Source organism: Mytilus galloprovincialis, chromosome 12 (assembly GCF_965363235.1).
Source record: "Mytilus galloprovincialis chromosome 12, xbMytGall1.hap1.1, whole genome shotgun sequence".
Taxonomy (NCBI): Eukaryota; Metazoa; Mollusca; class Bivalvia; order Mytilida; family Mytilidae; genus Mytilus; species Mytilus galloprovincialis.
In genome coordinates this window covers 9,317,424-9,389,512 of record NC_134849.1, presented here as the reverse complement: position 1 = coordinate 9,389,512, position 72,089 = coordinate 9,317,424, and the positions used below count along the sequence as shown (strand labels likewise).

General features: G+C 33.1%; 3 protein-coding genes and 1 long non-coding RNA gene across 4 annotated transcripts in view; 3 read left to right on the top strand and 1 right to left on the bottom strand.

Moving 5' to 3' along the window:
* Positions 1–11, bottom strand: part of LOC143055191 (uncharacterized) — a 3,053-nt gene extending 3,042 nt beyond the window's left edge. The window contains exon 1 of the mRNA XM_076228330.1: positions 1–11. This exon is cut by the window's left edge and continues 367 nt beyond it. The gene's annotated coding sequence lies outside the window, so the exon portion shown is untranslated.
* Positions 12–27,377: 27,366 nt separating this feature from the next.
* LOC143055190 (polyadenylate-binding protein 1-like) lies at positions 27,378–52,317 on the top strand. Its single transcript, XM_076228329.1, has 6 exons — positions 27,378–28,233; positions 35,791–35,984; positions 39,518–40,053; positions 41,950–42,024; positions 44,191–44,391; positions 52,087–52,317. Exons 4-6 carry the CDS (start codon positions 41,953–41,955, stop codon positions 52,315–52,317), a joined length of 504 nt encoding a protein of 167 aa, XP_076084444.1. The 5' UTR covers positions 27,378–28,233; positions 35,791–35,984; positions 39,518–40,053; positions 41,950–41,952.
* Positions 52,318–53,381: 1,064 nt separating this feature from the next.
* Positions 53,382–57,571, top strand: LOC143055189 (uncharacterized). The gene is made up of 4 exons (XM_076228328.1): positions 53,382–53,540; positions 55,748–56,025; positions 56,420–56,644; positions 57,455–57,571. Exons 1-4 carry the CDS (start codon positions 53,390–53,392, stop codon positions 57,569–57,571), a joined length of 771 nt encoding a protein of 256 aa, XP_076084443.1. The 5' UTR covers positions 53,382–53,389.
* A 367-nt stretch (positions 57,572–57,938) lies between these two features.
* LOC143054264 (uncharacterized) lies at positions 57,939–61,605 on the top strand. The gene is made up of 3 exons (XR_012971618.1): positions 57,939–58,049; positions 59,575–59,697; positions 61,493–61,605. It is a non-coding gene; the product is annotated as an uncharacterized LOC143054264 (long non-coding RNA).
* Positions 61,606–72,089: the final 10,484 nt, after the last annotated feature.

Below are 72,089 nucleotides of genomic sequence, written 5' to 3'. Positions count from 1 at the left end.
CCCACAATGCAACTCTTTGTTATGCGCGAACTGCTATGCGCGTTTTATCCGTAAAGAGATCTATGCTAGCAAGGAGTATCTATCACCCAATTTATACAATATTCTCAGGCTTGTATTCCTTTAATGATTTTCTTGATAGAGGGTTGTTGCTCACAAGTAAGCTATTGAAGAGTTCCAAATGATGAAATTCAATTCATCCCTTCGTAAATTTTACGGACGCAATTTCGATCCCTATTCACGGATGTGACCTACTGAAAAGGATTTTTTACTTGGTTTGTAATAAAATGAGCAAAACAACGGGGGCCACATGTAGGGCATGATCTGCCTTCTCTTCTGGAGCACCTCTTATTATCCCCATTTTTTGTTGGGATCGTGTTTCTTAGTCTTTAGTTTTCTATGTTGTGTTTTGGGTACTATTATTTGTCTGTTTTTGTTTTTAAGCCATGACGTTGTCTGTTTTTTTTTCGATCTATAAGTTTGATTGACCCTCAGTTGGTATATTTCGGCCCTCATTTGCAACAAATCTGAAATTTGCCCTTCATAGAAACACCACAAACACTGGAAATATGAACGAGGAATCTTTAAAACTTGATGAAGTCGATGGATATAAACTTCTTTTGAGATAAAAAAAAAATAAAAAAATTTAGGCATCATTTCTATGGTCACTTAATCATAAGACATAAGAGTCATGCATGTATCAACATAATTAGACAAATTCGTCAGGAGAAACAAAGGCTCTTCAAACAAAAAGGCATGGACAATAAATCCTTAAGGGGTCAGCCATCAACAGACGAGGAGATCCGATTATTGTTTGATCAGGACACACCTAGTAAAAATTCTCCTTAAATCATCTAAAGAAGTAAGGCTTCACAACTGTGACGTTTAAGAAAATGACTAAAACTCATTTTAGCAAGACGCTTAATTGTTTGATTGACAACATATCCATACAGTTTTAAGAAAGTCCTTCACAACAAACAATCGGCATTTCTATAGAAACTGACTATGCTTCACCTCTTGTCAACTGGTTTTTTTTTTAAATTTATTTATATGTTGCATTATCTCAAAAGATTGAATAGATGCAAGCATAATCCTTTAACCTTCTGTTTTGCTATAAAAATATTGTCATGACCATAGATAATTTGAATTTCGGGGACTATGTATACCAATTCATACAATCACAATGACGGATCAGTCTTGAAATAGACTATTTAGAGATTTCTATTAACCTACATATTAGATTACATATTTAATTGTCCGAAAAGGTACTTGAGAGTATCGAATTGACTGATAACGAGTATTTGTCTGACGAGTACATAGTTTATCAAACATGTAAATCTAAATTACCAAAACAACTAATTACTGGGTGTATACTTGAATGAGCAACGCGATGATGTTATATGTTAAATAAAAGGTTAACTGTGGTATTTCTAAATCAAATAAATAATAAATTCCTGTTTGACACATTAAAACAAACCAGCCGGATAGTTATCATTAAAATGTATGACATACATGTATAAATTAATCAATATTCCTACATCTTTAAGATAATTGACTGTCTATGTGGCCTCGCGGAGGCGTGTTTGCCGCAAGTGTACATGGTTGGCAGTTAGAACTTCAAATCAAAGCTATACAAAATGGGCAAATGGTCTTTCTACAAAGTTTCCTGGAGAGATGCAATATTTTAACTGTTAATTATAACAGGTTTGTAAATGACATCATGCATTAAAACTTTACCTTAAGATGTTTGGAACAATATTGAAATGAGTTGTTTTATTTATTAGTTTCAAAAGGTTAGGACCATCTACATGTATCGATAACAACAAATTAGTAATAGTTTTTTTCAAATGCAGATTGTAACTTTTTCTTTTACTACGTCTGTCTTTTGGCAAAAGTTTGAATTATTCTAAATACTAAGGATGTTCTTATTCCAGGCATTGATTATCCTGAGCCTATTTGGCACTACGTTATGGAATTTTGAAACCTTAATGCTTTCACCTATATACTTTTTGGGGTCTCACCATTTTGATCTGAGCGTCACTGATGAGTCGTATGTGGACAAACGCGCGTCTGGTGTATCAAATTGTAATCCTAGTACTTTTGATAACTATTGTAAAACAATTAAGAATCAATAAGCACTCATGATATCCAACATACTAAAGATATCCTTTTACAAGATTAAGATTGGGCTAACAATAAGTCCTCCGTGGCTTTAGTGAACATTAATTTGAACAACAAATCAGATAAGCTACTTTGCTTGTATTAGTTATCTCAGATTTATAAAAATTCCGTACAAAAACTGTACATTGCCAGCTCATCTGCATATTCTAAAAAGGAATTATCAATTACATTGACACAAATTATATCCGCAGTTGATAGAATTTATGTAATATACATAAATTCGATTATTCTAATTGAAAGTTTTAATCTCGTCCGATGCAGTGCTTTCCTTAACTGACGTTGACGTTAACGTGCTTTTTAACTTTGAGCTGCAAGAGAGCAGACGTGTATAATTTTAGTTACAAGGCTCTTGTAGACTGAGCACGAAATTTGTTGTATGTTTCATTGTAAGCCCATTTAATTGCATTAACAATCCAAGATGAAATAGTCTGTGATGTAACCGGTTTATGCGGTTCAATAATGGATAAACAACTTGTTCTCAAAATCACTGTCAGAGTTCCTGAAAGGTGCAGTTTCTTTCAAATAATAATAAATAGACCGCTTAGGATCTAATAATTTATCTGATTGATAAGACGGAATAAATATCTTTCTGCCAAAATGTTTTGGTCTATCCTGTTTTGATAGTCCATGATGAACAAAAGTCACCCCTTTCTTCTGCACAACAATCAACTCTTCTCCAATACACAAAGATTGTAAGTCACTGCATCACCTGAAAGAAGTTATTGCAATTAAAAATGCAGTTTTCCAAGACACAAATTTCAAATGAGCATGTTTCATTGGTTGAAAAGATGCTTGTTTTAATTTTTTTAACTAAGGGTAAGTCCCATTCAGGTGAAAGCACTACTTTTGGAGGTCTCGAGTTAAAAACACTCTTTATAAGACGAGTTATGTATGGATGTTGTCCTATTGGAATTTTCCCAATTGGAGCTAGAACTGAGGATAACATAGATCTATAACCAGCTATGGTTCTATACTGAAGACCTTCTGAGTATAAATATGTCAAAAACTCAGCCGCCTCCTTCAGAGAGGCATTATAGTGATCAATATCCCGTCTACCACACCAGCTATTGAATTTTCGAAATTGGACAGAGTAATCTTTTTGAGTCCCAGAGCGCCATGAGGCTCTGAGTAATTTTCTAGTTTCTTTAGAAAAACCTGTCTCTTTAAACTGTTTGTCGATAAAAACCATACAGTCAGATTGAATAATGCTGGATATGGATGAAATAATTTGGTTTTTGGCTGGTGTAATAGATCCTCCCTGACTGGCAGGCTCCTTAGATAATCTATTGTGTACTTCAGAAGATTTGTGTACCAATGTCTGCGTGGCCAATATGGGCAATTAGAATTAACTGACAATTGTACCTCGTCATGTGTTTCAGTTTTTTTGGTATTAGGCAAATTGGACGGTATGCATATGCATACATGTTGTTCCAAGGAACTGTTAGAACATCTATTGCATAAATAAAGGCAACAGTAGTATACCGCTGTTCAAAACTCATAAATCCATGGACAAAAAACAAAATCGGGGTAACAAACCAAAACCGAGCGAAACGCATTAAATATAAGAGGAGAACAACGACACAACATCGAAACGCAACACACACAGAAACAGACCAATCATCAGACAAAACACCACGAGAATAACAAATGTAACATGAAAACCAAATACATGAATTTGGGATAGACAAGTACCGTGCCACGTCTTATCTCAATATCTCAAAAATAAGAGAAAACACAAACGACTCAACGTTAAAATGCAACACAAGCCTGAGGGTCTGGGTTCCAGGAGCAATAGATCTGTGTTTGTCGATTTTTCGCAGAAGCGAAAAGATCTATGTGAGGTGTCTCCCAAATCTGAAACATTGCATGTGTAATCTCTTTGTATAATGACTATTCTGTTGGTTGAATTTTTACCCTGCTTAAATGGCCTGCTAGAATGTTCTTTTTTCCTGCAATGTGTGCAGCTTTCAAAAAAATTTGATTTTCTAGTGCTAATTGCGTAAGTTTCCAAGTTCTCATACAAAGCTGGGGAGAACGATATCTGCCTTTCATAAAGACAGTTTGAGTTTCACGAATCGATCAATTTTGGGAGAAAATGTTTTACAGTTAGAATATCTGCCTCCATTTCTAAAGAATTTATGTGGAAAGGTTTTTCGTCTACTGACCATGAACCCTGAACTATGAGACTGTTGTTAATGAGACCTCCGTACCCTGATTTTGATGCGTCTGTTGTTACTGTTATTGAAGTTTCCCAAGGTGTTATTGATCGGCCCATAACCAAATTTTCTATTTTTAACCACCATCTGAGGTGACCTTTTAGATATTTTGAAAAAGGAATTTTTAATCCTAGATTTTGACATACAGGTTTCCAATGATAAAGGGATTGTAACTGAATTGGTCTCCTAAAGAGTCTTGCAATTGGAATTAGCTCTATGCATGAAGCCATAATACCTAATAATTGTAGACAATCTCTTCCTGTTGCTTGATTTTGCTTGTTGAAGATAAGTTCTACTGCAGAAAGGACTTTTGACACCCTTTCTGATGTAGGACGAACTATTCTTTTAGAGAAAACACTGCTCCTATGTATGTTATTGATGGTGTTGGAATTAGGCTTGACTTTTCTAGATTTACTACAAACCCTAAATTTGTTAGGAGGTTGAGTGTTTTCTCTCGATCTGAAATCAGCATTTTTTGGCCTGATTTATCAAAAACCAATTGTCTAAATAAGCTGCTAGACGAATATTTTTGGCTCGTAAATGAGCTGTCACTACAGAGCACACTTTGTGAAATTTCGAGGTGCTGATGTTGGACCGAAGCACAGCACTTGAAATTGGTAACAATGATTGTTGACCCAAAATCTTAGATACTTTTTGTGTGTTTCGTGAATTGGTATGTTGAAATATGCATCTTTTAAGTCGATTGAAATTGCCCAATCTCCTTTTTGTACTAAGTTTAAGACACTGTTTTTAGAACCCATTTTAAAGTGTTTTTTCTAGAGACACTTGTTCAGAGGTTTTAAATTTATAACAGGTCTCAAATCGCCTGTCGTTTTTGGTACTAGATAAAATGTACAGTTAAAACCGTAGTTTTTTTTACAGGTACATTTTCTATAGCGTTTTTATCCAAAAAGTTGATATATTTCTGTTAACAGAATAGGTTGATCTTTCGCAGGAACATTTGTTTTCTTTATTCCTTTTTGTGGGATTTTCCCCAATTTGTAACCCTCTTTTTTAAAACCCAACTGTCGTTTGTTATTTTTGCCCAATTTTGCCAAAAAAGTTTAAAACGACCTCCTACAGGTATCTCCGGATTCTGACTTAAAATATTTACCTGTTTTTTTTAGTCATTTTGATGTACCATTGCCACAAAAAGAAATTTTCATCATCAGCCTCTTTTCTACCAGAACCAAAACGTCTGAAATTAGGCTTAAATCCACCTTTGTTTTCACTAGGCTTAGCTGCTATCTTTGGAATGCGAAAATTTGAAAAGCCATTTTTAGCCACTTTAGGACCATCAGTGTCTTGACTAGTATGAATGACAGCACTCTTCCTTTTAAAACTAGAAGTTGAAGCAGTTGATTTACGTGTTAATTCTGGCAGTAAATCTTTAATTTGTTTATTTGTCTTTGAACGATTTTTCAGTTTCTCTTCAAATTCTTTCCCAAGAACACCATCACCTGACAATTTAAGGGATACAAATTTATCATTTAGCTCAATTATGGCATATAGACCTGTATCTAGCAAGGTAGCCTTCCTACGGATCAAATGATGAAACGCACCTGTTCTAGCTGTTTGATCCATAGATTTCACTGATATGGCAGAAATGTCTTTGATCATTTGGACAAGTAAATCAATATTTGGTTCAGAATCATTCAGTTTTTCCATTAATGAACCCAAAGCTTGTTGCATGTATGCGGTTATAATTAAACCTATTCTAGCTGCTGACTGACCTTTGAAAGCCCTATTTTCAAAATTATTCTCAGGTTTAGAAAAAAGTTTATTATAGCTTTACCAGCATTAGGACCATGTCGTTTACAAAGTAAAATTTGAGTAATGTCATCTAGTTTAGGTAATTTAAGTATATCAGCCGATTTATCATTCACTGGAAAACTAGCCCTATATTCCTCTTTATATGTTGACAATAATAAAGGATTATCACAGTGCCGATAATTGATTCAAAATATTAATCTGACTTTGATCTAGAACAATACCAGCTTCAGATTTGTCTGGTTTAGTTTTGGCATCTTCACCAAAAGTATAACCAAGGATATCTCTACTGACATTTTCAGTATCAAGAGAGTTCTTATCAACTACCGAATATCTCTGAAAACGGTTGTGTGTACTGTTTTTCACAGAAGATTGTTGGAATTCATTGTCGCAATCTATATCTAAATCAAGACCCCTTCTTTCGTCCCTATCCGGATGAAGGGAAATTGCATCATCAATGTCATTGTTATGATTTGCAATAATAGCATGTCTGAGAGAATCCTGCCCACCTGACGTGGCAATATCCCTAGAGTTCTGAGAAATATTCTGCCCACTTGAAGTGGCAATTTCTCTGTCCGTTTCTTGATGTCTATCTGAAGTGACAGTTTGAGAAACGAACTTTTCGAAAAGAGGTAGAAAAATGTCCATGCGAGAATTCACCGAATTAACGGTCTCTTTGACACTAGAAATTTCTGCTCTCAATTCATTTTCTACATTTAATGACAAACCTGTTGTCGAAATTGTCTCAAGTTCCTCTGAAACTTCTTTAGCACACGTGCTGCTAGCAGATTTACGAGACTTACTTGTTGTCTTTTTACGACTTCCGGTCTGTTTGTCCGACGATTTCTCGTTTTATCAGAGCGAGACGGAGTAGCTTTAGGAGAATTTGCCTCTTCACTTGACGAATTTATGGCCGTAATAAAAGCTTCTGCCATGTTGACAATGAAAAGCTTCTATCTCAAAACTTATAAACTATGAAAATACACGACATATAATAAAAAAAGTAACATTTTCCAAGAGGAAAAAAATAAAGCGTGTGAACACTTTTCGCCGCGGAATGAAGACTGGGGAATCACGCATGCGTGGTGGGAGATGATATACCTGGGTGCTTTATTGATATTTTAAAGCGCGAACGGCGGTGTAAATACTAATTAGGGGGAGATAATCCTAATGTTATTTCCAATTACGTAGTTTTATGAATTAAATAAATATAAAATTGATAAGGCCAGATGGTTTTGGAATCAACACAATACTATAAAATATGCTACTTTTGACATTTCATTGATTTTGTTTGCACATGTTTTCAATGTGAAATAATTTCGTACCATTCATCTAATCATTCACATTATATCCACTAAGCTAGTTAGTTTTACAATAATAAATAACCTCACGTTCTGTTTTATACATTGACATCTTCAATAATTACATCAAAGTTGAAAGAATATGTCGTCTCAAACTTAAAATTAATTAGAATACACATGCAGTTCGGTTTGTTCCATATTTTGACTTACCCTTATAAAAATGACAGTGAAGGAGTTCGAGTGCTTACATTTGTTTGAAATTCATTGATAGATAGTACTGCTTGAAAGAGCTATGGCACAAATGGCAAAGTGTAGCATTTTTTTCTTATCTGAAAAACATTTTTCGGTTTTCTTATTCGATACATTTCATTCAGAATAAATGTAAACTGAGCGCTAATGTTATTCTATTTGTTTCTGCTACATAGAAACGAATTAAACCGTTTAATGTTCTGTTTATCCCAACACATACAACGTTCATGGTTCATTTTAAACAAGAAGGACTTCTTGATACGCTTGTTATTTTGAACACATAAATCATATTTTTGTTCGCAGTTAAGATTTTCTATCAAATAGCTGATTAATTCACAGCGAAGACAGATACTACCAAATAAACTTAACGTTCGATAACCAAATAAAACGTCTTGACCTGATCCAACTTCACGGTAGTAAATTCCGAAAGAGGAGTGTGACAGTTTCTGATCTTGGACTACGCTAATAAGCGGTGCAATTTCCTATAATAGCTTTTATGTTAAACTAAATTGTTTTTGTCAATCTATAAAGTACTTAGAAACTGTTTTGAGATAACTCGAATCTTCAGAAATTCACCTATGCTGCATATTTCTTCGTTGATTACAGCCATTTAGCTGTTACTGCTTAAACGAATTCAATAAAAAGTTTAAAGAGATTTGTTTCGCCCTGTTGTTATGGTCAGACGCATGCCTATCACCCTTTTGTATATTGCACTCGAACAATACATGGTAGGTTTAAACTAATCACAAATGCGTCAAACAGACGCAATATACTGGAAGGATAGAAAATCTCAAAAAGAAACAATACCGTGGCCAACAGACAAACGAGAATGAGACAAACAATTAACCTCAAAATATTACGCGTGCACTAAAGTCAAGCTTTAAGGAATCAGAATAATTGTTCTTTTCCTTTTACCGCATATACCTTTTTTTTCTTTTTCATTTGCAATTGCGTTCTCAGTTTTTTTGTATTTATTTATGAGTTTGAATGCCCCTATGATATCGTTCGGCTCTCTTTTATAAGTAGTAAGACAACAAGTTGTTTTTTTTTACAGCCATTTTACATATCTGACTATTCCTATCTAGTGGCTATTGCTACGGATTCGTTCCACGTCAAAGATTATATTCCAAAATCAACTAAAAGTCCCAATTTGTACGATTCGTGCAAAGATATATCTTTTCCGTTTTATCTTTCAACATGTTCAAGTCATGATAATGTTTTCTGCTTCGCTCAGTTAATATGCCTCTATTTGTATTCATCGTCTAATTTTGATTGTTTTTGAACGTTTAGAATATTTCATTGCAGATATTGTTTTTAAAACACCCCTTAACAGTGTTATGTTAAAGTTATTCACCAATCAAATGTCAATTACCATTGAACAATAATAATGTATAAATTATAATTGACGACTTTATCAGCAATTTGTATGTTGTCCCTTTGATCTTACTGCCTTATTTTTCTCTATATCATTAACAGGACCTGCTTCTTTAAAATATAAGGCAATGTCGTCACCTAACAGTGAATTAACTTCACGCGTCAAGTCCATCCGCACCAATTTGTCAATGGAATGCACGTGACTTCATTCATACAACCGAATAACTATCACAACTTTTTCTACGCTCAAAATTATTTTATTTACTACTTCAACATATTTTTAAGACCAAATTACCGATAAAAAGGATAATGGCTCACTTAGTATTCTTGCTGATAAAGTCAGTAACAAAAACAGAAATGACATTATTCTATATTTCTGCATTCATGCATTTTATCGTACATTCGCACTATTAATGTTATTACGTCAATTAAGTCATTTGTTCCTGTTCTCTTTAAAAACGGAAATGAATTAATCGCTAGTTAAAACAGTTGACTTCTTTGATTAAAAATATATATGATATAAGGTAGGTGTTGTTTTGTATTTATAATATATATTTTTTTAACTATTGGCCTGAAAAACCAAACTATGAACTTAATATTGAATACAGGAACTCTAAAGGCGTATCAAATTGAAAGGATATATCGAACATAACCCTGCAGCAATAACATTTGTTTTCGGAGGGTGTCATGTTCCAACATTCATGCAGCATATAAGAGAGTATGGATGAGATTTACAGAATAGAGAATAATGGGCAAACAGTGCAGAATAAAGGGCACGAAATATAAAGAATAGAGAAAAATAGGCCAAACATATATAGAATAGAAATTAATGGGGTGCTAGAATATAAAGAATAGAGAAAAATAGGCCAAAAAATATAGAATAGAAAATAATGGGGTGCTAGAATATAAAGAATAGAGATAAATAGGCCAAAAATATATAGAATAGAAATTAATGGGGTGCTAGAATATAAAGAATATAGAAAAATAGGCCAAAAATATATAGAATAGAAAATAATGGGGTGCTAGAATATAAAGAATAGAGATAAATAGGCAAAAAATATATAGAATAGAAAATAATGGGGTGCTAGAATATAAAGAATAGAGAAAAATAGGCCAAAAAATATAGAATAGAAAATAATGGGGTGCTAGAATATAAAGAATAGAGAAAAATAGGCCAAAAAATATAGAATAGAAAATAATGGGGTGCTAGAATATAAAGAATAGAGATAAATAGGCCAAAAATATATAGAATAGAAATTAATGGGGTGCTAGAATATAAAGAATATAGAAAAATAGGCCAAAAATATATAGAATAGAAAATAATGGGGTGCTAGAATATAAAGAATAGAGATAAATAGGCCAAAAATATATAGAATAGAAATTAATGGGGTGCTAGAATATAAAGAATAGAGATAAATAGGCCAAAAATATATAGAATAGAAAATAATGGGGTGCTAGAATATAAAGAATAGAGAAAAATAGGCCAAAAATATAGAATAGAAATTAATGGGGTGCTAGAATATAAAGAATAAAGAAAAAAAGGCCAAAAAATATAGAATAGAAAATAATGGGGTGCTAGAATATAAAGAATATAGAAAAATAGGCCAAAAATATATAGAATAGAAATTAATGGGGTGCTAGAATATAAAGAATAGAGAAAAATAGGCCAAAAATATATAGAATAGAAATTAATGGGGTGCTAGAATATAAAGAATAAAGAAAAATAGGCCAAAAAATATAGAATAGAAATTAATGGGGTGCTAGAATATAAAGAATATAGAAAAATAGGCCAAAAAATATATAGAATAGAAATTAATGGGGTGCTAGAATATAAAGAATAAAGAAAAATAGGCCAAAAAATATAGAATAGAAAATAATGGGGTGCTAGAATATAAAGAATAGAGATAAATAGGCCAAAAATATATAGAATAGAAATTAATGGGGTGCTAGAATATAAAGAATATAGAAAAATAGGCCAAAACATATAGAATAGAAAATAATGGGGTGCTAGAATATAAAGAATAAAGAAAAATAGGCCAAAAAATATAGAATAGAAATTAATGGGGTGCTAGAATATAAAGAATATAGAAAAATAGGCCAAAAAATATAGAATAGAAATTAATGGGGTGCTAGAATATAAAGAATAAAGAAAAATAGGCCAAAAAATATAGAATAGAAAATAATGGGTGCTAGAATATAAAGAATATAGAAAAATAGGCCAAAAATATATAGAATAGAAAATAATGGGGTGCTAGAATATAAAGAATAGAGAAAAATAGGCCAAAAATATATAGAATAGAAATTAATGGGGTGCTAGAATATAAAGAATATAGAAAAATAGGCCAAAACATATAGAATAGAAAATAATGGGGTGCTAGAATATAAAGAATAAAGAAAAATAGGCCAAAAAATATAGAATAGAAAATAATGGGGTGCTAGAATATAAAGAATAGAGATAAATAGGCCAAAAAATATAGAATAGAAAATAATGGGGTGCTAGAATATAAAGAATAGAGATAAATAGGCCAAAAATATATAGAATAGAAATTAATGGGGTGCTAGAATATAAAGAATATAGAAAAATAGGCCAAAACATATAGAATAGAAAATAATGGGGTGCTAGAATATAAAGAATAAAGAAAAATAGGCCAAAAAATATAGAATAGAAAATAATGGGGTGCTAGAATATAAAGAATAGATAATAATGGACAATCGTTATAAATAAATAGAAAAATGGCTTATGAATTTAAAGAATACAGAATTGAAGCACAACCGTCCAGCCCTTCATATGACTTATAAACGTACATAATATGAAAACAATCTAAGTTCAATATATTTGAATATGGTCTTATATACATAATATCCCATTTATAATCAAATAAAATATGCTAAGTATATCGTTTGTATTTTATCACGTTTGATTTCGCATCCGTATAGAAATAACTTCCTTTTTCATGACCTAAGTTGTGTCATGTGTACACTACTAACTTACACACACATATTGTTTGTATTTATTTACTATTGAGGGACATTGCATCACAGGAATACATATTTCCTATGTTACTTAACCTCTAATGTAAAGGTAGTTAAATATAGATTCATGTATTCATGTATCAATCGACAGCCACAGTTTAATTATCTATAGTTGAAAATTTGAAAATAAAATGGCCGAAATGATGTAAAATTACATTCGATATGAATATCGTAAATGATTACAAGGTGTGTTTTCGTTAGATTATACTTAGTGATTTCCGTTCAAGTATTTACTTTCCGGCTTGTAAAGTACTTCACCTTTCATATTTATTGTATAAGAATAAGGAGATGTGGTATGATTGCCAATGAGAAAACTATCCACCAAAGTTAAAATGAAGTGGATGTAAACAATTATAGGCAACCGTACAGCCTTCAACAATGAGAAAAACTCTTACCGTATAGTCAGCTATTAAAGGCCCCGACTTGAAAAATATGAAACAATCCAAATAAGAAAACGTAATTTACGAAAAAAAACAATTTACGAAAAAACAAATATGACAGACATGTACCAACGACAACCAGTGAACTACAGGCTCCTGACTTGGGGCAGGCACGTGAAGATTTTGATTTTGATTTTTTTTTGATTTTAAACATATTTTATTCATTAAGATATGAAAAGGATTGAGCAACAGGCACAGCCTATAAAAGCTCTCTCCATATTACATGTTCAAGGTATAATTCAATTATAACAACTGTATTAAAATAATGCAATATACATGTAGTGGAACATGCATGCTACTTATGAGCACACACGAGCAAATATATGTTTACAGTGTTACTTACTAAATGCAAAGTATATTTAAGTATATAGGCAATTACTCATCATGTATTTAAGAACCTTGAAACATGTAAATATCCTTTATAAGTCATTAGAAATATATATATATATGGCTTGAAAGAGACCCTAAGCTTGCTTAGTGGATTAAATGAATTAATGTTTAAGTGGAGGAAAAAAAATAAAAAATAAAACAAAATGAAACAAAAAATAAGTTAGTTTCAAACAAAACGTTGAGTGTCACTGATATATTTATGAACAGATTTAAAAATAGCAATATTCATATCATATGAAAATAATCTGTTTCCAAAAAGTAATAATTCAATATTTATATCAACATTATCAGCAATGGAGTTAATGGAATCAAGAAGGATCTGTCTTACATCATTGTACTTAGGGCAAATGAAAAAGAAATGTTTGTTATCCTCAACAGGGTGATTACAGTTTGCACAAAAAGTGTTCTCGGATAAGAATTGATTAAACAGATGAGATATTCTGTTCCACATTCTATGTTTATTTCTTGTTTTCATTTTATCCGGAACAAATTGAACTGGACCGATTTCTTAAATCACCGTATTTATCGACCACTTTTAATTTCTGTGACACCGTCCGCATCAATATTTCAACACATGGAAAATGGACGACATTTCTACTTTCTGAGGAAATCGTGACATACCACTGTCAAGTACGTTTGATTCATTCATAAACTGTGATAATTAATCTGTTTAACTCCGATATTTTTGGATAAGTGATTTATAAATACATACGAACTGTAAGTTATTTATTTCCGAGAAATGAACTGTAAATTCTACTTTCGTTTTTGACTCGATTAATACTCTTGTATTTAACTTTCATATTTAATTCATACACATTGTAAAATATTGTATTTTTATTTCTTTCAGTTTACCAATCTACTGACTATTATGTAACCCTTTCTGGTGGAAGTTATAATTACAATTTCAAACAAGTTGTGTTCGTTATATCTTCATCGAGATTGCGATTGCAGTCACCTGGTTAAGCTAGTTGAGTCCGGCTCAGCATAGTAAATTGACAACAACTTGTCTACCCATCTCCTGATCAGGAAATACAACGGAGCATCGTTCGTAGCTGTTACATCGACACTACGCAACACAGCTTGTGCGTCCTAGGCAGCAAACCAACAACGTTGAACAAACATTGCCGATTTACATCATGGATCCCAGTCACGCGGAACAGCAAGAAGAGGTTCAGCCCCCAGAGGGAGATGTCACTGAAGAACCTATAGAGAATCCGTCTATAACCACACATGTAGATGAAAATCCCGAGACGAGGCGAGTACGCGACCTCACAGAAAAAGGTAAAGGCGTTTACACAGAAAAACGTAACAAGTTCTGTGAGGAACTAGAGGCCCTTTGGTCAGATATAACAACCCAGTTATTGGAAATCACCACACCTCCCAATGAACTTCAGCAAGTCTTAACAACTCAGGACAATCTTGTAAAAGCCTGTACAAATTATCGTAGGCTCACAGACGAGTATCTGGACTTCCTAAAAAGGACCAGAACGTTGGACAGTCAAAAAGACATTGACGCATGTAACCTCACATTGGATCTTCGTCTGTCCAAAGTGGAACTGGCCATGGAATCTCTACACGAGCATCGCCTTGCCCTCACTAAGGCTAAATCAACTAAAACAAGGACCTCAGGCTCAAAGGGTAAGAAAACATCACACAGCGGTAGCTCTAACGTATCGGATATGTCAAGCCTAGCACGGAGGAAGCGTGCCAAAGCAGAGGCCGCTAAATCAAAAATAGCCTTTGTTGAACAACATTCACTTATCCTACAACAAGAGGCAATGATAGAGGAACAAGCCCTGTTCAGACAATCTGAAATGGAACAGGAAGCAGCGCGCAAAAAGGCTGAAATGGAACAGGAAGCCACACTTAAAAAGGCTGAAATGGAACGGGAAGCCACACTTAAAAAGGCTGAAATGGAACGGGAAGCCACACTTAAAAAAGCCAATATTGAACATGAGGCAGAACAAGAGGCCATACGCAGAAAAGCGCAAATCAAACAAGAGGCTGCACGTGTTAGCCGAGAAAAAGCCGAGCTGAAGGCCCAGTTAAACCTTCTAGAAGCACGCAGAGAGGCTGCAGCCGCAGAAGCCGAGGCTCGTATCCTGGAATACGACGACAGCCAAGCGTTTAGCGATCTCCCTAACGAAAAGGAAGACCCGCTCCAGCGTGTGCAAGATTTCGTAAATAAACTTCCTGTATCAACTGCTGTAAAGGAAGTAACAGGACCTCAAAAGAAAAAACAAATTCCTGTTCATATCGAGCTGAGTCACGAAGCACCAGCGTTCGTGCCATCCGTGGCACCGAACTTACTGTCACAGACATCTGCTGTCTTGCCTTCCGATACTAAGTCACCGGAAGTTACCTCTATCCCAGATCTGGGATTAGTAACTGGCATACAAAAACTAGGCCTTTCAGATGAGATCCCTGCTGAACACCAAAAACAGGGTGTTAAAGAAGCGATCCCTGTCTTACGCACAAAACAAGACGTTATAGAAGAGATCCCTGTTTCACACCAAAAACAAGGCGTAATAGAAGAGATCCCTGTTGCACACCAGCAACAAATCAACCCAACATCGGAGATTACTAGATTTCTCTTGCGTAAGGACCTGCTTTTCTCCCGATTAACAAGCTTTAACGATCGGGCAGAATCCTTCCATACATGGAAAGCAAGCTTTAAAAACGTGACAGACGAGTTACAAGTATCTGACTCGGAACAGATTGATTTATTGATCAAGTGGCTCGGTCCTGAGTCTGCTAAACATGCCATAAGCATAAGAGCGTCGAACGCCAATAATCCTACAATAGGTATACAAAGATTATGGAAGAGGCTTGACGAGCGGTATGGTGCTCCAGAAATGTTGGAAGCCTCTCTCAGGAGTAAACTTGACAAATTCCCAACCTTGACGAATAAGGACAACGCACGTCTTTATGAACTGTCTGACATTCTATCAGAAATAGAATACCACAAGGAAAATCCCAAGCTGGGATGTCTGCTAGCTTATTTTGATTCACCGACCGGAATAAACCCTGTCATTGAAAAACTACCATATGGACTTCAGGAAAAGTGGATTACAAGGGCGTCTAGATACAAATCTAACCATGGCGCTGCCTTTCCTCCTTTTACAGAGTTATCTGCATTCATCAGTGAAATCAGTAGAATTAAAAACGATCCTGGATTCATCTTTGGTTCAAAGGTCACACCAAATACAAAAGGTGCTGCGCCAAGGTTCACGTCTTACCCCAAGACTAAAGTTGGTACTCATAAAACAGCGGTTGAGCAGCAATCCGGAGATGCCAGCAAACAAGGTCTTTGTATTCTGCACAATACAAGGCATTCCTTAAATGAATGTCGAGCGTTCCGAGCCAAATCAATAGAGGAACGCAAAGGTCTTTTGAAAGAAAACAATGTCTGTTACAAGTGTTGTGATTCTACCAAACACAGAAGCCGGGAGTGCAATGCACGCATAAGTTGTAAAGAATGTGGAAGTAAACAACACACTACCGCACTACACATCACTAGACCACAGCAACCTGTAAGTTCTCAGTCTAGCTCACCTAAGCAAGCCTACGGCGGGGAGCCTACAGAATCGGCTGAAACTAAGTCAACCTCAGTTAACTCTATCTGTACTGAGATCTGCAAAGATACATATAGCGGGAAATCGTGTGCTAAAATACTTCCTGTGAATGTTTATCACAAAGATAACCAGTACAAAGTTATTCGAATGTACGCCATCATTGATGACCAAAGCAACCGGTCACTAGCATCGCCCGAATTCTTTAATCTTTTCGACGTCAAAGATAAACCGGAGAACTATACTCTATCAACATGCTCCGGCAAAGTAGTCACTTCCGGGAAAAGAGGAAGAGGTTTCGTCATGGAATCAATCAATGGTAATGACAAGTTTGATCTTCCTGTACTGATTGAATGTGATCATGTTCCCAATAATAGGGACGAAATACCTACTCCTGAAGTTACAATGCATCACCCTCATTTAAGAGAACTTAGGGCTAGCATTCCACCAATAGAGGAAAATTGCCAAATTCTTCTCTTAATTGGCAGAGACCTTATAGAGGCACACCATGTCCTTGACCAGCGCATAGGACCACCCAGAACTCCATATGCACAACAATTGAAACTGGGTTGGGTAGTGATAGGAGAAACTTGCATTAACAAACAGCATGTGCCTCTTGAGTTAAATGTCAAAATAACTAACATTTTACCTACAGGACAACCTTCAACGTTTCAACCATGTACAAGCAAATTTGACATTCGGGAAAACTACACAGACCCCGTTAAGAAAGATTTACAATCACCACTCTTTGAAAAAACAAAGGACGATGATAAGCCTGGAATGTCATATGAAGACAAAATGTTCATGAAACAGATGGACAACGAATTTGTCAGAGACTCGGAAGGAAGTTGGGTAGCACCGTTACCGTTCCGAGTGCCAAGACAGCCATTGGCAAGCAACAAACCACAGGCTCTTCATCGTGCTAACATGTTAGACGCCAGTCTGAATAGAAACCCAGTAAAGCGGGAACATTTTCTTACATTTATGAGTAAAATCTTAGATAATAATCATGCAGAGCTCGCACCACCGTTGGGCGAACATGAAGAGTGCTGGTATTTACCATTGTTTGGTGTTTATCACCCGAAGAAACCCGATCAGATTAGGGGTGTGTTTGATTCTTCCGCCAAATGTAATGGAGTTTCACTCAACAGCGTCCTGCTAACAGGTCCAGACTTGACCAATGATCTCTTGGGAGTACTGCTGCGTTTCCGGAAAGAAATGGTCGCAGTAACTGCAGACGTTCAACACATGTTTCACTGCTTTGTAGTGAGAAAAGACCACCGAAATTATCTGAGATTTTTATGGCATAAAAACAACGACCTACAAGAGAACCTTGTCGAATTCCGCATGAGAGTTCATGTTTTTGGAAATAGTCCGTCACCTGCCGTTGCTACGCTTGGACTCAGAAAAGCAGCTCAGGCATCAGAACAAGAGTTCGGCAGTCACGTGACTAGCTTTGTTACAAGAGACTTCTACGTTGACGACGGTCTTACGTCATGTCCTACCAAAGAGGAAGCTGTTAAGCTCATGAAGGACACACAGCAAGCATTAGCAAAATATGGAAACTTACGCCTTCACAAGTTTGCCTCTAATTGTGCGGAAGTTATGTCTGCATTTCATACCAGTGATTTGGCTTCAAATCTGAAAGATCTAGACTTAGAATGCGACAGCAAACCCTTACAACGTAGCCTTGGACTCAGTTGGGATGTAAACACTGACAATTTCTTATTTCAATTATCATCTGAAAACAAACCAATAACTCGGAGAGGAATTTTATCGACGATAAACAGTCTCTACGATCCTCTTGGATTTTTGGCTCCTGTGATTATAAAAGGGAAACTACTATTAAGGAAAATAGTATCAGAAACCGTCGACTGGGACCAACCTCTCTCTGATGACACAGCAGCTGAGTGGAAATCTTGGAGAGATACTTTAAATGCTATCGAAACATTGCGCATTCCACGTACTTACGTGCCGTATCTCAGCAAAACAGCCACAAAGGAGTTGCATGTCTTCTCTGATGCATCAGAAAAAGCCATAGCAGCTGTTGCATATCTACGCACGACCGACAGTAGTGGTGAACCTAACATAGGGTTCATTCTTGGGAAAGCTAAAGTTGCACCAACGAGTGGTCACACTATTCCACGACTTGAATTATCTGCTGCTGTATTAGCAGTTGAGATTACACAAACCATTGTGGATAATTTAGATTTACATATAGACACCGTGAAATTCTACACAGACAGTAAAGTTGTCTTAGGTTACATCAGTAATGAGACAAGAAGGTTCTTTATCTACGTCGCCAATAGAGTAGAGAAAATAAGGAAATTTAGCTCTCCAAGTCAATGGAATTACGTACCAACTAACCGTAATCCCGCAGATTCGGGAACAAGGTCCGTACCAGCCCACGAAATTCATAGCAGTGAATGGTTATTGGGACCAAGACAACTTCTTTCCTCAGAACAGAAGAATTCTGAGAACATATATCAGCTAATAGATCCAGAGGAAGATGGAGAAATTCGTGCAACTGTTAATGTTGCAAAAACATTTGCCACACTTGAACATAAAGGTATCGGAACTGAAAGATTCAACAGATTCTCAAACTGGACATCACTTGTGCGAGCGATTGCCTTTTTAGAACGTTTCTCCCGTTTACACGGGTCAAAACAGGCAGCACCAGTGACCTCTCTTGAAGGCTTTTCGAATGCCGAAAATTTCATCTTAATATCTGCTCAATATGAAGTTTACGGCGATGAAATAGATTGCATTAAACGTCGGGAACAAATTCATAAGCGGAGCCCGATAGCTAATCTCAATCCGTTTGTGGACGAACGAGGACTATTACGAGTAGGAGGCCGTATTGCCAAATCTGACTTAAACCTCCGTGAAAAGAAACCATTGATCGTCCCTGGACGCCATCATATAGCGACATTATTAGTCCGACACTACCATGACAAGATAAAACATCAAGGTCGCCACTTCACAGATGGAGCGATTCGATCCGCAGGATTCTGGATCGTCGGAGCAAAGCGCTTGATCTCTTCTCTCATTCACAAATGTGTGACATGCCGCAAACTAAGAGGAAAAACTGAGTGTCAAATCATGTCTGATTTGCCAGAGGACCGTCTTGAGCCGTCACCTCCGTTTACCAACGTTGGAATAGACACATTTGGACCCTGGACAATTGTTTCACGTAAAACACGCGGTGGATACGCAAACTCAAAACGTTGGGCAATTCTTTTCACATGCTTAGTGACTAGAGCTGTTCACATCGAACTAATCGAGGAAATGAGCTCTTCAGCCTTCATAAACGCCGTCAGAAGATTCGCCGCTATAAGAGGTCAAGTTAAAATTTTCCGATCCGACCGTGGAACAAACTTTATTGGCGCAATCGACGATTTAAAGATTGACTCAATCAACGTTGAAGATGGACCCTTCAAGAACTTTCTGTACAATTCTGGTACAACTTGGATCTTCAATTCGCCGCATTCGTCCCACATGGGTGGAGCCTGGGAGAGAATGATTGGTATCACCAGGAGAATTCTTGATTCTATGCTTCTAAATGCAGCCGGAAGAAGCCTTACGCATGACGTGCTCAACACACTAATGGCAGAAGTTTCAGCAATAGTGAACTCTAGACCTCTGGTACCGGTTTCAACAGATCCAGAGAATCCGTTAATATTAACTCCGGCTATGTTATTGACACAGAAAACCGACTACATATTCACCTCAGATCATCTTGGAGAATTCGATAAACGAGATCTATGTCTTGCCGAATGGAGACGAGTACAGGCTCTTGCCAGTGTTTTCTGGTCCCGTTGGAGGAAAGAGTACCTGCCGTTACTACAACAAAGACGAAAATGGACCGAAGATCGCCGTGATCTCATCGAAGGAGACGTCATTCTTCTAAAGGACAAAAACCTTTGCCGTACCCAATGGCCCGTTGGAATTATAGTGAACTCATTTAAAAGTTCAGACGAACATGTCCGAAAAGCAGAAGTGCGAGTAATCGTTAATGGAAAAGCCACAACCTACATACGCCCTATCGTGGACATGATTCTTCTCATCGAGAATGACTGTGTATAATTAATATTATAGTGATACTTTGGATTTATATAATCAGATATTTTAATGTGTGACATATTTGAAATAGTGATATCAGTTAGACATCAGACGGGGAGTATTCTGTTCCACATTCTATGTTTATTTCTTGTTTTCATTTTATCCGGAACAAATTGAACTGGACCGATTTCTTAAATCACCGTATTTATCGACCACTTTTAATTTCTGTGACACCGTCCGCATCAATATTTCAACACATGGAAAATGGACGACATTTCTACTTTCTGAGGAAATCGTGACATACCACTGTCAAGTACGTTTGATTCATTCATAAACTGTGATAATTAATCTGTTTAACTCCGATATTTTTGGATAAGTGATTTATAAATACATACGAACTGTAAGTTATTTATTTCCGAGAAATGAACTGTAAATTCTACTTTCGTTTTTGACTCGATTAATACTCTTGTATTTAACTTTCATATTTAATTCATACACATTGTAAAATATTGTATTTTTATTTCTTTCAGTTTACCAATCTACTGACTATTATGTAACCCTTTCTGGTGGAAGTTATAATTACAATTTCAAACAAGTTGTGTTCGTTATATCTTCATCGAGATTGCGATTGCAGTCACCTGGTTAAGCTAGTTGAGTCCGGCTCAGCATATGAGATTTTAGGTTGCTAGCATTATTTCTGAGTTGACAATGACTTATATTAAGTTTCCTTATCCCATAGTTGAAGGGTTTAAATATATCATCAGTCCTATAAAACTGTTCCAGTCCACTTCTAAATATACCCAAACTTGGGGATTTTTGTAAACTCAAAGGAAGACTGTTCCAAAGTCTTATAGTGGAAGGAATGAAACTATTGAAATAAGAGCTAGTTCTAGCAAGAGGCGGATGAAAAGTGTTATTTTCATTCCTCAAAGTATAAGGGGTTTGTCTGGGAAGATATGGCTGGACTAACTCATATAAGTATGCAGGTGTCATCCCATTTAATATTTTATAGAATAGTACAAGCTTATGTTTGTTACGTCTATTCTCCAGAGTTTCTAAACCTAATTCAATATAAAGTTTTTGTCTGGAGGAATTACGTCGTAAACCTGTAATTATTCTAGCGGCTTCTATCTGAATATTTTCAAGAAGCTCAGACTCGTGCTGGGAGCAATTGCCCCATACAACATCCCCATACTCTAATATAGGTCTAACAAAAGCATAATAAATACGTATAAGTGAACTCCTATCTAATAAATGCTTAACTTGACGAAGCACGGATAGACGAGAGCATGCTTTTTTATAAATAATATCAATATGTGAGTTCCATGAAGCTGATGACTGAAATGTTATCCCAAGATGACAGTGAATATTTATTTTCTCTACCTCTTCCCCATTTATCCCAAAAAATACAGGTGGGTGTTCCCTTTCTCTTCTTGTAAATACAATATTTTTGGTTTTCTTAGAGTTAAATTGAACAGCCCATGATTTTGCCCAATTTGAGATAACATCCAAGTCATCAGTCAAAGAAGCAGCTGCTACAGCAGGATCATCATCTACTATAACAAATAAAGAGGTGTCATCTGCAAAAAGTCTAATATCATTAGAAATGTCATTTACTATATCATTTATATAAATAAGAAACAGAAAGGGTCCTAAAACTGATCCCTGGGGGACACCTGCATGTATACTTTTTAGAGTTGACGAAAAACCTTCTGAAACGACCTTTTGTTGACGATCTGAAAGATAGCTTTCTATCCAAGATAAGAGCTGATCATTTATGCCAGATTGTTTAAGTTTAAATAAAAGTCCTTTATGCCAAACTTTATCGAAAGCTCTAGATACATCACAAAATACAAACCTTACATCCCTCCCACTATCCATATTACTAATAATTTTATGATATATTTCAATTAACTGATTAACAGTAGAGTCACCTGGCTGGAATCCAGATTGAAACTTTGACAAAAGGTTGTTACTTCTCATATAATTATATAAATGTTTAAATAGAACTTTTTCCATAATCTTACAAATAATACTAGTAACAGATATTGGACGATAGTTTAGAGCTGAATGTGGACTACCTTTTCCTTTAAAAATAGGATTAACATGTGCAATTTTCCATAACAGTGGAACCTGTTTGACTGATAGAGACATATTAAATAACTTAGTTAATGGTTTAGAAATAAAGCTAGCAACCTCTTTTAAAATTCTAGGACTGATACCGTCAGGTCCAGCTGGTTTGATAACATTCAAGATTTTTAACTGATCTAAAATTTCTTTCTCAGTGATGACAAATTTATTTAAATGACATGGAGGAGGCTCGTTATTATCCGGAATTTCTGGTTCTGTATCAATATTAGCTATATTAGCAAAATGATTGTTCAGGATCTCTGATTTGTCCAATGGATGAATAAAAATTTGGCCATCATGTTCCAAAAAAGGGGGGGACTCTCTATTTTTAGTAAAATTTGATACAGACTTGGCAATGCGCCACCATTTACCAGGAGGAATATTTTTGTCAATAAGTTGAGATGTCAGTTTGCACTTATAATCTTCTTTTGCCTTTCTAACTAAGCTGATAATTTCATTACGAATTTCTCTAAATTTTTTCCAGTGATCTGGATTATTTGAAGTTTTCGCTTTGTGGTGAATTCTATTACGATGTCTTATCTTGTTTCTTATTAAGTTGTTCATAAAAGGTTTATCATTTGGTCTTACTGTAATAGTTTTAGTAGGTATATATCTATTTACAGTACTTTCTAATGTTCTGACAAAGTTCATATAAACATCATTTATATTATTTGAATTAAAAACAACATCATCCCAGTCAGTATCATTCAACTGGTTTTTAAGACCTTCATAATCTGCACGCTTAAAATCACGAATTTGTCTTTTAAACGAGTGTTGTTTAAAAGTTTTAAATGAAATTTCGACTGAAACAGGAGAATGAGAACTGCATATCGGTGTAAGAACAGTTACTGATTTAATTAAGTTCTTGCGATTAGTCACACATAAATCAATACAAGTTCCAGTTTGGGTTGTAAAGTTGGTAGGCTCCCAAACAACATTTTCTAAGTTTAAACGGTTAAGTAACTTTTTAAAAGAGTTACTTGTGTTTGACATCATATCACAATTGAAATCACCACAAAGGAAAATTGGCAAATTACAATCAAGTGCTTTATCTACTGACTCATTAAATAAGTCCCATATATTAGAATTAGAGTTAGGAGGCCGGTATAAAACACCAACTAAAAATTTTTCATTACTATAATTCCTCACTTCAACCCAAAGCAACTCAAGATTGCTTACAGATATGTCATTCTGTATAATAAAATGTAGACTATTTTTCACATAAATGGTCACGCCTCCACCATGTCTATTTCTATCTAACCTTATAGGCTTATGAAACCCATTTAATTTAATTTGGTCATCGGTAATTGACTTGTCAAGATGAGATTCTGATATACAAATAATGTCATACTCATGTAGTTCATTGTTAATGAGATCTAACTTAGGAAGTAAGCTACACACATTATTGTGTACTATTTTCAAATTCTTTTTGTTACTCTGATCTGGACCTGGATTTTGCTCAATTCCAGCAACCAGTAACAAAAACTGTATAATATTACTGAGGAAAAAAACATTTTTTATGATTATAGGGAGGATTATTTTGTGATTAATATTATAGTTTACAAATTTACAGATTAATGTTAAAAACATTGATCAGTCAAAACTATCAAAACTTATAATGAATATATAGTGAAACATAAGCACATGATGTACACTTTGGACAGACCTTCGAAACCAAAAGCTGGCATATGCATTGATTAACAGGACACTCAAAACTAGACGAGATAAAGTACAACACAAAACATACATGTACATAACATATATACAATAGGAAAACATTGATTAATAACAAATGTTAACGATATCAATTATCACTTATATTGTGATACTGTTGATTTTTTTTAGCAAGGTCTGTGTTCATGCAATAATCTTTGTTTTACAGTTACAAAGATGTGGGCAGTAATTGTAAATTGTGAGACTGTGAAATGTAGAAAACAAAACAAAACAAAACAAAAGAAAAATAAATAAGTAAAAGTAGGATACTATTTAGCTTGCATTTCAGACAAAATTGAATAATGCGCAGTGATATTGACTAGACTAATCTATAGAATATGCTAGACAGAAATTTGTAAACTCGACTTAAATTTCAATTTACGAGTGTAGAAGTGAGAAACATATTTATACCTTTATACCTTTATCTTCGGGTCGTTACATAAGCCAAAGGCTTCTACTGACCCCTCATCTTGGATTGTCGTATATGATTTCTCATCTCATTATAATACATTTATATATAATGTATTAAACTTATCAAAAAATAACTTATTTAGGTGTGCGCAATATTCTCTATGTTTTAGATTCTGGTAATACTATAGTTATGATAATAAATGTATGGGACACCCTTTACTATTGCAACCATTTGTCAGTTGTTTTTGTGTAAATCTCATGTGTAAAACTAGTTACCTATGGATATAAATAATAAAAATTTTATGTTTACAAATCTGCAAGCAAACCGGAAATATGAGTTTTCAAAGATTAAACCAAATACGTAGGAAACGTATATTTTCCGGAAAATAAGTATGAAATAAAAATACTTTTGAGTGGTATGAGAGACAAAGAGACAGAATGTCAACCCAAGGTTCACATTTGTGATATAAACAAAAAATAATGATAAATGAACAGGAATTATATAAAAACACATATTTGAAACAAATATTGAAAGCATGTTATTGTTCAAAGTGATTTACACACATTTTATTTTTTCAGTTTTTTGGCTATGTCGTCAAATATTTCGAACCGATGTCTAGTTCCGTCCTCGTCTGATCCATATACATGACCATTAAAATACCACGAGCTTATAATATTTTCATGTTGGTACAGTCTATTTAGGAGACCCTGGTTGAGTTTTGTAATATCATCACCAATTCTAACTTTGAGTGCTTCGTTTATACTCTTTTTTTTACGCAGAAGTGTAATTTTGGTATCCATTCTAAGAAATTTTATGAGAATTGGTCTTGGACTCCCTTCTTTCCCTGGTATTCTGTGCATTGCAACTATTTCTGACGGGTTGATATCTAATTTGACTTTGTTCTTTAGTTCGTTAAGAAGAGAATGTGGTAGGTCTTCATTTCGATTTTCTGGCAATTGGTATATTTTCACATTTTTCTTACGTGAGTATTGTTCGTTCCAGTTACCAAGCCGAACACTTTCAGTTGCTTTCCTGTTGTTTTCATCAACGACATCCCTCATTTTTCTAAGATCTGAATGCAGACTAGCATTTTTTTCCAGCAGATTCCCATTTTCAAACTCAATAGTGTTTAATTTGTCATGTAGATGAGATATTTTGGAATCGTAATTGGTTTTCAATTTATCGACTTCTGACTTGACTTCCGTCATTATCTCTTTTTTAATTTGTTTTTTCAGGTTTTCGGACAAATGTTTAAATATCTCTGTGACAATCTCTGTCAGGTCAGATTTTTTCGGGACATTTTTCAGGGACTGCTTGATTTCATCAAGTTCGTTTTCTATACAAATGCTATGGTCCGAGGAACTGGAGAGGCAAGAGTGGAGACGCTTGGCTGGATTTGTGATATTATGTTTATCTCCTGTTTTCTCTAAAAATGCTGATTCCTCGGCATTATTGGTGTTTTTGGCTGACAGTTTATCAACTTTAACAGTAGAAATGAAACTGGTTATTTGTTGTTGTTGTTGAGACATATTTCATTAGGTGATTTAAACGTTTGAAAGTTCACTTATGTGTACATCAATATGTAAACATTGGCTAATTACTACTCACTCGGTCGTCAATTTTATAACTCGTAATTTAAACTGCAATCTTTATAATTATAGTTCTGTTTTGTTGAATACATTAATTCCAATCAATTAGTAGTAACATCGATGTAACAGATGTAACAGAAAAGACGTAAAGAATATCTCTTAATGCATAAAAACACAAAACTCTGTGCAACAAATTCACATCAAACCTTCATGGGCGCCATCTTTCTTTTATTTCAGGCACGTGAAGAATGTGGCGATGTTAAACATGTTTGTGAGCGCTCAACCCTCCCTCTAACCTGGAACAGTAGTGTAACCGTACAACACAAGAACAAAGTATGAAAATCAGTTGAAAAAGGCTAAAATCATCAGATCGATACAAAGAAAAACATAAACAGGACGTGGCAGGTTATATATCCATCTCTCATCCCAAACAACAAAAAAGACACTAATTTAGGTAGTACAACAGGCAGAGGGTAAATAAATTTATTTAGAGAACTAGTCATACGATACTCTCCAAACTTGGTATTTTATATTTAATTGACGTTCAATTTTCATATTGACAATTTTCACTTTGGTCACCATGAGATTTGGTCCTTGACTGATTTACAAATTCATCTTCATGTTTTTTTTTCAATAAAATTGTAAGAACTATTCAACCACCTCTTTGAAAGGAGTAGGTCCGGTAAGGGCCAATTTTGGCCTCAAATTTCAGGTTCATCTAACGAAAGATTGTGGACACTTTTTAAACACTTAAGTGTCTATTTCAATTGATTCAATTAGTTTATATGAAAGATTTCAACTGATTTAATCATTAAAAACGCTCTGATTCAAGCTAAAATATGAAAAATCTATCAAATATGCAAAAAAACGTCACTTTTCAGATGAATTTTGTCAAAAATGAAAGTGGCCGCATCCGTGTTCATCCTTAACCTTTATATATGTTATGTATTATCATAAGATACAACTTACATTTCAATATTATGAATGAACACGAATGCGGCCACTTTCTTTTAAGACGGAAACCGTCTAAAATTTAACTAAAATGCTAGAATTGTGAAGATTTCAATAATTTAGCATGTCTTAATGATGTTTGTACCCGATATATGTGCATTGTATTGTTAAAAATAGCCCATATTTGTGTAGCAGACGCATTCTTATTTCCAATAAGTAGCTAAAAGGTTACATTTTCACAATTTTGGACAACTGCTATATTTTGGGGCCAAAAAGGGGTCTTACTGAACCTACTCCAAATTTAAAGAGAGTGCAATGAGCGGAGGGGTAAACACTTTTAATGTGCAATACCTTGTGACAATTAAACGCTATGTTCTACACTAAAATAATTTAGATTTAAGGATGAAAATATTTAGACAATCAGTTGAATATTATCTCAGTAGTCAACTAGTCAAATTTATTGCCATATGTGGCCATTGTGTGTAATTAAGATTCATTGATATTAGGAAGACACGAACACTGAGAGTAGAAAATTAGCCTGATATAACATAAAGGTAGTTCGTATAAAAATATAATCTCTGACAGTATCGGTAAAAAAATGAATAAGGGCTGTTGCATTAAAAAAATGTGTTTTTGATAAATAATCAAATCTGACATATTATAGTTTAGAGTGATTGGATATACATCATCATTTCAATTTGGCACTCGCATACACTAAACGAGATGCAGTGAATATCAAGTTCATAATTGTATATGGAAACCTGAAGACATTATATTACCAAAAGAACATAGAAATCCAAAGTTTGGGCCACACGAATATCACGAAAGTGCAGTAGTCTGGTGTTTCGTAAGGGTAAGTTGCACCCGTAGCGTTGATTATAAAAAGAGCAAATCATGTTAAAGTTGCATTCGAATGATGTCAAAGAGGAGGAAAAAGTCAGTATTGCAAACATATCGCGATGTCTCAATTGCATTGTAGTCTACAAATCATAATTCCTTTTGGTTATTTTGAATAAGAATGTTCTTTCACATCTAAATAAACTCATCATAGATACCAGGATTGAAATTTTATGTTTACGCTAGACGCGCGTTTCGTCTACAAAACACTCCTCAGTGAAGCTCAAATCAAAAAATATTAAAAAGGCCAAATACATTACGAAGTTGAAGAGCATTGAGGACAAAATATTTCCGAGAAATCGAATTAAAAAAAAAAAAAAATGAAAACAGCATTATTTTATTCTTATGCCTCTTTTTTTATGGTAGGAGTCTAAACAAACTAGAAATTAGTATGTATATATGTAAATAAAGGCCCATAAATCGATTAAGAAAAACAAATCAGGGTAACAAACCAGAACCGAGGGAAACACATCAACTATAAGAGGAAACAACTTGAGCAACAGAAACACTGAACTGCTACAGAAACAAACGCCAACATACATAGAAACGGACTAAACCGTACGCTGGTGTTGTCCATTTGTGTCAGCAACATACTTACGAATTGAATTAACTCCTGTCCTGTTTGTATTCGAATATTGTTTGTTCATGGTTTCACATTGACACGTTAACTGCGTAACACGTTTGTTGTGCTGAACACATAGACCACTACTCAGTATTTAACATATTTACTATAGATTCGCTGCTGAGTATGTCAAAATCGGTCTGCTTTGTTCAATTTGCAGTTTCGTAAAAACTTCTCGAACATAACATGATTAGGTCAGCAATTTGCAATCTCTTTACTCAAGTTGTATGCTATTAGCTAATGTTATAACCCCATTTAAATCAACCAAGTCAAATCATGTCTGGCATTAATTAACAATGATAAGTCCTCAATAAATTCATCGATATCTGCGTAAGCTGTTGTAAAGCAAAGAAATATTCCAATTGAAATCCTGAACAGTTGATCGTTCAACTTTTCATACAACTCTTTTAAACGAGAGACTATCTGAGCCTTAATTCTTTTAATATTTTTGTCGAAAAAGGTGTAAATTCATGAAGAGTTTGATTTGGTGGGGTCCCAGGTCTCGTTTTTTTTGGGTGGGGGTAAATGTGATCACCTCAGTTTTGGATTGTGACTTTCATTTGATTTATTATCGTTTCATGAGATTAGCAGGTCGGTAAACTACTGATTTTTGGTTTTCTTATTCGATACATTTCATTCCGAATAAATGTAAACTGAGCGCCAATGTTATTCCGTTTGTTTCTGCTACATAGAAACGAATTCAACCGTTTAATGTTCTGTTTATCCCAACATATACAACGTTCAGGGTTCATCGTAAATAAAAAGGACTTGATACGCTTGCTATTTTTAACTCATAAATCATATTTCTTTTCGCATTTAAGATTTTCTAAAAGAAAGCTGATTAATTCACAGCGAAGAAAGATACTGCATATGAATTTTAACATTCGATAACCAAATACAATGTCTTGACCTGATCCAGATTCATGGTAGTAAATTCCGAAAGAGGATTGTGACAGTTTCTGATATTGGACTACGCTAATAAGCGGTGAAATTTCGTATAATAGCTTTTATGTTAAACTTTTACTTTTTTATCAATCTAAAAAGTACTTAGAAACTGTTTTGAGATACCTCAAATCTTCAGAAATTCAACTATGCTGCATATTTCTTCGTTGATTACAGCCATTTAGCTGTTACTGCTTAAACGAATTCAATAAAAAGTTTAAAGAGATTTGTTTCGCCCTGTTGTTCTGGTCAGACGCATGCCTATCATTCTTTGTATAATTCACTGGAACAATACATGGTAGGTTTTTAAACTAATCACAAATGAGTAAAACGGACGCAATATACTGGAAGGATAGAAAATCTCAAATAGAAACAATACCGTGGCCAACAGACAAACGAGAATGAGACAAACAATTATGGCTTTACTACCTGGTTATCATCGTCGTGTTATATTTGGTGTTATGAGATGGGATTAAATACCGGGATCTGCTAATGATTTGATAAAATTGAAAAGTTTCACATAAATATACTTTTTTTACAATTTTTCAAAGGATGCATTCTATCAAAAACATGTTCGAATACAAATTTGTACATGTTGTATACTTGTCCTTTAAGAAAAAAAAGTTTTCAAATATGGGAATATAAAAGAAATTACAAGAAACATCGTTAACAATCATGATAATATGAAAAAATGAAAGGCAAATAAAAAGGTTGAACTCAATTTGGTGACTTTACAAAATATAAGATTTACTCCGAAAAAGTATTGACAAAGACGCCAACAAAACACGTTCTTTGAAGAAAAAAAACATGGCTTAATAATTTTTTCTTTAGACTCTGTTTTATACCTCTCAATATCGTATGAGTTGAGACATGAATGAAGTTCGTATATATTATACCTTTGTAAGGAAATTTTCCAAAACCTTTTTCTTATAATTTAACTTGTTTTGTTGACAGTTTGGTAAATTTAGTGGAAATAAAATCTTCCATTTTTGAACATCTACCCCGAACAGGACAGAAGGGGACATCACAGTACCAGAGTCTGTGAAAACGAAGCGATTTCAATTTCGAAATTATAAATGCTTATCACAATAATGACGTGGCTTGGTATTTGTGATTGATTTTATCAGTTTTTTTTACTTCTCTCTGATTGAATTTACCTTGAAGTTCGGTATTTTATTTTTTAATATTTTTTTTGTTATCCTATATATTATAAAACCAGGTTAAATCTATCATCTCCTACATAAGGGAATGTTTGTACCAAGTCAGGAATATAACAGTAGATTCATATTCGTTTGGTGTGTTTGAGGTTTTGATTTTGTCATTTGTTTTGAATTTTCCCTGGTGTTCAGTATGTTTGTTATTTTACTTTTTATAACATTCGGTGATGCTTTCTTTTAGTACACCTGATATGAAAATAATGGAGGTAGTGTCATATTATATATAAAAATGTGTTTCAAGACTTTGATTGTCTTTTATCATTGAAAATTGTTTAACATCGCTCTCTTCCATGTGTATCAATATCTGAATTTAATATCTTTTTCATCATATTTATGAGTCTTATGTAGACGAAACGCGCGTCTGGCGTACTAAATTATAGTCCTGGTACCTTTGATAACTTGTACACCACTGGGTCGATGCCACTGCTGGTGGACGTTTCGTCCCCGAGGGTATCACCAGCCCAGTAGTCAACACTCCGGTGTTGACATGAATATCAATAATGAGGTCATTTTTCTAAATTTACTGTTTACAAAACTTTAAATTTTTCGAAACACTAAGGATTTTCTTATTCCAGGCATAGATTACCTTAGCCGTATTTGGCACAACTTTTTGGAATTTTGGATCCTCAATGCTCTTCAACTTTGTACTTGTTTGGCTTTATAAATATTTTTATATGAGCGTCACTGATGAGTCTTATGTAGACGAAACGCGCGTCTGGCGTACTAAATTATAATCCTGGTACCTTTGATAATTTTTTTTTAATGTTTGTGTTAGATAAGAAAACTTGATATTCCTAGAAATCTTTGAATAGCATGAAAGGCGAGATACTTTCAACCTTTAGGCTTAAAAATATGCTTTGAATCTTTTCGTTTTTCGTTTGCCCCTCCCCATATCATCACCGGTAAGGTACATTATTATTTTTCATTGCCTTTAAATACAACAATCTATGCATTCCTTTGTCTGTGTTTGTCTTTTATTTGATTGTTTTAGTGCCAAGCTTGTATTTAATGTTCAAATCATTGGCTTACAACAAATGTATCTAATACTTGTACAATTAAGGTATCATCCTTGCATTAGCTTTTCATGTAATGATAATGACATACATTTGTTTTATTTGTGTCATATTCACATGCAGTTTAACACTATTTAATGCTTTCATAAGAAATAAGGTTAGTCTTTACCTAGAAGTAATTTTCCAATCGATGCGTTTTTTCAGTATCACAATATTAATTGTGTTCCAAGGAATTAAGGCTGGACTTTCCTTGTAGTCAATGCGATGTTGGTTTTTTCAGCGTCACATTGTGTGAACAAAGATTTTGAATGTGTCTTAAATAAGTGTAACTGCTATGTTCCATTTATACACACACAAATCAAAAGCTGTTTCTGATATTTATAAATAAGGTTAACTAAGAACCATATGTGATAACTATGTATTTGTATAAGACAACTTAACTTGAGATTCCTAATTTCCCCGAGTAAGCAAGATTATATCATCCGTTTTTCAATCTGACAACTTCTAAAATAAGGTTCATGCACTTGGTCAATATGCGCAAAATATTTCAAGTAGGCGGTGATGTTTGCTTTTTTGTTATTGCTTCTGCCCATATCGTAAATTTAAATGGTTCGTGTCGACATTTTCACATATTTGGTTAGATGTTAGGGGTTTGAAGTGAGAAATAATAACAAAAATTCTTTTTTCACACACAACTTTTTCTTGAAACTCAGTACTTTGCAAACTTTTAATAACTTTGTAAAGTTGTATGCCTTTCTCCATTGTCCTCTGCTCTTCGTTAACAAAAGAATTGTACTCTGATTGACCAGTATATTTAATAATGTTAATTGTTAGACAAGGATAATACTATACTGATTTTTAACACTGTCGGGGTGATTGATATAACGATTGATTGATAAAAAGATTATTAATTAAGACTAGATTCTGTGTTTTTCACTTTTTTAACTTTTAATACGAGGCAGGCATTACCTGTAAATGGGGACGAAGTCTGTATGAATTATTTTTTTATAGCTTAAATATTTGTTAAAAAAAAGAAACGGAAATACCGTAACGTTTCCTGTTGTTAGGGATTTTAGTTGTGACGTATTTAAGTTATGACGTCATATGCAATGTAAACAAAGAAATGCTATCATCAGGTAACGTTTTTTCATATCAAGGAATTATTAAAAATGAAATTGGTATTGTGTCCCTTCCTATTTTATACCACAGGGACTCGGTTAGCAGATTAATATTTGTAAATCAATGTTTTTAATTTATTTTTTATTATTTCCTGTCTATTTGCATTACTATATTAACGTATTTAACGTTGCCATCACTATTTCTTTGTTTTCTGGCAATGTGCAGTTTACTATCCATATCCATATACTGAAAAAACCTAAAGGGTTCTAAGTCGCCATCTTGAATTGCCTTCCCTACTTTAGATAAAAAATAATTAAAAATATTAATAAATTACCATATACCTTACAACAGCCCTCATTTTCTTCCGAAATTATTCTTCTATCACATGCATATTTTGATTTGTGGATTAAAAGAACCCTTACGCAGTTTCAGTTGCATTCGTGTCAGAATATTCAAATTTCCCGGCGAAAGCAACGTATCATTTGGAAACCTCCGGGTTGATGCGTTTACTACAACGATAAATCCTTAAAAACAGACGAGTGCTGTCCCCTGATTTATTATTACATATCGAGCGCAAAATTATTAACCATGTTAACGAATAGAACCTTTCTTCAAACGGGGTAACATAAATCACTGACTTTTTCGTAGACACATCAATAAAATGAAGAAGTTACTTAAAATATTGACACGTTCAATGGGATTTATAAGGTTTACTAACAGTACCAGGATATAAAAAAAGGGGAGGGCCGGTTGGTAGGTCAACTTGGAGTAATACTTTGAAAAAGTATATTAACTTATCATACATGCATGTATGAAGTTCAATCAGTAGGCCCCTTTTCCATATACATACATACTCCTCTGATTATATAAATGTTGTACTACATAAATCCATGATTTGAAAAATATCAGGACGATGTCAGAAGATCTCAGAAATACAACCCGATAGTTTGGGACAATCATTTGATATTTTCAATGGGCGGAAGGATAGGAGGATAATCTGATATTGAAACAATACATGCACTAACTGTTCAAAGACATTTTTGTTTGATATTCAATTCATATGAAGGATATCTTGGTGTGGCGTATGTATGAAGTTAGGGAACAGCACTCGTCTGTTTATAAGGATTTATCGTTGTAGTAAACGCATCAACCCGGAAGTTTCCGAATGATACGTTGCTTTCGCCGGGAAATTTGAATATTCTGACACGAATGCAACTGAAACTGCGTAAGGATTCTGTTAATCCACAAATCAAAATATGCATGTGATAGAAGAATAATTTCGGAAGAAAATGAGGGCTGTTGTAAGGTAAATAGTAATTTATTAATATTTTTAATTATTTTTTATCTAAAGTAGGGAAGGCAATTCAAGATGGTGGCTTAGATCCCTTTAGGTTTTTTCAGTATATGGATATGGATAGTAAACTGCACATTGCCAGAAAACAAAGAAATAGTGATGGCAACGTTAAATACGTTAATATAGTAATGCAAATAGACAGGAAATAATAAAAAAATAAATTAAAAACATTGATTTACAAAATTTTAATCTGCTAACCGAGTCCCTGTGTTTTATACTAGACTGATAAATATATATATTTTACTCAAAGTTTCATACAAACGAGACCGGAAACAGGAAGTACATTGTAGATTTCTGCGCAGATGCGGGAATTCAAAACATGATATCAAAAAAATTGAACGATTTTGTGTTCATTAGTACAATGAAAATTTCCCGATTTTTTTTTTTTTTTTTTTTTTATTGATTTTTCAACTGTTATTTGGGACTTCGTCCCCATAATATTTACTTGCAAATTGGAAAATACACTGCAGCTTTTACTTTAAATGTCGAACCATGAACTTGAAACCCTTTTAGAACACAAAGATTTAGGACATTAAGTGTTTTTTTTCTCTCTTAATCTTAGAAACTGATTCACATGATATCATATTCAAGTGAACATTTTTTTCTATTGCTACTATTTTAGAAGATAATCTTTAAAGAGTGACAAATATGAATTTGTTCTACAGTACCGAGGCATCGTAAGTGTTTTCTAGATAGCATACGCAAATCCGGACAATTTTCGTTCTTCGTAGTATTTTAAATATTGCCACATGCTTTGAATTAATTAGCTTATGACAACATACCGAGCAATTTTTTTTTTTAAATAGGCGATTGAAGATTTAAAAAATTTAAACATCCACGAAAGGACTTTGCTGGTAGAGCACAGTTAATGGATAAGAGAAAAGCTGAGCTGAAAGACGAATTTGAAAGAATCATCATTTTGAGTTAAATATTTGAGACTGGATATTAACCATCCCTATTTAATACATGTACAAATGTACATGAAAAGTGGGTAGTACAAACAAAATGTACATGCACAAATGTCCATCAAACAGTTCAAATGCATAATATGCATATTCAAAATACAACTGACAAATTTTCCTCACTGACTTACAAGATTTTAATAAACTTGTAAAAACTTTTATATATGTAATCAGTTGGATTGTAAATGTCTTTTCTGATAAAGAATTTTAATGCAAAATATGCAAAATAATCATGAAAATAAAATGCAGGTGTGAACATATATATACACATGTATCTTTTGCAGCTGAGAGAGCTCTTGACACAAAGAATTTTGACACCATCAAAGGCTGACCAACAAGAATCATGTGGTCACAAAGAGATCCATCTCTGAGAAAATCTGGTGTTGCCAAGGTATTCATCAAGAATCTTGACAAAAGCATTGACAATAAGGCATTATACGATACCTTATCTGCCTTTGGAAACATTTTATCCTGTAAGGTAAGAAAACTGTTTCAATAATGGATTTTACTTTACACTAAAAAAAGGGGGGGGGGGTTTACACAACACCTAAAGGAGTTACCTAAAATCAGCAAAGACCGATCGAAACAACATATGATTTAAAAATTTATTACTTTTAGATATTTGGATGATATATTGGCTCTCAATAATGACAACTTCAGTATGTACACTAAAGAGATTTATTCTGCCGAACTGACTTTAAATAAAGCTAATACTAACAAAGAACACTGCCTTTTCCTGGATCTTGATATTTTTAAAGGAAAGCTTAATACCAAAAATTATGATAAAAGAGATGATTTTTCATTTCCTTTATTAATTATCCATTTTTAGATGGTGACGTTCGCTTGTCACCATCTTATGGTGTTTATATATCTCAACTTGTTCGATTTGCTGGTGTATGTAACAACGTATTTGATTTTAACGAAAGAAATCTCTGTATTACTGAAAAATTATTACACCAGGGTTTTCGATATCACAAACTAGTCAAAACATTTACTTAATTTTATCATCGGTACAAGGACGTCATTCGTAAATATAAATCAACATGCAGACATTTTATACGTTCAGGTTTTTCACATCCAATCTTTTATGGTAATTTTCTTTACAAAGCACAAAAATGTCGGCATTCACCTCAAAATATAACCAAAGCTTTAAACAGACTTATTCTGAAGGGATATAGTTACGGTATTGTTGTGAGGTCATTAAGGGTGGCCTAATTTGGTATTAATATTGGTTCACTCATAGGGTCTTTGCATCGGAAATAAACACATTTATTCTAAAACCAGTAGTTGGCATGATACGGGTTATGTTCTTCTCATATATTTTATGATGCTATGATACTAAACCGCTAACAGGAGGGATTGTGCTTGATTTTCATATGATGAAGACATAATCTTTCAATCAGTTTAATTTAGGTCTGGAGCTTGCATGTCAGTAGCTGCTAGCAGTACTTTGTTAATTTATGTATCATTGTCATTTTGCGTAGTTTCTTTTGTTACCTACATGTATTCTGACATCGGACTCAAACTTCTTTAAAACTGAGTTTTATTGTGGGTATTGCTGTGTGTTTTTTTATTCTACATTGGCCTAGAGGTATAGGGGGAGGGTTGAGATCTCACAAAACATATTTACCCCCCCCCCTCACATTTTTGTGCCTGTCCCAAGTCAGGAGCCTCTGGCCTTTGTTAGTCTTGTATGTTTTTTAATTTTAGTTCATTTATATGTTTTTCAGTTAAGTATGACGTCCATTTTCACTGAACTAGTACACATTTATTTAGGGACCAGCTGAGGCCAACCTCCGGGTGCGGTATTTTCTTGCTGCGTAGAAAACCCATTTGTGTCCTTCGGCTATTATCTGCTTTTTGGTCGGATTGTTGTCTCTTTGACATATTCCCCATTTACATTATCAATTTTATCAGTAAATGATTAGTTAACAGTTATTCTTTTTCCATATAAACACGACGCAACCCATAATGACAAAGAAAACTTACACTTTCTTTCCATTCAACATTCAATCACAGATTATAATAACTGGGTACCAAATAAGGGACATCACATGACCAGAGCAAAAATAATAAAGTTACATAAGCACAGAGTGAGAAACTTCATTTTTATATATCTGACAAATTCTGTTAGAATGAGCAAAATTTTTCTGGTCCTCATTTTTGAAATAGTAATTAGTACATAAACATAGATGCAGAATACTGAACAGCAACAAAAGTTTGTTTACTACATACAAAATGGATATTTGGTGTCGTGATGCATATTTTTTAACGTTTCATGAAGGTGTCTAAAGATTTTCGTAAAATACAGTTTTTTATATATAGTTTTCCTCATCAATTATTAAAAATTATAATTAACAAATTTATTTTTTAATAATGTGATTCTGGATTATTGATAATGTAAAGTTTATGTGATACTTGTAGTAAAACCTACATATTACAGACTTTATACATAAATTCAATTATAAGTAAACACGGTAAAGCAGACATGACATTTCAGCGTGTGCACTCTTGTTTACATCACCACTGATCATGCTGATCATAGCTGCTTTTTTGTTAACAAAATTCAGACAACTACTAACAATGATTAACATTTATTTGATAATATTGTAGTCTTGTATAATGTAAAATAACAGGAATAAGGAGATGTGGTATGGATTTCGATGCGCCAACTAACAAACGTAGATCAAGTGATGTAATTTTTAGTAACTATAGGTCACTACAAATCCTTCAACAATGAGTAAAACCCTTACCGCATAATGAGCAACCTATGCATGGCCCAGCCATACATGTAACACGATGTAAAAAAATCAGACGAGAAACTCAACAGTTTGATTGATATACAAAAGCAAAAAGCAAGCAAATATGATAAACAGCGAAAAACGAAAGCCTCTACAATCATTGAGAAATAAGCCTGTGTCAGGGTGGTCCAACCCACCATGTTATCATAAAAGAAAAAATATTCATAAAAGCTGATTGATACAAATAAAATTGAGCACAAAAAAAAACATATATGTCTACCAACATGTTGAGAGGTCACCAGTTGGCGACACAATTTAATGAAAATTAGGTTAGTTAAGGATATGAAACAATAATTCGTTGATGATCATTTCTGATGTCTCCTATTTTCATAGTCCCATTGATGAACACAAATGCGGCCACTTTCATTTAAGACGGAAACCGTCTCAAATTTAACTAAAATGCTAAAATTGTGAAGATTTCAGTAATTTAGCATGACTTAATGATGCTAGTACCCGATATATGTGCAGTGTATGGTCACAAACAGCCCATATTTATGTAGCAGAAGCATTCTGCTTTCTAATAAATAACTAAAACATTTCATTTTAACAATTTTGTAAAATTACTATATTTTGGGGCCAAAAAAGGGTCCTACTGGACCTACTCCTTTATTATGGTTTACCAAAGACTGTTATGTGTGTGACCCAATATTTACAGGCTTCTGCCTTCAGGCATGTTTTTTATAGATCAATTTGATTTGCTTCTGATTAAATGCCCTCTAAATATCCCATTATATTCTTGCAACGATTTCAATATACACAATTAGCATCACAAGGGTGTACATGTATCATTTACTAATTGTAAGTTGTTTATTAAATGGTATTTATGGGTTGAAGAATATTTTTTGATCAGTACTATTATTTACATTCTTATTTTCTAAACATGCATCTTGCAGTCAATGAGTTGTTATACGATTTTTAAAAGATCTTTTTTACGGCCGTTATTACATACAGTGACATATTATATAGTTTCCGGAAATTGTTAACGTTATACAAAAGAGGAACTACTGAAGACCAACGCTCGAGAAATGAAACATTTTGAGTCACCATTTTGCCTCTCAAATGAAAAAATATCCACCCAGTATGGTAATCAATAAAAGACCAATATGTGCTTTTGATTGCCTGCTCGAATTCTTCTATCGTTTAAACCCTCTTAGCCACAACTCATTATTTTGTACTTATATAAAGGTATATACAAACATTTATTTTAAAGGTTGAACGTGATGAGCATGGATCCCGAGGATACGGATTTGTACATTTTGAGACTGCAGAGGAAGCAAAAAGTGCAACGAAAAACGTCAGTGGAATCTTGATAAATGGAAAGAAAGCGAAGCATAGTTTGTATCCATTACCTTTTAGAACATGATGATGATGATGATGATGATGATGATGATGATGATGATGATGATGATGATGATGATGATGATGATGATGATGATGATGATGATGATGATGATGATGAGATTATGGTAGAATAAAGAAAAAAAAACACTTTTAAAGCAGGAGAAAGAGGAGGAGAATCCCGTTAAGAAAAAAATAACTAGGATTTGATTAAACATAAAGATCTGCCACAATTCTAAACTGTATGATAAATATTTCAGGTCTGTCAATATTGGAAAGAGTGACAACAAAATTAAGGATGATAAGAAAAAGAAATTTAATAATCTATACTTTAAGAATTTTGGCAATTTGTCGGAAGAAAAATTGAGAGATATATTTGAGCCATTCGGGAATATCACTAGTTTAAAGGTTTGTAGACAAAACTACCTTGTCAATATGAAATATATTTGACAATTACTGATTGCATGGAGATAGATCATTAAAATAAGGTAAGATAAGATTTTGATATTATGGTAAAATAAATAACACTTTTAAATGTAATGCTTTTGAAGTGCTGTTTTCTGGATTGACTTCCATGATATATGCATTATCTAATCAATCTGACAATAATGCAATGCCATTTCTATTCAATGAAGTGCCCGTTAAAAAGTACCCGAGAAGAATCTAAATTAATGTATGTAATATGTTTTGTTTTTTTCATAAATAAGACATCTATTAAGATACATAATAACCAAATGCAAACCAAACAAACCAGATAAGTGTAACACGTTACGTATTAGTAACAAATACCAGGAACATTTTATATCATTAAAACGACACCGACCCTTTTAAAACCATAAAACAAAATTAGAGTCTAAATTGTCATACGAGCAACAACTACCTATCCAAGTAAAATTGAAATTAAGTTTGTTATCTGACCTACAACATGTACATGGTCTGATTCATGTTACAATCTGTATCTTGAAGTTAATTAGACGATAACCGACTTGTGTCATTTCATGTAGTTTGTAATGATCAAGTCTGCATTTTAATTTTCTGTAATGTCATAAAATACTGTGGAGCATTATAGAGCTATTTGACCCATTTGATTATATTTTCGGTATGATATTCAAAATAATGAAAAGATATTCTCAATTAAACTGTTTTACACTGGTGTAGTCATACCCTTACATTGTTTGTTGTAATGTTTGGGTTCGTCTTTGCTTAAACCAGTACAATTACCTATAATTGTTTTTTTATTCATCGTAATTATATATTTGACGGAAACTCGTCTAACCTGTGGTAAAAAATCATAAAAAACTCATCATAGATACCAGGTTTTAGATTTTGTATTTGTGCCAGACGCGAGTTTCGTCTTCAAAAGACTCACCAGTGACGCTGGAATCAGAAGACGTAAAAAAGGCTAAATATTGTTAAAAATCAGTTGAAGAGCATCGATGATAAAACATTCTTAAACATTTGGCCAAATACGACTGTGGTAATCTATTCATGAGGCAGAAAGCAACAAGGAGTCTTGAGGGTACAAACGTTTCAGCAAGATTGTTTTTTCATTCATTTTTTTATTTATAACACTATTAGTTCTTACTATATGATATGGTACAATAATAAACCCAATGGCTTTAAAAATGTTTATGTCATAAAACAAGCAGCAAAAAATTTTCCTTTGGTGCAAACATGCATATTAGTTGCATAAAATTTGATTTTTATTTAATTCATCGGTGACCTATATTTCTTTTCTTTTCTTCAAACAAGCTATATTCAAACTAAACAAATGTAAAATTTAACTAATTTCTGTATTTTTTTTTTTCTTTTTTCGATTCCTCTATTTTCCCTATTAGTTCAACAGAAAAAGATACCTTACCAAAAATGCATTCTTCTTTCGAAGGCAGACTGCGAACTTAAATAAACAGTCCCCTGTTTTTTTTCTAAAATATAATGACATTGAATTGTTTTTCATTGTCACTTTGGGGCCTTTTATAGTAGCTGACTATGTGGTATGGACTTTGCTCGTTGTTGAAGACCGTACGGTGACCTATAGTTGTTTTAAAACTGCTATGTCATTTTGGTCTCTTGTGATTATGTCTCATTGGCAATCATACCACATCTTCTTTTTTGTGTATAGAAATATATGTAGGTGAAGCCAAAGGTGATAGAATTAAAATATTTGTTCGAGTATTTTAAACACAATTATAAATTTCAGAAAAGTTTTAAAGATTTTTTTTTTATTTTCTCGCGGTAAAAACTGTAAAACGTTATGCTGTTTGACTTTAGTATTACGATATTTTCCCTTCAATATTTTAACAGAATATGACAGGTATCAGTGGAAAAGGTTGTGGATTTGGTTTTGTATGCTATGAAAATGCTGACGAAGCTCTGAGTGTAAGTTTCTTTGACTTGAAAATCGTGAAATTTACATATCCCTATCCAAACAAAAACAATTAAAGAACAAGTGCTCAGAGAAGGTGTTTCTACCATTTTATGTCTAACTAGTTTATAAAAAGTGATTTCTAGTGTACTTAAGTTATAATCATATAGAGAAGTTTTAACTCCTATAACATGTATAAGATATTAATGAGTTGTTTCAGACTAATTTCTTCATATTTTTATCCCAAAAAATGCAAACATTTAAAACTAGCACTTTTGTATATATCTCTGAAGTATAAAAGTATATGGCGACGCAATAAAAGCAAAAGTATAAATAGAGAAAATGACGTTATGTTCTGTTCTTGGCCCCATTTCCTTTTTTTGGTATGCTAAGATCTTCAAATCAAAATATCCTTAGTATCTACATGTGTCATCCACATATTATGTTATGCATTTATATACCAATTATTTTAAATACAAAAGGGGAGAGAACTCTCAGACGATAGTAAAACAAACTGTTGAACAATTCAGGATATTATATTTACCTCCCTTAACAAAAACGAAAATGGGGGAAAAAATTAAAGCTTAAAACAACACTATAAGACATTCTTACATACCTTTCAAGCGTTGGCATTATAAAACATCTTCAACGGAAACATTTTAAACGTGATTCTAAAGCATTTAAAACAAAACGTATACATCTTTAGTGGAACCTTTTATTAAAAAACCGGTCTTCAACTGTCAGACATAAAAATTCAGATCATGTCGAACCTTAGCATGAGTGAAAACTGTCTTGAAAATAAAAGTCCTGAAAAAATCCAATAATAAATCAAATATAACAAATGCTCAAACAAAGTTTTGAGAAAAATAACTGAAATCTACAATTCAGATAAAGGGTTTACGGTCACCATCGATATCCTTACTTGGTTGACCTGTATAGTGTGTCTGTTTTTCTACCTCGAGCTCAATATTTAAATTCAAGCTTTTCGCGGACTTATTCTATGATACCATACTATTCGTGTTGTTTGTCATTTAACCGGTTGTGATATTTGGTGTACGCATACTATTAGTTATATGATGTGTAAGTGACCTAATACGATATAGATAGAATTTACTGACCCCATATATATCATATTAGATCACTGGCTCACCGTGTAATGAATCTATTTTACCGAGTGATTAAGTCTTCAATACATAGTTTTAACATGCGTGAGAACCTATTTATACAAAAATAAAAATGTCAACAATAACAACGTGTTAGCTTTAAAGTTTTTGTATAAATGTATATCAATCGTTTATATGTTTATAATTAGTTTCCTTGTCTGTTTCCTTTTTTGAGGGAAGTAACTCCTTACTAACCCTATATGGTTGCGTACCCTATATGGTAACTAATCATGTTTATTTAGAGCACCCTATACGAAATATTTATAGTCACTACATGTAATAATAATAATAATAATAATAATAATAATAATAATAATAATAATAATAATAATAATAATAATGATGATGATAATGATTAGAGTAATAATAATAATAATGATAATAATTATAATAATAATATAGGTTTGTTGAATGAATATTGTGGAATATTGTCCCGAGTAGAATGTTATCTTGTACGAGCTTGCGAGTACAATATATGTTCTACGAGGGACGATATTCCCCAATATTCATGCAATAACCCTTTGATTGTATAGTAATATAATATTTGAAAGTAAACATTTGTTTAAACTAAGATATTGTCGTTGATAAAATCGTGAATTTTGAAGAATTATTGCATTAGTGCAATATTAGAATTTATTGCACGCTAGCGTTTGGTTATTTTCTGTTGGACATATCATATTGCTATGCAATAATGATAACAATAATAATAATGATAATAATAATGATTATGGTAATAATAATAATAATAATAATAATAATAATAATAATAATAATAATAATAATAATAATAATAATAATAATAAAATAATAATAATAATAATAGTAGTAGGAATGATAATGATAATTATTATAGTAATAACAATAATAATAATACAATTACAATGATGAAATTGGTAGTTAAAATGACTGTTACTATGATATTTGTCAACATCAGGAGTTGCTACAATTTCTTCCTTAGAACCTAAAAAGTTATAAGTTGTATACATTTTATCAAGTTTTAATTAAAACATTCCACAGGCTGTCGCAGAACTGAATGGTGCACTTATCGGAGACAACACATTCTTTATTGGAAAAGCACAGAATAAAATGGAGCGTCACACTGAATTGAAGAACCAATCAAAAGACCTTAACGTGTATGTAAATAACTTGGACGACAACATTGATGATGAAAGGCTGAGAGAAGAATTTTCGCAATTCGGAACGATTACTAGTGCTAAGGTATTCCTCATTTTAGTTTAGAGGATTTCTTTTCGATAGTTAAACCAATACCTCATCTATATACCTGTTTCGCTCATATGGCCCACTGGGTTAAGTGAGCTGTTCTCATCACTTGGTGTCCGTCGTCCGTAAGATCAAATAGAACATAAAGGTAAAATACAGTTTGAGGCTTATATCGCATAAACTGCAGCATATAAAGTACATCTGACATGTGGTAAATAAAGACAATAGTAGTATACTATACAGTCGTAGAACAAATCGCAATCAAAGAAAATTTCGGGCCAATCATACCAATATTTCGGACCTAATTTCTATTTCAAAAAACAACGGCAGACATTATCTGTTAACAACACTCTGTTCATTACCGGTTAATAAGTTAAATAAAATTTTGGAGGATTGCAACACAATTTCATATAGCAGTCCTAAGTATGAAATTGTTCAAATTATTATGGCATATTGTTATTCTAAACTATTTCCCAAAATTGATCGCCATGAAGATCATAAAAAACATTTTATTAAAATAAAGTAGGTCAATAAAGGTTTTGATTTTGTAAATATTGCCGGTATATTTAACGACCATTCTGTTAAAGAACAAATTCCTGGATATTTTGACAATACTGAGCTACCTCTTATTTGTTATATTTACAAGAAATCTACCAGGAAATTTGTGTTTAATTATAGTCAACTGTGTAAAGATGTTACTATCAGTGAAAATACACCTACTTCATGAAATTGTAGTACCTCCGAATATATTTATGGACCCATTTCCCATGTTATAACAGGAGATCTTAACATCGTTCAAGACCGAGAGTTAAAATCATTCCTCAGTAAAGGACCTAAATATCGTCCCCCGTCAATTATTAATTGGAATGAGTGTCGTAATATCATCCACGACTCACTCCATACTTACTGTATGAAATGGATAAAACGGGAAAAAGCTGAATGAAGATAGTTGATATACGTATTCAACATTTTAAAGAACATTTTACTATTAACAATAACCACAAAGAAACTATTTCTCGTATCAAACATAAACTAAAAGAACTAGCCAAGAAATTTGTTTTTGTCCCGGCCGATAAAGCTGCTAATAATATTATTATTGTTTGACGTAAATTTTACATTGAGGTTCTGAAAAAAGAAATCACCAATTCACCAACATTCCAACCGACTCCATTTTCAGAAAACGACATCTGTAACAAACATAAACTTTTAGCTACCGCTTTACAAGCAGAGCCAAATACAATGAAAGTCCCAACTATGTACTGGCTTCCGAAGCTACACAAAACACCTTACAAATATAGATTTATTTCGTCGTCAAGCCATTGTTCCACTACTAAATTGTCTATTCTTCTTACCAGCACACTTGGTACAATTAAAAACCTAATAATGAATTGTTCAAATAAGGCCTTCGAAAATAGTGGAATTAATTAAATTTGGAGTGTCAAGAACTCGTTGGAAGTACTTGATACATTGCATGCTTATATTGGTGATTTTGAATCTGTTCAAAGTTTTGATTTTTCTACCCTGTATACCACATTGCCTCACATTCTCATTAAGAAAAAATTCACACACCTAATTAAATGGGCATTTAAAAAGTCAGAATGTGAATATGTATGTTTAAACTCTTTCAGGTCATTTTTTAGTAGCGATAAACAAAAAAAAAACTATGTCAATTGAACAAGCTTTGATACTATATATGACCTTGAATTTTTACTAGATAACATTTTTGTTCGCTTTGGGGATTCCGTATATCGTCAGATTATCGGAATTCCAATGGGGACTAACTGTGCACCACTTATTGCGGACCTGTTTTTGTATTGCTATGAGTTACAATTTATGACAAAAATAAGCAAAGACCCATCGAAACAACATCTGATAAACAAATTTAATAATACTTTTAGATATTTGGATAATATTTTGGCTCTCAATAATGACGACTTCAGTATGTATATTAAAGAAATTTATCCTGTTGAACTTACTTTAAATAAAGCTAATACTAACAATGACCACTGCCCTTTCCTCGATCTTGATATCTATATCACTAATGGAAAGCTGAATACTAAAATTTATGATAAAAGAGATGATTTTTCATTTCCTATCGTTAATTATCCATTTTTAGATGGTGACGTTCCCTTGTCACCATCTTACGGTGTTTATATATCTCAACTTGTACGATTCGCTCGTGTATGTAACAATGTTTTAGATTTTAACGAGAGAAATTTATGTATTACTGAAAAATTATTACACCAGGGTTTTCGATATCACAAACTAGTCAGAACATTTATTAAATTTTATCATCGGTATAAGGACATCATTCGTAAATATAGCTCAACATGCAGACTTCTTATACGTTCAGGTATTTCACATCCAATTTTTTATGGAAATATTCTTTATAAAGCACAAAGGTGTCAGTATTCACCTCAAAAACTAACAAAACCTTTGAATATACTTATTAAGAAGGGATATAGTTACGATACTGTTGTCAGGTCATTAAAGATTGCATATTTTGGCGTTAATATTGATTCACTTATAGGGTCTTTGCATCGGAACTAAACACATTTATTCAAAAACCAGTTGTTGGCATGACACGGGTTATGTTCTTCTCATATATGTTATGATGATATGATACTAAACCCCTAACGGGAAGGACTGTGCCTGATGTTCATATGATGAAATCATAATCTTTCAGTCAGTTTAATTGAAGTCTGGAGCTGGCATGTCAGTTAACTGCTAGTAGTCTGTTGTTATTTATGTATTATTGTTATTTTGTTTATTTTCTTTGGTTACATCTTCTGACATCAGACTCAGACTTCTCTTGAACTGAATTTTAATGTGCGTATTGTTTTGCATTTAATTTTCTTCATTGGCTAGAGGTATAGGGGGAGGGTTGAGATCTCATAAACATGTTTAACCCCGCCGCATTTTTGTGCCTGTCCCAAGTCAGGAGCCTCTGGCCTTTGTGAGTCTTGTAATATTTTAATTTGTGTACAACTTGGAAATTAGTATGGCGTTCATTATCACTGAACTAGTATATATTTGTTTAGGGGCCAGCTGATGGACGCCTCCGGATGCGGGAATTTCTCGCTACATTGAAGACCTGTTGGTGACCTTCTGCTGTTGTTTTTTCTATGGTCGGGTTGTTGTCTCTTTGGCACATTCCCCATTTCCATTCTCAATTTTACCACTGTTCAAAGTCGATAAATCGAGTGGGAGAAAACAAATGCAGGTTACAAACTAAAATTAAATTTTAGGTAATAGAAATAGTTTGAAATAGAATTTTGAACATCTGTTGAATTCATCAAAAAGTTACAAAAACAATGTTCAAAATCTTGTCAGATACAAAGCAAAAACTTCCAAGTTAATGCTATCCTTGGAGAAGTACAGTCCATCAGCATTAGAATCAATTCATTGTAAGTAATTGAAAACAATTCTTATTGATACCCATTGAAATTGATGATTGTAAGATCGTAATATATACTGCTTACGTGATCCATAGTTTGTAAACAGATTCCGGATATTCAATTGTAATTAATATTTGACTGCAGTGAGCAGATACCAGAAGTCCCACATAAGTAAAAAAAGTCTTTAAAATTGAGAATGGAATTATGAAATACTTCAAAGAGAGAAAACCCCGATCAAAAAGAAGGTCCCTAATGGGTCTTCAATGCAGCAAGAAAATCCCGCACCAGGAGGTGGGCCTCATATGGCTTCTAAAAAAAATATGAACTACATGTAGTTTAGAAAAAGGGAACAACTCATACTATTCTCCAAAACATAAATGATATAAAATTAAACCAAGGACTTCTAGCAGTTACTGAAATGCCAGCTCAAGACCTCAGTTAAACTGATTTAAACATTAAGTCTTCATCATATCGAAATCAAGCACAATCCCTTTTGGTGCAATATAATAGTCCTATTATTCATGCTTCATATATAACAATCGGAATAAATAAAATCTGAGAAATGTTCAAATCAGGCAGCTGTTCAAGATTTAGTACTCCGATATATAGTTATAGAGACACAACACATTGTATCGGTCAGCGGATTTGTTACGTTTACCTGATAATAAAATTAAAGTTACCAAGTGCATTCACCAATTCACGTCTGTTCAGGAATGATAGAAAATATATTACTCAGGAATAGATTATCTTAGCTGTATTTGGAAAAGTTTTATGAATTTTGGTCGTCAATAATGTTCAACTTCGTACTTTATATGTAGTTCAAAAATAGTAAACATATTAGCAGATGTATCATGTGAAAATGTTTACGGTATCATGTGTTTTGTTCCTAGTTTTTATAACTGCTATCAAAGACTAGTCTCATTTCAAACAATTCAATTCAAATGGCCTCCGTACAAAAAGAGGTAAGTGTATTAACAATAGCACTGTTAAGTGGTATGTAGCAATTAACATGTCACTTTTCAGTGTTATTGTTTATTTTAATTTCAAAATGTTTTTGAAGTGTAAAATGACTTTGATTATTTACTCATACTTAAGGATGTACTTGGGTGAAATTTGAAAAAATTAAGAATTTAAAATTGATACTTTTCGTTGGAAGAACATTTTCTAAAGAATAAAACAAGCTAAAAATATGCAGCTCCTTTTCGAGATATTTGATTTTAAAGTTTGACGGGAAAAGACTGACTCGAACGTTTACCTTGTATTTGCATTGATATTATTTGGGTCAACTCAAGAGAAAAATCTGCTTATTTTTTTTGCAAATGACTTCCTATGAGTAAATATGTCTTATATAAAAAGATTAATGAATGGTATTGGGCAAATATTTTACCTTGTTTCGTCTGGTAAAAAACAAGGATCCCGAATATCTTATCTTATCGAAAAGATATACCACAGCTCTAACAACCCTAATCTTTCAACGACTCTCCGTAGACAACAAGAAGACTACTGGATTAGACAATTGGGAACTGCAACACCGTATGGCTGCAATGACAAAATTGATGGTATAGGTATTCTATCTAGTCCTTCGTGTAACTCGGTGAATGTGATGAATATTTTCAACTCGACTCCTCGACGTAGACGCAGTCATGGTCATCGTCATTATACATCACCTTCTCTGCATGATGTCTCTATTAATGACTTGCTGTCATTCATACAAAAGCCGTTAGGTATTCATCACATTCGCACGAAACTTTATTCATTACCCCCTTTCAAAACTTCATTCTCTGTTCAATTTATGTTTGGAATCCACTGTTACAAACCCTCATTCAAACCAATACAAACTTCAAGCTATAATTTCGGATATTGCTAGTCACAGACAATTCAAGCCAGTTCGCATTGGAAAAGATGAAAAAGAGAAAAGACCTTTTCTAAATCTTTCCTTTGCCAACAAAGGTCTCGATGGCGTCAACCTAGGCAATATCCTTCATCATAAATTAGTTCAATCGAAAATACCTCCTTATTTCAAAGACCAGTCTGTACCAATAATTTCTTATACCTATACCAAACCTATTGCAACTAAAATTTTCAATTACAAACGCGTTTTGCAGAATCTCGATATTGACGACTTCAAGTCTAAACCTCCTGATTGCACTTGTGCTAGTTCCCAATTCACATATAATCCTGCTGGCCACGTTATTACCGGTGACCTTAACATTGTTAATAACACTTCTCTACGAAATGTGTTATCGAAAGGTTCGAAATATCGTGAGCCTAAATCCATCAATTGGAAATACAACTTTAAAATTTTGATGGACTCAGTCGAGGATTATGCCAGGCAATGGGCTAAACGTGAAAAGGAAGACGTAGACACTCTATCCGAATGGATTAAGGCAGTGAGGTCGTTAATACAAATCAGAATTAAGAAACTGAATGGGTCCATCAATGCCCATGCTACGTCAATCTTTAAAGACCCAAATGTTGCTAAACACTTATCCGACCTCCATGATAAATATATTGTTGTCCCCGCAGACAAAGCCCCAAATAACATCGTTTTTGTTTGTAAAAGTCACTACATTAATTGCTTGATAAACGAATTAGGTATAGACAATTCACTTGGAAACTCAACATATACCCTCACGACACTTACCAAAGAGGAAATCCTGGATAATCATAGGTCTGTTCTTTGTTCCTTTGGTATTTCAACCAAAGATGAAGAACTGGATCTTCCATCACTGTATTGGATACCTAAACTACATAAGTGTCCTTACAAACAACGGTATATTGCTGGGTCTTCCAAGTGCTCCACGAAACCTCTTTCTAAATTATTAACATCTATTTTATCAGCAATCAAAGACGGGCTTCAAAGTTATTGTGTAACTGCCTATTCTAGAGGTGGCGTGAATCAGATGTGGATACTTAAAAATTCCAAAGATCTTTTAGAGTACATACAATCTAACTCTCTTTCATCTTGTAACAGTATTAAAACATTTGACTTTTCTACTCTGTACACAAGTATTCCACATTCCAAACTAAAAGACAAATTGAAAGAGTTGGTATTACTTTGCTTCATAAAAAAGAATGGCCAACGTAGATACAAGTATCTTGTCTTAGGGAGGGATAAATCATACTTTGTAAAGAATCACTCTGATTCAAACAAAAAATTCTCTGAAACCGATATTATCAAGATGCTTGATTTCCTGATTGACAACATATTTGTAACGTTCGGAGGACGTGTTTTTCAACAGACTGTCGGCATCCCAATGGGAACAAACTGTGCCCCTCCACTTGCCGACTTGTTTCTTTATTATTATGAGGCTGACTTCATGCAGGAACTTCTTAGGAAGAAAGATAAGAAGTTAGCAATATCCTTTAACTCTACTTTCCGCTATATAGATGATGTTCTTTCACTAAACAATTCAAAATTTGGTGACTATGTGGAACGCATCTATGCTATCGAATTGGAGATAAAGGATACTACAGATACAGTTAAGTAGGCTTCATATCTTGACTTACATCTAGAAATTGACAATGAGGGTCGGTTGAAAACAAAACTTTACGACAAAAGAGATGATTTCAGCTTTCCAATTGTGAACTTTCCATTTCTAAGTAGCAACATTCCAGCAGCACCTGCATACGGGGTATATATCTCCCAATTGATACGATATTCCCGTGCTTGCATTTCCTATCATGATTTTCTTGATAGAGGGTTACTGCTCACAAGGAAGCTATTAAACCAAGAGTTCCAAATGGTGAAGTTGAAATCATCCCTTCGTAAATTTTACGGACGCCATCACGAGTTGGTTGACCGTTATGGAATAACCGTTTCACAAATGATATCGGATATGTTCCTTACGTCGTAACTACAATCCCCTTCCCTTTCATGAATGTGACCTACCGAATTAGACTATTTACCGGATTTGTAATCACATAAGCAACACGACGGGTGCCACATGTGGAGCAGGATCTGCTTACCCTTCCGGATCACCTGAGATCACCCCTAGTTTTTGGTGGGGTTCGTGTTGTTTATTCTTTAGTTTTCTATGTTGTGTCATGTGTACTATTATTTTTCTGTTTGTCTTTTTCATTTTTAGCCATGGCGTTGTCAGTTTGTTTTAGATTTATGAGTTTGACTGTCCCTTTGGTATCTTTCGTCCCTCTTCTTTTACACACATTCCAAAACCTCACCTAAGTACATCCTTAATTTTAAATGGTCTTTTTTCATCTTTTCTTCTTATTACGCTTATATGTATATAAACAATATTTTCACTCTTAACCGAAACACTTTATTTCTTTTAAGGTTATGACAGAATTTGGGAGATCTAAAGGATATGGATTTGTGTGTTTTAGTTCTCCAGAGGATGCTTCTAAGGCAGTCACAGAAATGGATGGTAGGATTATTGTATCCAAACCTTTGTATGTGGCTCTATCCCAACGTAAAGAAGACAGAAGGGCTCATTTGGCATCACAGTACATGCAACGTCTTGCTAGTATTAGAAAGCAGGTGATCAACATATTTACAGCTATCTAACCAACTCATTTTTGTCGGACATTTGCTACTCATACACATTTTTTGTAAGCGTCTTTTTTATTGATTCTCCTCAGGATCGCCGTTATTTGTATACTTAAAGGAATTCATGTATATAATGAACTCAATTACGCCTTGTAAACCGTCAAGTCTTAACCAAATGGATAATTTACTATTTATCTTTAGAATTTCAAGAATTCACATCTGAATAACACCGCTATCACAATACGGGTGCAATTTTGTACTTCAAAACGAATCGAAATTTGAGAAAGATGTTCGATCGAATAACCCGATTTAGATATCGTTATTTATTAAGATCAATGTGAAGTTATGGTATCAAGCATATCAATGAATAAAGACGGGAAATGTCATCGATTTTTTTTTATTTATACATGTACAAAAGAAAAGAAAAAGGACGGATTTTTTCTGTTGCTATATATAGAAAAAGAAGATGATGTGGTATGATTGCCAATGAGACAACTCTCTAAAAGAGACAAAAATGTTCTATAAACAGACATTCAAAATAAAGTTATTTGCATATATGAACAGCATCGTTCATGTTGCTACAGGCTTTGTCTACTGGGATATCAACAGTTTGTGGTGATGAGATCATAAAAAGAGGGGCGAACGATAAGAGATAAAATAACGTATGCACCACAGCTAGCTGCCCGACAGGTTAAGAAATTCGTCTTATTTGCTCATTGCAGATTTTAAATGAACTTTTGAATGTATGGACGGACACTTTTTATCCATTTAGATAAAGTGCGGTTCGCGGGCTCGCGCGTTATCAATTGTCTTACTGATTTCTCTCAACTGAATCACTACCTGCAATTAATTAAAACAGGAGGAAAAAAAATACCGAACTTTGAACGTACAAACACTGATTAAGATACAACTAATAGCATTTCTTAAAACAGTGACCTTCAAGGTTTTTTTTATTATTGTTATTAAAACATCACTCTTAAGCCTTATATATATTTAACGAGTTCGTCTGGTTTGAAACATAAAAAGCATCATACTTTTGAAGAGTTTTTACATGCTTGATTTGTTTATGATTTTAGGGGTAGACTTTTTGATGAGTCAGATGTCCCCATCAGCTGGACCAGGGTATATCCTTCCTACCTTGACACAGGGACAGAGAAACTTCTATGCCCCAACACAGGTACCACAGATGAGGGCCAGTCCAAGATGGCCAACACAGCAAAAACAACACACACAAGCTAATGGTATTTTAAAGAAATAATTCATGACAGCCGTAGATTTGTTTTCTTTTAGCCATGGTTTGGGGATTTATATACAATTTTTTTTCACTAATATATTTTCTTCCAATGTCATTTTATTTGTTATGACGCTTACAAGAAGCTTTAAAACGCCCGGTATTTACATTTGATTTTTTGTTTACGGAAACACATTTGTGACGTCACCTTGTTTTGTTGCGAAGACAATAACATTAATTTTCGCGGAATTTTCGTTATATGAAATTTTACCATGAAAAAAAAATTGAAATGGACTGATTGGTTTATGTTACTGTAGCATATACATAAATATATTGTATCTGAATCTTGGCCATCGTAAACTCGGGATTTTGATGTCGAAAATTGAGAATAACTGGCAGTATAAATAAGTTGGACGTAACGCTGAACAGCCGTTTTTGTGTATTACTGTGTTTGCGCTAAAGGAAGATATCAATAGATTATTACATGGCATTTTCAATATTGGACCAGTTATCAGCCATAGACTCCCATATCAAGATATGGGTCGTGGGCTGATACCACTGCCCATATGGAAAATGACATGTAATAATCTATTTATCACATATTTTCAAGCAAGAGAAAATAGCATATACCAAATCATGTTTGATATTTTCAATAAAAAACATTTAACAAAAAAAAATTAAAAAATTATCATGTGCTTAAAGAAATTAATGGCATGATTGTAACCCATGATAAAACATTAAACGAAAAAAAAAATGTATCACAGTGAGTTTAGAAAGTTCGTATCACAGTGAGTCAACAAAGTATTTGTGAAAAGTTTAACAAGTTATTAACAAAAAGTAAAATCACAAAAATACTGAACTTGGAGGAAAATCAATTCGGAAAGTCCATAATCACATGGCAAAATCAAATAACAAAACTCATCAAAAACGAATGGACAAGAACTGTCATATTCCTGACTTGGTACAGGCATTTTCAAATGTAGAAAATGGTGGATTAAACCTGGTTTTATAGCGCTAACCCTCTAACTTTGATGACAGTCTCATCAAATTCCTTTATATAAAACATATATAAATTCGCAGAATTATAAATATTAAACGACTAAAATAAAAGTGTTACATTTCCAATAAATGCTTAGGAAGGATACACCATATCGCAACGTTGTACTTTATAGAAATTTTATGAATTGTCTACTCAAACCACATAATCTTCAATTATAGTAATTCGACACCAAAATAATCGTTCAAAATAAGAATATGGAAATGCCGAACTCCAATGCATATTAAAAAAAACGGACAAAATTAAAGGCTATGATTTGGAAATAAGTTCCGCCTGAATTTTCGATATCATACAACAATCACTTTTCCAGTGTGGCGTCAATTATTTTCTAAGTTCTTTATGACGTCACAATTTAACGGGAAGGTTTGTGATTTCCACTGTTGATTTTTACATTTTTTTCTACTACAGCAGATTTGTAACTTTCCTAATTGCTATACAAATATGAATATGTATTCTATGGTTTTCATAGTCTAGAAAAAGAAAAATGGAGGTATCAATGTCATCCCATTTCCCCAAGATACTGCAAAAGAGAGCTTCCCGAAATTTGGTTTCAAGCTTCATGTGAGAATGCTTTACCATGTGATACACAATCACCGCTTACCTACTTCTTGTTATTTGAAATTAAATTTGCGCAAAATGACAATACGTGTATATCTAATATTTAAAATGTCCTTTATACTTTTATTAGCGACTATTGATCGGAGAGTTCTTAAATTTATTTTTATCATTCTCTATTTTTGGAATTTTGGATCCTCAATGCTCTTCAACTTTGTACTTGTTTGGCTTTATAAATATATGAGCGTCACTAATGAGTCTTATGTAGACGAAACGCGCGTCTGGCATACTAAATTATAATCCTGGTACCTTTGATAACTATTTGAATGTTATTCTATGATATGTGTTTCCAAATACATTGATTATCATTAATTACTTTTATCGATTAACAAGAAGGTCGTTTAGACATTAAATGCATTTTTTTGGGGGGGCCTATTTTGATTTTAATATAAAAAGCAAACATGATCTAATGAATAACAAAACTGTTCAGTACTTTATTACATTTAAGTCATCCACATCATGTACATGTATCTCTATTCATTTTATTAACATAAAGACATATATTACTAATTAACTTTGTATAACAGTGAATCCTCCGATTTCAGAATTCCAGAACATGCCTGGACGACAGGTAAGGCCTGTCAATCCTGCCACCGCAGGTGCAAGACAACCAGGTCAAAGTAACATCCGTGGTGGTATGAATGCTCGTCCAATTACAAGACAGTCTTGCACTGAACAACCACCCCGCATGCCACAGTCTATACCAACCAGAAGACAAGTGGCCTTTCCTACCGCAGTACCCAACCAACTAAATAGACATTTAGCTACACAAATGAGAAGCCCACAACAAATTGGAGGACAGCATAACATGGTTATGCCACAGGTAGGTACATCTAGCCGTATTTGACTTTCATGAATTTTGGATCCTCACTGCTCGTTATACTTGTTTGGCTTTATAGCTATTTTGATCTGAGCGTCACTGATGAATCGTGTGTAGACAAAACGCGCGTCTGGTTTACTAAATAATAATACTGGTACCTCTGATAACTATAGAGGTATATCTAGGGACGTAACAGTTTTTAACCAAATCCAACTATAGAGTTCATTCTAGGCGAGAATTGACAAGATTTTGTAGTGAGAGGGGAATATTGTTTTAGCTAAGTTCGCTGTTTCGAAAATTTCTCCTTTAATAATCTTATATTAACTCGTCATATCGAATAAGCTATTTGAAATAAGAAGTTAAAACAATTATTTTACAACTTTTAATGCATTTTTAGAATTACATGTCTGAAGAATTCCATCAGAAAGAAGACTCTAGTCTATACGATTCAAGTAGCTCATCTCCCGAAGACGAAATTATTTCCACTTTCTATGATATTATAAACAAACTGACATTAAGGTCAGACAACATAGACGAAATAACGGATGTAATTATACAAATGCTACAAAATTGTTCTGATGACCGTGTTATAAGTTACATCATAGATTATTTGTTCGAAAAGGTTTGTCGTCATTAAAAGCCTTTTGAAATGTGTCTAATGCATTATCATTGACGCAAACTTCACATTTATTTTACTTTTACTTTGGTATAGGGTCTGAATAAATAGCAAAAGAATGTTTTAAATTTGCCAAAATGTACTTTATACCATGCCTTTTTCATTAATAAAATAAGAGATAAAGGTATGAAATATTTTTGACAGGTTTCAGATCGTGCAATACTAGGACAGTTTCATTATAATCAAATGTATCCAAACTTATGACAGCATACACCATGTTTGCTGTAAGTTTGTTATAGTTAGAATTGGAATTGGTGACAGGTGTTTCCAAACATTATTTGAATTCCGAATGAAATTTATGATTTGTATGAGAAAAAGAAACTAAATGGGGTTTTTCTTCACCGAATATTTAAGCTAAACAATTATTGTTTTTAGTAATTATATAGCATACATACTTATTATACTTATTCATAATTGAAATGACGTTTTATTCATTATAAAAGTCAATGCAGAGTTCTCACCATCAAAATTATTTGTTTTCCAGAGTGTTGCGTGCCATTTTTTGCCACGGTATGGTCGGGTTTTTCTTTGGTTCGTCCAAGAAATTTGATTATCTGATTTGTGTGTTCTGCATTTAATTTTAGTCTGGGAACGCGGCAAATTATAACTTGTATATAATAGAATATGAATCAGAAATCAATCTATCATTTGAGGTTTTTAGATAAATCTTCGATACTTTTCTAGTTTAGTTAATGGATTTTGAATGATGTTTAAATGATGAATATCCTATGTTTTCACGACTTTTATATGTTTTAGTCTATTATTGAACCAGATTTTCACTATACCGGAGCACAACTTGTTAAGTTCTTATTTGAAAAACTCAGGACGGTTCCGACTCTTGCCTATTTCAGAAGTCTTTTTATTACCAGATAAGTTTTTGTCGATCATTCTTTGCTACATAATATCTGTAAGGCTGCTGACGCTCTTTCATAAACATCACATTTTTTTCATTCTTTTTATAACAGAACATTTGAAAAATGCGTACAAAAGACGATTTTGAGAATGATTAGAACATAGAACAATTATAACTTGGCATTAGAAATGGTTCCTGATGAATGTTAATCTAGTAAAAACGCATAGAACGCACGAAATGTATAAAGTGTTGTTTTCAATGTTAATAAGGTTTATGAGAGCATGTAAACTTTGAGAAATTAATTTATGGTACCATACATAATTTTTGTACTGAAGAACATTAATCAACATGATTTGAATTATTTGTATGATGTATTCGTCTCATTCAAGATGCAAGGAAGAGTATTCAAAAAGGCAAGAACTGATTTCAAACCCGGATAAAGTTCCTAGTTTATGTGGATTTGTAATTTTTCTCGGAGAATTGTTTATAAACATAGAAGTAAGCAATTGATTTATACATGTTTCATCATAAACAAGATTGGTCCGAAGTAGCAACAAAATGGCCAGCAATGCAGTGTAAAGAGGATATACAAATTTTTAATGGTTAATCCCACGATATTATTCGGAAAATGCCTGTTCCAAGTCTGAAATATAACTATCTTTACTTGTATCTCCTTCTGTTCTGTTGATTTACAACGTAAATTTTTTAATATAGCCTTTCTCCTTTTAAAATTTTCCTAGGAACTGTACATTTTTTGGTTTTTATTTCAGTATAGTAATGTAGATCCGGAAAAACGATGACATAATCAATGGTTTTTGTTCGAACTTTTGCGATTGTTCCTGTTATTCAATATGCAAATATGCATGGTATCATCATGGTATAATGTAAAAGGTTTTTCTCACAGCCTAACGCGAATTTCGTTCACAAGGTGTCATTGTGGTAGGATAATAGAACTCTAATAAAAATTTGTAAATCTAAATGACAATATAGAACAAAGTAAAAAAAATACCGAACTCTTAACGGAAAGTTCATTGTCAAATGGCAAAATCAAACCTCAAACACATAAAAAAATGGAAAACAACTGTCATATTCATGAATTGGTACAAACATATCCTTATGTATGAAATGGTGGAATAAGCCTGGTTTTCTAGCTATGTACGACAGTCGAATAGAATTCAATAGCATTGACATCAATTTGTGATAAAAACAGACTTAGTTTTCTGCTTTTTAGGGTGGGCTTGTTTCCATTTTCTTTTTTTTTAAGGGTAAACATGTCAAAAATTGAAAGGGTAGCTGTGTGTATACGATAAAATTAGGATAGAATACTCTGAAATCAGACAAGGTGCCATATTTACCGTTTAAATGTCAAATAAAATTGATAATATCAAATGTTTAATTACATCAAGGCACAAACATTGTCAAATGTTCCTTTGACAATACGTCATTGTGTTGCAATAGTCCAAAGTAAATGTTCTAAAAATCGACGGATTAAATCAGTGCTACGGTATCTTCAATCAACTATGGGGGTACATATTCATGCAAAGTATGAGAGGTTGCTGTCTATGGGGCCAGAAGCGAAGGGTTTCAGGTAAAAAAAAAATTGTCAAACTCTATTTTCAAAAATGTTTACAATGCTACAACTTAATGTAATATGAAGTGAAACTAATCCTACCAAGTATGCAAGCTGTGAATCGGTGTTGATTATTATGTATTTCGAACAAACGTAAAGACGGATACAGTGCATTCTTTTATTTTTTTGGGCGGTCATATGTTTGTTGATTCAGGTAGAATGGAAAAATTTGGTGGATATTTGATCGCGTATTTTTTACAAAAGGCTGCTCACAATGCAATGGGAAATTTGTTTTCCGTTGAACATTTAAATTTGTGTTTGAAATTTACTCCCAAAATCCTAGGTATTTCATAAAATTTAATGAATCGAAAAAATTTACCCGCGGTGCATCATTATTAAATACTAATGTATACAAAAAGTACATTTTTGTTGTTAATCGTAATTGTTTTCCAGCTAACAATTTGAGGCGTTTTACAAAGAATAGCAGTTGTAAGATTTATGATAAGAGACTTGCTGTAAGTACTTGTTGAACATCCATCAAATGAAACCGTAACTTGCGCCACAGAAGTATTGGAGGTAAACAATTAAGTGATTCGTCCTATCACTCAGTAAGAAGTTTGTAAAAGTTAAACCTTGATTCATTTGCATTAATGTGGTATGCAACTCAAATTCTACTTGAATATTGATAGCTGATCAGAAATAGGTATACTAATCTACCTAAGTTTTCTTTTTGAAAACTCTTAAATTGATATGCAGCCACATATGCTTTAGTTCAATGTTCAACCTCCAGTCAGGATTCTACTTCGTCAAAATTATCTCCCCATTACGCCAGTTCATTTTCACAATCGTAGAAATGGAAGCCATGTAGGGATGACGCGCTGCCAATTTTGCTCTCGGAAACCGATAAATTTATCCACATTGCACCATTACGATCCTTATATGTCAGTTGTATTTTAAAAGACAAATGTATCAACTAGCTAATGAGCATCAGTTAATGATCTTGTCTGCATTGATTCAACTTGAAACTATTGTCTGATCGGTTGTCTGGTGGAATTTTCAAAAGTTCATAAACATTTAAAAACATTCTAATTAAATATTTCTTGGAAGGGCAGACTAGATTTTTTAAGTGGTTGAAGACAATAAACCCTAGTTATCACACACAAAAAAATATAATTTTTCGAAGATATGCATTTTCATCATCCAACTTGAAAGACTGTCGTCAAGTACTTTCAGTTAAAAAATAGCTATTGGAACACACCTACTCTGTTTTTGTGATTCATTAGATAGGTATTTCACTTGACCCATATAATTCATCTTTTAGTACTGTGATTTTTTTATGTTATAAAGTCAACCTGTAACTTTGATATATAAAAATGATAGAATCTGAAGCGAGACAATGTATGAAATATACTTGCTTTGTACGATATCAAGACAAAATATTCAACTCAAACACGCCCTAACATAAAAAGGTGCACTCGATTTTCTCTTTTCGATACAATTGTTACCCATTTTTTAAATTTTTTTCTTGAGTCACATAATGGAAGGGCAGACACGCAAATTACTGAACTAAAAGATTGATATATTTTCCGTCCGTGGTAAAAAAAAATAAAAAGTCGGAGGTTATGCATTTTCTTCATCCAACTTGAAAGATACCCATGTCGTCGACTTGATATATAATTTTTCTGCTTAACTATGCACTAGATAAATTGAAAACTTATGCAAATGATGTTTTTAAAGTAAAACACTTCGTAATTGAGAAGACAATTGTAATTTTGTTTGTTTCTATTAACTTTTAAAATTTTTGTCACTATATTAAACATTACAGTAAGCATCTATCGCCTTCTCTAACAAAGAGCTTCGATTCTTTTGTTCTATTTGAATCGGGTTTCCGACTGCTCTGGGTAATAAATCAAGGTTATGAAATACATGCTAGAGTGCTTCATATAATATATCAACTTTGTAAAAATGAAGTAAGGGGTGAAATTTTAGATTATATTGTCATGATTGACAAAAATATAAAATCTTTTTCCGAAAGCTTTACACTTCTTCAAACAATTGTACCAACATTCGCATTATTGTAAATTCAAAATTATTGTGTATATTTATTGTTTGGCAAAATGGGATATAGGCTGCATCCAAAATACGTAGTAAGAATAAAAGATACGAGTTTTGATAATGGGACATCTATCACTTCACTACAATTTTTAATATCGATTTTTTTTATAATTTTCAGTAGCTATTTCTTGTTTCTTAATTATCATGTCAAGGATGATTATTATTAATGTGCATGTTATGTTATGAATTTGAAGGAATCTATATTAACTCTATTTTGCATTAATTATTCAATTATAAATTGCCTAATGTTTCATAGAGAACAGGAGCAATAATAGAAGAAACAGCACATTTGAATAAACCGGAAGAAGGAAATTTCAGCGAAGTGTTTTTCCATCTTCAACAATTAGAGTCATGTGAGAATCTGAACCAGTAAGTCTTTAAAACTATCAACGACTACAGATGTTATGATTTAAACAAAATATCTAAGTTTTATTGTTTACCAAAAAACTATAAAAGGCCCAACATGTTTTATTGTTCTTTCATTTGTCTTTGTTCTATTATTAATATTACTTTTACTGTTGGACTGTTTTATGTGATATCCATTTAACGTGGCTCGGTACTTAGACATCCCGTCAATGTGTTAGTATTGTCTTTAATTTTTTGATGGTGTGTTTTGTATATGCTACTTTTTGTATTTCTTTGGTTCTCATAACGTGACTCTATACTTTAAAAGATCCCGTCAGTATGATATCGTTCTATTTGATGTCATTATGATATATTTTTGAACAACAAACGTCAAAAATATTCAATCGCGTAGTGGAATGAACTATTTGTGGATTCTTATAAATTCTATATAACTTTTAGACTATTTTAAATATCGGTCTATTTCTGAAATTAGAATTTTAAAATTGTTTGTATGTACAATGAACGACAAATATATGTGACGTATAAAATTTTCTGACGTCAGACACGCGAATCAATGAATGTGTTTTTAGATAGATGTTTTTGTGTCCTGTTAAATTGTTCCTTTTAAATTGTTACACGATGATGAATGCTGTACCCATATTTTGACTATTTTATTTATTATGTCTGTTTAGTTCACGCATCATTGTAAATATAACGGAATTTGATGAGACTGCCATCAAAGTGAGAGGGTTAGCGCTATAAAACCAGGTTTAATCCACCATTTTCTACATTTGAAAATGCCTGTACTAAGTCAGGAATATGACAGTTCTTGTCTATTCGTTTTTTATGTGTTTTGTTATTTGCTTTTGCCATGTGATTATGTACTTTCCGATTGGATTTTTTCTCTGAGTTCAGTATTTTTGTGATTTTACTTTCCACTGCTGAATCTCGAAATTACTGATTAATTAAACAAATGACACAGTACTGTCCACGAGAATAAAATTGAGAAAGAAAATGGGGAATGTGTCAAAGCGACATCAACCCGACCTTAGAGCAGACAAGAGGCAACTTACACCGAAATTAACAACTATAGGAGTTTCAACCAGTTGACAGTACGCCCATGATGGTGTTCGTAAAACATTGAGAAGACATTGCCATATCGTGAAATATAAAGTTTGTAAGTACAATGGGTGTGTCAAGTGGAGCAAAATCTGGTTGCCGAATCATTTAAGTTCATTAAGTGGGATTCTTGTTGCGTTAATCTTAAATTGTATATGTAGGATTTTTTTTATTTCTTTACCCTTCGTTGTTTTTATGTTTTTTTTTGCAATGTCTTTGTCAGTTGTTTTTCTTTGCTTTTAAATGTCACTTTCGAATGTCCCTTATTTATTTCTTTTCATTCTACTTCGCATGGCGTAAGCTTTACAGGAATGTCGATTGCTTGTTTGAAATACGTACTTCGAACATAAAGCAAATGGTGTCAATCATAACATTACCATCTTGGTAATGGCAGTTTCAGAGCATGTTTTTTTCAAAAAACCTTATTTATCCTCTCATATGAAGAAACAAGTTTTAACGTCATTTTTTTCAAAATAAAACAAAGTTGGACCAATCCGTTCAATGTAACTTTAAGTTTAAAACAGAAAACAATAGTGTAAAGGGTGAAGAATAATGAATAAACATGCATAAAGCGGAAATGCTATGCCTTAACAATAGAAGCATTATGTATTAAAAGAAACAATGAGACAAACATTATTCCTTGCTAGTCTCAATCTGTCAAAACTTAACAATTATACGTCAAAGAACGGCCTTCAACACGGTACCTTGGCTCACACCAAAGAGCAAGCTTTAATGGGTCCCTTAAATGAGTGAAGTAAAACCGTTCAACTATGAAAACAAACGGTCATATCTACTAAAGATCGAGATACCAAAACACTTAAAAACCACTTCAACAACCGACAACTACTATACCAGGTTCCTGACTTAGAGAGGTGAAAACAAATGCTTAAGTTTTGTTGTCAGCGACAAAAAGTAAGAACTAACCAACGCCCTTTGCAATGTCTTCAAAATTCTACTTTAAACCGATATTCACTATGTGCGGCCATATCTGTTTTACAATAAGGTATATATTAAGTCAAGTAACTTTATTCTATTGATTGTACTTTTAAGAGCTACAAAGGCATCTATAAGATCGTTGCTAAATCTGAAGTCACGTAATTGTGTTCGAGGAAATTCATCACAGCAGCATTCAATTTCCTCTCCAAATCACTATGAGGTAAGTCAGTACTTAGCATAGAATAACATATATATAGTAACGGACCGATATGTATACTAAAACATTCTGCAAGAGCTGAAATCCAAACTTGGAAGATATAAAAGCGACCATCGCAACAAAACGATGAAGATGGTTCGATATAAATTAACATGATGTTAATTTGAAATGACTAAAAGATCCAATCAAAACTAGGGTTGATTTAATTCATTTTTTGGACAAACAAAGTTCAATATTGGTTTTAAAGGTTGAATTCTATTGACCAGTTTGTATTTTCAATTTTATTTTTTGGCATAAAAATTGTATGGTTCTGATTGAACAATGTTGAACACAACACATGTTTCCTTGATATCCTCATTCAGAATGCTCGAGTTTAAATACGTGAGGATAACTGTTGGTCTTGTCGTCTTTTATCATATACGTTAAAATGACAAACGTGCATATGTCGGATATTCAGGTGTGGATTCAAAAAGACTTAAAAGGAGGTATTGGCATGTGTCCAGACCGGAAAAAAAGGAAAGGCCCGAATCCTGCCTAGATTCAGGCATTCTCATAATCAGGAATAATAATTAGGAAAAGTAGAGAGTTTCAACACCTGGGAAACACCACTATTATTTTGCCAGATTAATTCAGTTATTTTAATTAAACATGTTAAACACAGTATTCGAATTTTCACATAGTTACATATCGATGTACTTTTAACAATAATATGATTTCAGAACTTAATATCGATTATATTCTATTGAGTTGTATTGTTTAGTTTTCAATGTACAATGTTAATAGCATTGTATTAAGAGAGCCTTATTAAAAACTGTAATAATTAGAATGAATTATTCACTCTTAAAAATAGACATTATTATTATTCATGTTCTTAATATTTTGTTTTTTTAATTTTAAATATTAATATCAATACAGACGGATATGCCAATAAAATTAAAAAAGAAGGACGAAAGATACCAAAGGGACAGTCAAACTCATAAATCCAAAACAAACTGACAACGCCATGGCTAAAAATGAACAAGACAAACAAACAATAGTACACATGACACAACATAGAAAACCAAAGAATAAACAACACGAACCCCACAAAAAACTAGGGGTGATCTCAGGTGCTCCGGAAGGGTAAGCAGATCCTGCTCCACATGTGGCACCCGTCGTGTTGCTTATGTGATTAAAAATCCGGTAAATAGTCTAATTCGGTAGGTCACATTCATGAAAGGCAAGGGGATTGTAGTTACAACGTAAGAAACATATCCGATATCATTTGTGAAACGGTTATTCCATAACGGTCAACCAACTCGTGATAGCGTTCGTAAAATTTACGAAGGGATGATTTCAACTTCACCATTTGGAACTCTTGGTTTAATAGCTTCCTTGTGAGCAGCAACCCTCTATCAAGAAAATCATGATAGGAAATGCAAGCACGGGAATATCGTATCAATTGGGAGATATATACCCCGTATGCAGGTGCTGCTGGAATGTTGCTACTTAGAAATGGAAAGTTCACAATTGGAAAGCTAAAATCATCTCTACTGTCGTAAAGTTTTGTTTTCAACCGACCCTCATTGTCAATTTCTAGATGTAAGTCAAGATATGAAGCCGACTTAACTGTATCTGTAGTATCCTTTATCTCTAGTTTGATGGAATAGATACGTTCCACATAGTCACCAAATTTTGAATTATTTAGTGAAAGAACATCATCTATATAGCGGAAAGTAGAGTTAAAGGATATTGCTAACTTCTTATCTTTCTTCCTAAGAAGTTCCTGCATGACGTCAGCCTCATAATAATAAAGGAATAAGTCGGCAAGTAGAGGGGCACAGTTTGTTTCCATTGGAATGCCGACAGTCTGTTGAAAAACACGTCCTCCGAACGTAACTAATATGTTGTCAATCAAGAAATCAAGCATCTTGATAATATCAGTTTCAGAGAATTTTTTGTTTGAATCAGAGTGATCCTTTACAAAGTAGAATTTATTCCTCCCTAAGACAAGATACTTGTATCTTGTTAAACTGCTTCAACAGAGTTATGAGGATGAATGACATTTAAAAATCGACACTACTTAAGTTTTCGGCTAACTAGCACAAATTTATTTTTATTTATCTTTATTAAAAAAAATATATTCTTATATAAAAACAGTTAAACAAGGAAATAAGATAACACCTGATTAGGGACTTTCCTTTTTGAACATTCCTCGGAGTTCAGTATTTTTCTGATTTGACTTTTTCTTGACCAAAAAAAATGTATCTCTGTCCCAACTTACTGGCGACATGTTTTCGTGGTCTAACGCCTTGTTGAAAAACATTCGATAACAACTTATAGATGTTATATGCCATTTTGTTTTTCTTTGTTATAATACATATTTGTTTTTAATATGATTAAGATTAGAACACAATGTTGACTGATGCACCCCAAGTTTTGTTACCTTTTATGTTATGATTTTACCGATTCCATCCTATTCTCGCTCGTTTATTTTTTAAGCGTGAATTCGCATGATGGATGATACATGCATGTAAAGAAACTTGATTAGTATCTATATTATTGATTTACGTGATTTTAACATCATCTTCATTAACAGAAAAAATCATAAAAATGTAGTTCTTGAAAGACCTTCAGTTGAATATTTTCCAGTGAATTGTCAGGCTTTGATGACTAAATTATGTGTTGGTAATTATAATCTGATTGTGTACATTTTTAGGTGTGTCTATAGAGCGTTCATTAAAGGAAAGGAAAACAACTATTGTAAATCTGGTCAAATATTCTCTTTATCTTTTACCAATAAACTTTGTGTTATTGTGTTATAGTCATTTTTGTATTTTTTTATTTCATTTTTGCTTGCTTTGTCTATTCGCTATTTTGTTTTTCATTGTTTGCTTTATAGTGATTAAGATAAAAACATTATGTTGACTGCTATTTTTGTCATTGTTTCCAAATATGTCTGTTTGTATTGTTCACAAATTTTTGTCAAAACAGAAATTTTTGTACGAATGGCATACACATGTAAGATTTAGATAGCTTTTGTAACCAGGTTTAATAAACACAATTGTTTACATCAGGAATTGCCTGACCAATTCAGATATATGACAGCTGTTATCCATTCGTTCGATATGTTTGTGCTTTTGATATTGTCATTTGATAAGACCCTTTCCGGAATAATTTTTCCCTTCACTTTGATATTTTTGTGTTTTACTGCTAAAATCTTTAGGTTAAATTTGAAAGACCATTGATAATCTGTTATCGCAGTTTTCATATGCAATGTCACTGACGTCGGCTCCTGAGGTCATACATTTGCTTTCTATTCAAATGAGAAAAACAAATATCACGCGAGTAGCGTAATACAATAATTTGTATATTAAGATTTGATATTGTTATATTAATTTTAAAAGCAGAATCCTGTTTTTTTTTCAGCAAGTTTATCAGGAGAGTTATATTGATTCCAGAACATCGGTGAACAATGGTATTTTTATTTAGCACTCTGTTTTTGTAAACATAAACAAAAAGTCGAGTCAATAATTTGCAATGTAATCATGGTAATCTTTTGTCGAATTATTTGTAAAAAAGACGTGCATACACTCATCAGGGAAAAAAAACCGTTGACAAACTCGACAGAAAAGAATCGAATTTCGGCATCCTGACTGAACATAAACAAATAAAACAATGAAAAACAATTCATACATAAATAAAAAAAAAAAAAAAAACGCTTTGTTACAAGTTTTTAAGACATTTTGTTGTTGATTGTCTTTTTGTTTTCGTGTTTAAATTAAAAAAAAAATGTACAATTTGACGGCAAACGCCCTCCTATGATCGCTATATTATATAATAACGAATTTGTTAATGATTTAAAGTTAATCTGCAAAAGCACCCGATATTTACAAACTAACTTGATGATATATCATACTAATTTCAAAAAACTTTTACTTATAATAAACTCATCATAGATAACCAGGATAGAAATTGTATATTTGCGCAGGACGTGCGTTTCGTCTACAAAAGGCTAATCAGAAACGCTCGAATAAAAAACAATTTAAAAAGTTCGCGAGCGTTGAGGATCAAGAATTATTATTTTTTAAGTAAAGCATGGCAGATTACGTGAAATTTCGACAAATAAATTGCATTGGAGTAAACTCTCTGAACCAATTTTTTGGGGGCCATAGTTAACTACATCACTGAACAATTAGATATTTCTTTTAATATCATTTAAGGTGGTACCTAACACTACCGGGAGATAACTCTGTAAAGTCAGCTAAACGTTTTAATAACGTTGTGTTGTAAAGGGAATATTAAGCTTCTCAGTGATCAAAATTGGTGTTTGTCAAACTGCTATATATATGTGACACTTTAATAAAATAAATTTATCTTATCTTATCTTATCTATATAACCAGTGTAATTTTTCTGATAAAATGGTTGGTTCAAAATTTTTGAAATTTTTATATTTTTGTTAAAGAGTCAAAGTAAATACTTTGTCAAAATTTTATGAAAATTAAACGAGCAAAATTAATCTTAGTGAAAATGTTGGGTACCACCTTAATATAAAATACGAAATAATAACATTGGTGAAGATCAAACACAAGTTACAAATGAAAAACAACAACAAATTTAGCTATTTTTCTTATATGTCTTTAAATGTAGACAACACTGGAAGTGAAGAACAGTTTGGAGAAACAGAAGACACCCAATCGTCCATACAGGGTGCAGCGGGTTACACTTCTGAACTAGTAACAGAACCTATGATTGCAAAAGGTATATATCTGTATTTTATTGTTTCTCTTTGCATTCTGTTCAAAGTCAAACATAATTTTAAAAGATAAATAACAAACGTAATAACTATAACAAAATAACCGCACTGCAATGTATACCAAAAGGTGAATTGCATAAAAACTGACAAAATTAAACGATATCATCAGACGAAACGAGTATATTTCTGACATTGACCTTTGACAATAGTAGGTTAAGCATAATTTTATAGCTAGCTAACCCTCCTACTTGTATTACACTTATTTATAGTTATAGATAAAATATATCAATGAGATAATATTTGAGATCCAAATATTGCGGATAGACCTGGGCTGAAACTTCCTCAAATCAATAATGCGTTCATTTTTATTGTCATCAGCTTCATCAATGTTTTAAAACGTTGATTTGAAATGGAATGTATAATAAATGTATTACGTAGAATGCATTTATGAAAATAATAATATTTCAATCTTTCGAACCTCTTATCGAGAATGTTAAAAAAACACGGGTAATAAGGTCGTCATATCGAGGAGCGATTAGTGCAGTGATTTTGTCATAATTGGTTAAGTTGGTCATGGATAAGTTATGTTTTACTTCCCAAAACGATTGCATCAGTTCTTTCCAAATAAGCAAATAAAAGCAAAATTAATGTTTGAATCTATATTGTTTATCAAACTATCTAAAAAGAAATTAACGCAGGATAACCAAAATATCCAAATTGGTATGGTTCGGTTAAGCAATTGACAAGGTTCAGTCAAGAGTCTAGAATTTCGTCATGGTTTTGGTTTCATTTGTCATTATTTAGATCCAAATTAATACATATTTGTGGCACTTTAAAATTGACAGTTTGTTAGAAAGGGATTGTGAAAAATTAAAGTAACACAATTACCCAATTGACAAAAGGAAAAACATGCCAAATTTGGTGGGCGTAAATAGTAAATCGTACATTCATATAGTTTAGTATTCCGTGTAACACATTGCGAAGTCAATGGAAATATCGGGCGTTCAAAAGAGTTATATATGTCCTTTGGAAACATTAGTTATATATTAAAAGTTGCATTGTTAGCACTCTCAAATGGTTACATCTTCTGACATCAGACTCGGGCTTCTCTTGAAATGAGTTTTAATATGCGTATTGTTATACGTTTACTTTTCTACATTGTCTAGAGGTATAGGGGGAGGGTTGATATCTCATCAACATGTTAAACCCCGCCGCATTTTTGCGCCTGTCCCAAGTCAGGAGCCTATGGCCTTTTTTAGTCTTGTATTGTTTTTAATTTAAGTTTATTGTGTACAATTTGGAGTTAAGTGTGGCGTTCATTATCACTGAACTAGTATATATTTGTTTAGGGGCCAGCTGAAGGACGCCTCCGTGTGCAGGTTTCTCGCTACATTGAAGACCTGTTGGTGACCTTCTGCTGTTGTCTTTTCTGTGGTCGGGTTGTTGTTTCTTTGACACATTCCCTATTTCCATTCACAATGTTATTCTTGCCAGAATTTTACGATTCTTTCATCATAAGTTTAGTATATGGCCTGGACGAATTCAAAAATTAGTGCCGATCAATTTATTTTTAAAAGCGTTGTGTCCCATAGAAATATGATTATACGGAGAACTGCATTTTAAGCGCTCTCATATGTACAATTCATATCCGAATTTTATGAAAATTAAATCATAAGTTGATATCAGCCATGTATTGGACTGATCTGAAAAGTAATACCGAAAAATTATTTTTTTACTATCTAACTGTTACGTTTTACACCTCTAAGAAGACGTCATTAATCATTTATCACGATAATTATCCCCGTCAGTGTCCACCTTCATAGAAATGAGACCGTCCGTAACACAATAACTTAACAATAAAATTAAGCAAACGATATCGAGAGGACACAAAATAGTCTTTAAACATTCACGGAACAAAATGTTAACTTGGACGACAGTTTAAACTTGTTTATTTAGTCAGCTGTAAGTGAAATTAATATGAAAATTAATTTCAAAGTGTGGAATTTAAATGTATGAAAGATCATGAGTTCGAATTAGAAATTGGCCCATAATGTGTATTTTTACGAACGAATAACAATGATTGTGTTTTCATATTGTATAAGTGTATTATGCAGTACCACTTAACTCGTTAAACCATTTTTTTGTATGCCATAAAGTTCTGATAATATCAGAAAACAGCTCTTTCTTTTTTTTTTTTTTTTTGCTTATTGTTTTGAACATAAGTCAAGCTGTAAGATTTTTTATTTGAATTGCTTTATCTTTTATTTTGTCAGAACCTTTAACAACTTGCTAAGAGGTATGAGTTTTGTTAATTTTTGAAGGCCGTATGGTGATCTACCGTTTACGTTATTTTGTCTAGGGTGGATAGTTGTCTCATTGGAAATCATACTGTATTTACTCATTGTATATTTCTATACGCTTTCTTAGGTCATAGTGTATTCCGAATACATCAACTTTTAAAGAAATTTGCTATAATTGAAATTCATTTATATATTACTCTAGTGATCTTTATACGTGTTTGTTCTATAATTATGATAATTAGTATGATAATATCTTAGCTTTACTGTAGACGACTCATTTTCTCGAGCGGTGTAATTTTGCAAGTGGAAGATCATCGTTAATATATAAAATTCAGATCTACTCGTCTTGGAACAAAACAACAACATAATAAAATAGTGTCACTGTATTTACTCAAAATAGGATAGAATGTATTTAACACGAGAAAAAATATCAGCGAACATATTGTTTAACAGTATTTTGATAATTGTACATATTGTCTGTTTATTTTGATCGTAACACTTCCATCATTCGCGACAGGAATCACATAACTGAACCCTGTCGAACATGAACTAAACCATGACACTTATGAACCAAACCATGACATAGAATTATCTGTAATCTTAGATTTTGTGCAAATGTGGGTGTTTTTAGGAATTATTAACGGCAGATATATACCATAGCGAAATATGGGATGTAACAGACATTAAAAACATAACTGTACTTTATGCATTAGTAACGAACGACTACTTATGAATTTTGACATTCGCAAGCATTATTCTTTGTCAAAATATAAATATATGATGAACACTTTAAAATTATGTACTAACATATAAGCAGTAAACAAAGATACTTACCCACTTGATTTTACATTCAGAGGTTCCTTTAGTGAAAAACCCGAATGTTTATGTTTTGTCATTGATTGTCTATAAAAACTCCTAACACAATAATGTCTAACTAAACCAAACTATAACAAAATCACTGTTTTAAACGCCCCTCGATATGACGACATTACTTACTGATAATTCAGGTATTGGACACGTAATTGAATAGACAACAATTGGAGGGGAATTTAAAGGAAGTCAAGTTTGAAATTCGAAATGTCAGTGGAAGAATTTACTGCTGTAAATCGGCAATGAGTACATTTGCCCTTAGGGGTTACTTACTGTCCAATATTTTCAAGTTCATGGTCATGGACGGGAATTGATACTCGAACATTTTAG

Bases quoted from the DNA above. Each gene is read 5' to 3' on its own strand.
- LOC143055190 (XM_076228329.1), top strand. From the start codon at position 41,953: ATGACAGGTATCAGTGGAAAAGGTTGTGGATTTGGTTTTGTATGCTAT. The intron at 42,025-44,190 runs GTAAGTTTCTTT...AACATTCCACAG, and splicing joins ATGCTGACGAAGCTCTGAGT to GCTGTCGCAGAACTGAATGG. The intron at 44,392-52,086 runs GTATTCCTCATT...ATTTCTTTTAAG, and splicing joins GAACGATTACTAGTGCTAAG to GTTATGACAGAATTTGGGAG.
- LOC143055189 (XM_076228328.1), top strand. From the start codon at position 53,390: ATGAGTCAGATGTCCCCATCAGCTGGACCAGGGTATATCCTTCCTACC. The intron at 56,026-56,419 runs GTAGGTACATCT...ATGCATTTTTAG, and splicing joins ATAACATGGTTATGCCACAG to AATTACATGTCTGAAGAATT. The intron at 56,645-57,454 runs GTTTGTCGTCAT...TATATGTTTTAG, and splicing joins TAGATTATTTGTTCGAAAAG to TCTATTATTGAACCAGATTT.